The 60948-nt window shown below is 52.0% G+C and overlaps 1 protein-coding gene, 1 long non-coding RNA gene and 1 other non-coding gene across 5 annotated transcripts; 1 reads left to right on the top strand and 2 right to left on the bottom strand.

The window, feature by feature from the left end:
* Positions 1 to 5452: 5452 nt before the first annotated feature.
* LOC114812915 lies at positions 5453 to 9257 on the top strand. 2 transcript variants are annotated; one of them, XR_003760529.2, is made up of 2 exons: positions 5453 to 5531; positions 8459 to 9257. It is a non-coding gene; the product is annotated as an uncharacterized LOC114812915 (long non-coding RNA). The 2 variants fall into 2 exon arrangements; XR_005660126.1 differs by lacking the exon at positions 5453 to 5531 and adding an exon at positions 7961 to 8053.
* Positions 9258 to 12631: 3374 nt separating this feature from the next.
* On the bottom strand, positions 12632 to 33558 carry VSIG4 (V-set and immunoglobulin domain containing 4). Of its 2 annotated transcripts, XM_007662472.4 has the most exons (10): positions 33304 to 33558; positions 30185 to 30541; positions 28417 to 28695; positions 25882 to 25953; positions 22409 to 22495; positions 18547 to 18636; positions 17005 to 17067; positions 16602 to 16709; positions 13916 to 13937; positions 12632 to 13260 (listed from the first exon to the last, which is right to left on the bottom strand). In XM_007662472.4, the coding sequence occupies exons 1-10, from the start codon at positions 33404 to 33406 to the stop codon at positions 13083 to 13085; spliced, it is 1359 nt and encodes a 452-aa protein (XP_007660662.2). In that variant the 5' UTR covers positions 33407 to 33558; the 3' UTR covers positions 12632 to 13082. The 2 variants fall into 2 exon arrangements, with proteins under 2 accessions (XP_007660662.2, XP_007660663.2); XM_007662473.4 differs by lacking the exon at positions 22409 to 22495 and having other exon boundaries at positions 33304 to 33556.
* A 1384-nt stretch (positions 33559 to 34942) lies between these two features.
* On the bottom strand, positions 34943 to 35075 carry LOC114812978. Its single transcript, XR_003760590.1, has one exon. It is a non-coding gene; the product is annotated as a small nucleolar RNA SNORA7 (small nucleolar RNA).
* Positions 35076 to 60948: the final 25873 nt, after the last annotated feature.

Raw genomic sequence — 60948 nt, 5'->3', positions numbered from 1 at the left:
ATAACCTAGCTGCAGATCATCGACATGGCCTAGTGTATAGAGACCGGGTTCTAATCCCTCCTCTGCCACTTGTCTGCTGGGTGACCTTGGGTGAATCACTTAACTTCTCTGGTAAATCATTAACTTCATTTGTCAAAAGGTGATTAAGACTGTGAGCACCATGTGGGATGGGGAGAGCCTGATTAGCTTGCATTTTTCCCAGAGCTTAGGACAATGTCTGGTAAATAGTAAATGCTTAACAAATACCATAGAAACAACAACCAAAAAACCCAGCTTGGCCATCTAAAGGCTTTAAAGCACTCCATCTTCTTGACCCCTCCTTCCTCACCGCCTAAAACAATCTAGCCCGCACACTTCACTCTAGTGCTAACTTTCTCAGTCTACCTTGATCTTGTCTTTCTCGCCTCTGACCTCTCACCCGCATCCTGTCTCTGGCTTGCAACTCCCTCCCTCCTCACATCTGACAGATAATGACTTTCCTTGCCCTTCAAAGCTGTATCGGTCACATCTCTTCCAAGAGGCCTTCCTCGACTAACCCCTCCTTTCCTCTTCTCTCACTCCCTTCTGCGTTCCCCTGACTTGCTCCCTTTATTCATCTCCCTTCCCAGCCCCACGGCACTTACGTCCATATCTGTCATTTATTTATTTATATTTACATCTGACTCCCAATCTAAACCGTAAACTCGCTGTAGGCAGGGAATGTATCTGTTAACCATTACATTGTACTCTTAATACAGTGCTCTGCCAACAGTAAGTGCTCGATTACTACGATTGACTGACTGGCTGGATGATTGAAGGCATCTGGGTGTGTTCGCCAGCCTGGGGGGAGTCCTCCAAGATTTGGCTTGGGGTTCTCCTGCAAGAGCTGTGACCTGCGGCAAGGAGGGCGTTGGGAAACCCTCCATGCAATGACCCCGCTGTTGCAGGGTTCTGGGCTGCCGATTGCAAAGGAAATGGGCTTTATCCTTGGCTCTTTCCCCTGCTGCTTGCTAAACTAGGCCTGAGCAGGGCTTGGAGCTGCCCAGCCAAACCCTCTAGGAGACAAAGATGGGTCCTCTGCTCCACCCCAGTGTGAGGCTGGTTTGGGGGAGGAAGTACCCATCTCCCCATCTTTCCTTGGGCACCGGCACCGCCACGAGCACCAGAATAGGGGTGTTTCTTTCCTTCAATCAGGCAGCCCCGATCCTTGGAAGTAAATCTCGGCCTGGGCTCCCCAGCTCCCTCCTTGGCCCCAGGCTGGTGGTTCCTTCTCCCCAGCATCCCCTTCATCCCCCACTCTGGGTGTGCGGCAGAGCCTGGACAATAATAATTAATAATTATTATTATTATGCTATTTTTAAGTGCTATGTGCCGAGCTCTGTTCTAAGCTCTGGGATAGATAGAAGTTAATCAGATCCGACACCATCCCTGTCCCACACAGAGTTCAGACTCTTATCCCTATTTTACAGGTAAGGTAACTGAGGCATAGAGAAGTGAAGTGACTCGCCAAGGTCACACAGTAGACTAGCGACAGAGCCAGGATTAGAACCCAGGTGCTTCTGACTCCTAGGCCCGTGCTCTGTCCAGTGGACCGTGCTGTTTCTCTGGAGCCCTGAGAATCCCCTGGGCAACCTGATTCAACTCCTCCCAGCTGTCAGTGCTAGAGGGGACTGACAGGGTCTGCTTCCCAGATGGATCCTCTGGCTGTCGGGAAGAACCAGGCCAAATAGGGAACATCTCTTCTGGGACTCTCACTCTCTCCTTGAAGTCGTGGGAGAGAGGACTCTGGCCCTCTCACTCCCCTTGTCTTGTCTTACGCTGTCGAGTCATCTCTGACCCGTAGCGACACCATGGATGCATCTCTCCCACAACACGGTACCTCCATCTGCGATTGTTCTGGTGGTGTATCCATTGAGATTTCTTGGTAAAAATCCAGAAGTGGTTTACCACTGCCTCCTTCCGCGCTGTAAACTTGACTCTCCGTCTCGAGTCTGTCCCATGCCTCTGCTGCCCAGCATAGGTGAGTTTTGATTTGTAACAGATTGCCTTCCACTCAGTAGCCACTGGCCAAGCTGGGAATGGATCGGACAGGCCTCTGCTTGACTCTCCCTCCCATAGTCGAGACTGGTAGAGTACTGGTAGAGACATTTTCTGTGAGGAAGAGATGCTGCCTAGCAATAACGGCACCGGGCAGGGGAAGAGATGGCTTGGGACTTTCCCAGAAAAACTCCCAGTCAACCCTAAAATAACTAGCCAGCTGATTAGCTCACCTCTGTTTTGGGCCATTAGAGTGGAAACTCCTTGTGGGCAGGTCATGTGTATACTTCTTGGTTTTGTCTCTTCCAAGTACAGTCCATCGTACCGAGAACGTGCCCAATAAACACTACTGCTATGACAGATAATAGTCATGTTATCTGTCAAGCGCTTAACGTGTGCCAAGCACTGTTCTAAGCTCTGCTAATTTCCACTACTACTTACCCGAAGAAACCCATATCTCTGAAGGAAAGTATAGCATCCAAACCCCGTGAGCTCTTTAAAAAATCGAGAGGCCTTGGCCAGAGGGGCCGGGTTAGGCAACACCCTGCTCGGAGGCAGAGCGGTGGCCACGTTGACCAAGTGCTACTGCATTCTGGGGAAGATACTGACCCTGTTCCCTTTCCTCCCAGCATTGTCCAAGCCACGTGGCAGGATGGGGAGACCGGTCGGGGTGGAGGCGGTGGCTCAGCTCACTTTGGGACTGGGTTCAGCAGGGTCTGAAGTTACCACCTGGGTCATTTGGTTTCAGTCTGGACCCCCCTATATCCCCATTTTAGAGCTGGTCCCGGCAGCCCAGAGGGGGCTGGTGGCTTGTCTGGGGTCACACAGCTAATCAGCAGCAATCAGCCCTCAGGCCACTGAGCCTGGACCCTGCCCTCTTCCCCACCCAACCCAAGCAGGACCATCACTTGGCTCCCTTGAGCAGAGGGGTGAGGGGCTTCTCGGTGTTACTCAGAGCCAAACCTTCCCCTCCCTACTAGCCTCTACCCCCACAGATGCTTTCTCTATCTGCCCAACTCAGGGGGAGAAGAGAGGATGGAGAGTAACTGATCTTTAGCAATCAATCAATCGGGGGTATTTACTGAGCATTTACTGTGTGCAGTGTACTGTACTAAGCGATGACCTCCCTGCCTCCTGTCTCTCCCCACTCCAGCCCATACTTCATTCTGCTGCCAGGATCATTTTTCTACAAAAATATTCAGGCCTTGTTTCCTCTCTTCTCAATAAACTTCGTTGGTTGACCATCCAGCTCTGGATCAAACAGAAACTCCTCACCTTTGGCTTTAAAGCAGTCAATCATTTTGCTCCCCTCCTACCTCACTTCACTACTCTCCTACTACAACTCAGTCCACAAACTCTGCTCCTCTGATGCTAACCTTGATCTTGTGTAACTCACCACGGATCTCTCACCCACGTCCTGCCTCTGGCCTGGAACGCCCTCCCTCCTCCTATCCGACAATGACTGTCCCCATCTTCAAAGCCTTATTGAAGGCACATCTCCTCCAGGAAGCCTTCCCTGACTAAGCGCTCTTCTTTTCCCACTCCCTTCTGAGTCACACTGACTTGCTTCCCTTATTCTTCCCCCTCCCAACCCCATAGCACTTATGTACATATCTGTAATTCATTTATGTATATTCGTGCCTGTCTCCCCTTCTAGACTGTAAGCTTGCTATGGGCAGGGAATGTGTCTGTTATATTGTTATATGGTACTCTTCCAAGCGTTTAGTACATTGTAGTCAGTCCATCGTATTCATTGAGAATGTACTGTGTGCAGAGCACTCTCAATGAATACGATGGACTGACTACAATGCATCAGAGCTGGTAGATACATTCTCCGCCCACAAAGGTTACAGATATGGACAGAAGAGTTGGGGGGGTTAGGGGAGGGGGCATGATTTTCAAGTGTGAGCACCCAGCTGAGCACCTCAGCAAGGCAGGGACTGAGGGGTCAAACCTCCCTGGCTTCCCCACCCCTCCAGACTAACTCCTGGGTCACCAGGACCCCACAGGAGCTGGGTTGAAGTGGGGATCTGGGAGGAGAGGAGGAGCAGGCCGCCAGAACAGCTGTCTGCAGGAGCCCAGGACACTTGAATCCCAGCAGGGCTGAATACTGAGGCCTCTCTCGGCCTGGGGTCTTGAGCTGCCAGCTCCCAAGGCGGCGGGTCCCTTCCCCACCCCTGCTTCCGCCAGCCCCCACGCTGGCTGGCCACCCCCCACACTAGCTTCCCCTCCCAAGAGCCGTTCTCTGCCTTCTTGTGACAGGTGAACTCCTGGATCTTTCTGGCCACTGGCATGCTGTGGAGGGGGAGACAGGGTGGTGAGGGGCTTTTCTTCGAGATGCCTTGACAAGCCAGCTGCTGGGGCAGCTGACAGGAAGGTCCTTTGTAGCTAGAGGATTTTGCTCCAACAGAGGTCTGGCTCCTTGCTGATAATAATTATGATAATAATAATAATTCTGATATTTGTTAAGTGCTTACTGTGTGCCAGGGACTGTACTAAGCACCGGGGTCGATACAAGTAAATCGGGTTGGTCACAGTCCCTGTCCCGTGTAGGGCTCACAGTTTCAATCCCCATTTTGCAGAAGAGGAAACAGAGGCCCAGAAAAGTGAAGCGATTTATCCAAGGTCACACAGCAGACAAGTGGCGGGAGCAGGATTAGAACCCACAGCTGTATGATTCTCAGCCCCATGCTCTAGCCACTATGCTGAACCCAGATCTCGGGGATCCCGGGGTTGGCAGGGGACAGTTTGGGCCAGGGTGGAGGTCTGCTGATTTTGCCCCTATCTGTCCATGCCCCTGCCTTATCCCTGCCTCTGCCCTGTCCCTGCCTTGCTCCTGCCTTCCTTCCTTCCCGGCTCCGCCACGTGTCTACTGGGTGATGTTGGACAAGTCACTTCACTTCTCTGAGCCTCAGTTCCTTCATCAGTAAAATGGGAATTAAGAGTTTGAGCCCCATGTGGGACAGGGACTGTGTCCAACCTGATTAACTGTGTATCTACCCCAGCACTTAGAACAGTGCTTGGCACATAGCAAGCACTTCAGAAATACCGGAGTTATTATTTTTATTATCATTCCCTTGCCCCATCCCTGCCTTTGCCCTGTCTCCGCTCCTGTCTTCATTCCTGCCTTCATTCCTGCCTTCATCCCGGCCTTGCCCCTGCCCCGGCCCCGGCCCCAGTCCTGGCCCCATCCACGTTCCTGGCTCTGCTGCTGTTGCAGAGTTAGAGAGGCTTTCACAACCCAGAAGTGTTGTCATTTCCCATGCAGATTTCCGCTGGCTAACCTCAGTCTTATCTTCCCCATTTCTGCTTCCTCCTGCAGGAGTGCAGGCCTCTTCAAAACTCGTGGCCTCCCTGTCAACGGTCCCAGTTCCCGGCCGGGGCTCTCCCTGCCAGTCAACCGGGGAGCTGGGGGGCTCTGTCATGCGGGGGGCGCCTCCTCCCTGCCTTTGCAGCTCCCTGCCCCCTGCCCCCACCCCCGCCCGGCCCCAGCCCGGGGCCGGCACCCAGCAAAGGTACAGTATCTGGCCTGATGGCTCCCCGGGGACTTTGGGATAGGAGGAGGGGGCAGGAAGGGGCTAGAAAGGGCAGAGTGGGGAAAGACAGGGGTGCAGTTGGGTGCCTGAGGGTGCAAGAGGAAACAGGACGGGCCGGGAGTGGCTGGGGGGACATATGTGGATGTAGGACGGGGCAGGTGTATGCAGAGGGACAGGAGCGTTCAAAAGCCGAGAGAAGGGAACAGGAGTGATAGGGAAGGGGCAGGAAGGGGCATGAGCCAGAATGCGCTGCTGGGGTCTGGGAGCTCAAAGCTGGGGTCTAGAGCTGGGGTGTCCCGGGTCAGGCCAAGGGTCAGGGGAGCCAAGCTGATCCCTGAGCTAGGAGCAGTTGGCCAGGTCTCAGTGGCAGACACTGCTCAGTCAAGACATGGTGCACAGCTGACCATTCCAGAGGCCGGAATGGGATGCTGTGGGGCTTTGGGGGAGTCGGGCAGTGTGAGGCAGACAGGGATCGTCGTGTGGTTAGCTTTCCTAGGGGCTCCAGCCCCGTCCCCTCTGGGGAGAGAAGCCAGTCTCCAGGGAGGCACCCACCAGGGCCTCTGGTTCTCCCCAGCCCCAGCTGCTGCTCCCCTCCCTGCCTCCTGGTCCGTGCCTCTGCTGCAGAGACTAGTTAGTCCCCCCCGTGGGGGTCTTGGAGGCAGGGAGGGATCCTCCGCAGGGCCCGAACGCCCCCAGGGCTGGTCAGCCTAATATGCCGGGGTCCCACGGCCCTGAGCCGGCCCAGCGAGGTCTGAGAAACCGGACCTGACTTTTTAGCCGCCTGCCAGGCCACGCTACATTCCTGGGGTTCAGCCACCCTGGGGCCCCCAGACCTTAAACACTGGTAGGAGAGAGCTAGAGGGTGGTTACGCTCTCTCAGCTCCAGCCACTGACACTGAGCCTGGGACAGGGCGGATGGCCTTGCTGGGGGCTGGACCCAGGTGTCCACCAAACCTCTGCCTCAAGGCCATGCTGAGCTCACTAAAGGGCACCCGCGGCTCTTCTCATTGTGGGAAGGTAATGAGCCCGTTTATTTTTATGTTATACACTCCCAAGCGCTTAGTACAGTGCTCTGCACACAGTAGGCGCTCAATAAATCTGATTGGCTGACTGACTGACTGGACCCTGGAAGGAGCTCTCCTTGCCAAATGGCAACTGAGACTCTGGGTGCAGCCGGGTCTTGGTCCGGCTGCCCCATCCACCGTCCCTCGCTCTGCCAGCCGGGGCCCTCTCCCCAACTCTTTGGGGTCTTGGGCAGGGGGGCTCCCCCATGCCCCTGTTCCAAGGTTCCCAGTTCTCATGGAGTTAATGCCTGACCACGTGAGGCTGTTACTTGTTCTCAGGCCGCAGAGGGCCTGATTGTCCCTGCCACGGAGGAACCAGACCAGTAGAATTATAAGGGAACGAAAACCGGAAGCAGACTGGCCAGTATGCCACCCGTGGTCTTCCAAGAGACCAAGCCGTTCCCACCAGCTTCACCCCAGGGCTCCCTTCCACCAGCCAACCTTTCCCTGAAGCGGAGGCCGAGGGTAAGGAGGTGCAGGAATAGGGGGGATGGAGAATGCAGGGCCGAGGGATGTGGAGGCAGGGACGGGAGGGCACAGGAGGGGGAACATGGAAAGTGGATGAGGAGATGTAGTGGGTAGGCAGGCTGGGGTTCGGGGCTGGGGGCCGGGGAACTAGAGAAGGAGGAAGGGAACAAGGCATCTTCCTCCTTGGGTCCCGACCCCTGGCTGGGATGGTTTTTCCTTTGGAAACAGAAGATTTCCTGGGGTCACGGACCGGAAGTAATACCGGAAATGCCGAGCAGCCTCGACTCGAGCAGTGCCAGAGAAGCCAAGAGCGGAAGATCGTGGCTGGGTGGGCCAGAAGGGGACCAGGTCCAAGCCCCAGCACACCGAGGGCCAAGAGGAGCAGGAAGTGGCCGCCACCCGCACCCGGGCCCAATAATAATTACTGTGGTACTTGTTAAGCGCTTAGTATGTGCCAACCACTGTTCTAAGCCCTGGGTAGATAGAAGGTGATCAGGTTGGACACAGTCTTAATCCCCATTTCACAGATGAGGTAATTGAGGCACAGAGAAGTGACTCACCCAGGGTCACCCAGTGGGCCCAGGTGCAGCCAGCCACCGTGACCACAGCGCGACCACCCCAGGTCAGATCTAGAGGCGGTGTGAAAATGCAGACCCCAGACCTGGGGGGAGGAGGCGGGAGGGCTGGGAGGACAGGTTCACGGGGCTGAATGACTTGCCCGGGTTCCCCAGGAGCCCTCTGGGGAGGCCATGGAGCCAATCCCACTGCTCTGCTTCTCCCTCGATAGACTGAGGTCCCAGCCTCTTGAATTCCGGGCTCATTCCCACAGGGGCTGATCGGCTGTCCTTGGGACTGGAGCACCTGATCTGCCCAAGAGCCAGAGGGGAACCCCACACCAGGCTGCAGAAAGCCCCTTGATCTACCCCATCCCCCCCCAGACCTCTCCTGTTTCAGGAGCTCCAAGACGAGGTGCCTGTTCTCCCTTCTGCCCCTCAAGGGTGGGTCTGGGAGTTTTAGCCTGCCCTCTCTCCACCCCCAGAGGTGCTTCCATTACCCCCTCCAGTCAGGAGACCCCGTGAGGGGGAATGAGCAGGTGGGGCTCAAGTTGAGTAGTTGCCTGAGGACTCAGGAGTTCCCAGCTCCCAGTCCGGTTCCAGAGGCCACCTCTCCTGCCCCTCTTCCTCCCTTGGTTCAGCCGCGGCTTCCAGGCCCAGACAGCTTCCTTGCCCACTTCTGGCCCCGTGGCTTCGGCCTTAGTGGAGGAAGGGTGCCGGAGAGGGCAGGGTTTCCTTTCAGCCATCTGCGTGACAAAATGGGCCGGGTCCCGCCTGACCTCTCTCCCCTCTATATCTCTGTCACCGTCTTCCCCTCCAGGGCCACGTCTCTCCGAAGCCCCTCCCCACGGCCTCTCCCGGGACCACGAGACCACGCGACCACGTGACCACACCGCAGTGCCGCGCTCCGTGTATTTGACAAGCTGAGTTGGACACTCCGTGTGGTTGAGTGTCAGTTTGTCAAATACCCTAAGTGAGGCATTGCTCAGCCACGTTGCTCATGGCGGACCACCTCTCTACTTCCTGTGCTAGTCCTCACCGCTCCTGTTCCCTTTTCCCCAAGGCCCTGCAGTGGGGTGGGGACAGAGCAGGGGTTGGTGTGGTGGGGGTGAGGTGGCGGACCGGTTGGGGCTGGGGGCTGAATAAATAGGGCTGTGCTACGATGGGGGTGGGTTCACTGGCTCTAACCTGCCCCAGGCTGACTGCCCCAACCGAAGTGAGAGGCAGAAATGCCCCCTCTCCTCTCACCCCTGGAGCGGCTGGGCTTCCCTAAGCCCCCTAGGATCTTCCCTCATTGAACAGTAATGGGTATTGAGTGATTCCTGTGTACAGAGCTTGGGAGACACAGGCAACTCACAGTCTGGGCCGGGGGGCAGACATCAAAATACAATACAGACAGGGAAAGCAGCGGAATAAGGATATGGACGTAAATTTGTCGTCAAAGTGCTTAAAGGGAACATACCCAAGTATACAGACAAGGCAGAAGGGAAGGCTTAGGGAAATGAAAAGTCGATCAGGGTGGGCATTTTGGAGGGGATGTTTAGAAGGTTTTTGAAGGTGGAGAGAGCGGAGGTCTGTTGGATGGGAATTGTAATAAATTACTCATGTATTCATATTAATGTCTGTCTCCCCCATCGTGAGACTGTAAGCTCATTATGGGCAGGGAATGTGTCTGCTAATTCTGTTATATTGTACTCTCCCAAGCGCTTAGAATGGTGCTTTTCCCATAGTAAGCACTCAATAAATGCCACTTACTGATTGAAGGGCTGGGGAGGTCTAGGACCAGAGAGAGATGATAGTGAGGCACAGTTAGGGGGTTGGCATTGGAGGAGTAGTGTGTCCCCACTCCCAGACATCGCTCAGCCCCTCCCGAGCTCCCAAACATCCTTTCCCAGCTCTCCCAATCTCCCACCCAGACATGCCCACCTCTCATATGCACCTCCCCACCCCCAACAAACATACCTCCACTTGTCGGCCAGGGGCCCCTGAAATTCCCGCCCCTCCAGCCCCCCATATGAGCAATTAGGTAACAGGAAGTGGTCCTGGTTGTGGGGAGAGAGCTGAATTTATTGGTCAGGTCCCCAAAGACCCTTGTCCAGGGCAGAGCAACTCTCTCTGCCGAAAGCACCATAGGCCAAGAGATCCAGGAGTCCGGCATCCGGACTTTGTCACGTGGGCTCCGGGGACAAAGAAGCAAAGGGGTGCCAGCCTGAGAGCCCAGGGGCAAAAGAGATCCTCTCTTTTTATCTCCCATGACTTCCTTGGGTGCCAGCCGGGTGGTGGAACGATGTTGGCCACTTCCTCCTCCACCCACACCGTCCATCAGGCAGGCTTAGCCAACACTGGCACGTTCCATGCACTTGGCATGACCATTCAAATGAGGCTCATTCCACGTTAAAGTCGTCATCTTCTCCAATGCGCGCCTCTCGCAGCTATGGCGAGGGCACAGGTCGGCCAATAGGTGGATAGGTGGGCTTCCGATCAGTTTCCCTTTGGCGCATTTCTTAACACACTGCCCTACTTTTAGTTTGGAAACAGGGCCTAGAAATGGCCCTGTGCCCACGGGTATCGTTCTCCACACAACCCCAACATTTACCCTTTCTTCCCCTAACACCCCCAAGCCACACGCTCCCCAACGCCCATATACACACACACAGAGTCAACATACACTTCCTGGTCACCCTGGCCCCACCCATGCTCCTCTCCCAACTCCTGCGCTGCAGTGATGAATATGGCATTGGCGGTGAACCCCGGATCAGGTAACGGGGCTCCTCGGTGGGGCAGAGCTGCCCGAGGGGCCGGCTCGTACCCAGGCTGCCCGTCCTCCGGGTCACGAGGATGGACTTCTCAGACCCTCACCTCTCACTCTATTCCCACCTCCAGCCTATCATGGGACAGATGGAATCCCAGAGCAGCCCCAGCACTGAACAAGATAGACCTCTGTGGCCGGCCAAGGGGCAGGGGAAGTAGCGAGGCTTAGTTTGGGATTCAGAAGGACCTAGGTTCTAATCCCAGCTCCACCGCATGTCTTCTGTGTGACCCTTGGCAAGTTACCTCACTTCTCCGGGCCTCAGTTACCACATCTGAAAATCGGGATCAAGACTGTGAGCCCCATGTGGGACAAGGACTGTGTCCAACCTGATTAACTTGTATCTACCTCAGCACTTAGAACAGCACTTGGCACATAGTAAGTACTTAATAAGTACTATTATTATGATTATTTTTTTCAGTCAGATGACCTGTCCACCTCACCCACCCTGGGATGATCCTTCCGATCCCTCCCCGGTCCACAGGAGGGTCCCGGTTCCCTGGCCAGATCAGCCCTACTGCTTCCAGTTTCCGGCTTGTTAAGCACTTACTAGGTACCAAGCACTTGACTAGGGTAGATACAAGGTAATCAGGTTGTCTCACGTGGGGCTCACAGATAAAGACTCTGAAACAAGGCCACTCTCCCAAAGAAAGAGGAGGAAGAAAGGGAAGAGGGAAGAAGGTGAAGAAGAGGAGGGAGAAGGGTCAGGGTGGCTAGTGGAAAGAGTACAGGTCTGGAAGTCAGGAGGCCTGGGTTCTCGTACTGGCTCTGGAGTATGCCTACTGGGTGACTTTGGGCAAGTTGTTTAACTTCTTCTTTGCCTCAGTTTCCTTATCTGTAAAATGGGGATAGAATTCCCATTCTGCCATCCTCTGTGAACCTCATATGGGGAAAGGACTGTGTCCAATTTGACAATCTCATATCTACCCTGGGGCTTGGAACAGAGTAAACATTTAATTAGCATCATAATTATTGGTAGGGAGAGGAAGAGATGGAGGAGGATGAGGAGTGGTGGGGAGAGTAGGAAGTGGAGGAGAGAGAGAAGATGCAGGTGGAGAAGGAGGAAAAGGATGAAGACCTTATCCATCTTGGATGAGTGGGACTGGCATCTAGAGGGTTGTTTCTGTCCAGGGGCCAGTGGCAGGGGAAGGCAGCAGCCTCAGTGGAACCATTCATCTCCCTCTTGCCTGCTTCCCCAATCCCATCTCCTTCCTTCCCTGCCCTCCATACTCTCAAATCCCCACCCCGGGGGTCTACCACTATTCCACTCCAGGAATCTGGTTCCCTTGGGGTGGGAAGGAGCCGGGAAAGTGCCTCAGAGGGGCCGTTGGACTGGAGTCGGGAAGTGTTTGGAGCAGCCGGGAATGAGGAGATACCTTTGATAGGGAGAGTTTCCCTATTTCCAGGGAGACCAGCTCCTCGGGGTGGTTGGAAAGTACAAGGGAGATCTACAGACAATGCCGAGGTGAAGGGGGACCATTTCTCGGGGAGCCAGCTAGCCAAGATAATGTCAGGACTGTGTGGATAGAGCAGAGGAGGCCCGAGAAAACACTGAGAATTGGAAATTGAGGAGGAACCCAGGGGGATGGAGATGGAGGTGACCACCTGGGGTTGACCTGTGCCCACACCATGACTACCAAACGTGCCCGGTGACAAAGATGATGATGCTTAAGTAGCGAGAGATTCCTACGTATATAACATGCAAGCACATATTACGTCTATGCTGTGAATGGTGCGGGGGGAGAAGAAAGTGACGGAGATCGCTCCACCCTCTAGGCAGTGCTCCTATGAACCGTGTGGATAGTGTGAATCAGACGGTGGGGCAGACCACTTGGGGTCCGCCATCGCTTGGACTTTGGGTCTCTCTGCCGGAGGGGCAGGGTCTGAGGGGCCGTCAGCCCTAGGCACACAACGGGTGTCTTGCTGTGGGATGACAAAGAGCCGTTTCGAGCCAGGACCTGAACACCACTGGCTCCTTCTACAGATGGGGAACGAGGGAGGAATTGCACGAGGTCCCGGCTAACAGTCGGGGTCTGGGGCAGCCGCGGCCCGGCCCCTGGCCCCCCGTCTGTTAGCCAGCACCTCGGCGACGTGGGTGGGTAGGTCCAGAATTCCTCTTCCTGTGCCCGTAGCCCAGCCGGGCCCCACCCCCCACGGAATAGCATGGCTTCAAGGGGCTCTGGGTGACAGTGGGGATGGCAGGGGGCCACTGGGTTCTCCAGTTTTTATTGAGCGTGGACGTGGGGCTAGGCAGAGCAGGTCAGCTGGGCTGGCTCCTGCCCAGCACGGACACAGGCTGAAGCTGATGGCTTTGCGTCCCTGCTCCCTGTCCCAGAGCGAGACTTTAGCTTAGTGCATGGTGCCAGCCAGCGGGAGTTGCTCTGGAGGGCAGGCGGGTCTGGGGGCCGGGGTCTCTGCCGCAGACTCCTGGACCGCTCAGAGAGGAAGCAAAGGACAGAAAGTCAGGCCGGCCCGGCCTCACCCCCGCCCCAGGGGTCTTGGGCCAGGCAGGAAGGTGGGGGACGGTGGGAGAAGGTGGGGGCTGGGAAGGTGGTAGGGGGTGGAGAGTGGGAGTGGAGAGCCGTGTCCTCCCCAACTCCACGGCAGCCCGGGCCCTGGCTCCAGGTCGCCGGTCTCAGATCGTTCTGCCTTCTGCCAGCTCGTATTCTGACTCGATGGCGGGCAGCAGCTGGGCATAGTCACCTCCGGCCACGGGGTGAAGTTCCGGTGCCACGGTGTAGTCGTTTGCTTCTGCCTCTGGATGGTCCGCGCCCTTGTAGATGCTGACCCGGGGCCCACCCGCGCTGCTCAGCCTAAGCACGGAGTCAGGGGTGGGAAACAGGGAGGTGAGCGGGGGGCGGGAGTCGGGGGCGGATCTCTGTGGGTGTCTACGCAGTCAGTGCAGTGCTTTGCACACAGTAAGCAACTTTCTTGAGCTGGCTGTCTACATCTGCTGTCTCCAGTTCCTCTCCTCCAGTTCTCTCCCTGACCCTCTCCAATCTGGCTTCCATCCCCTTCACTCCACAGAAACTGCTTTCTCAAAGGTCATCACTGATCTCCTTCTTGCCAGATCTAACGGCCTCTACTCCATCCTCATCCTCTTTGACTTCTCAGTAGCCTTCAACACTGTCGCTTAATAAATAAGATCGATTGAACGAGTGATTGAATAAGCTATCTGGGGCAGTAATGGGGTCCGGCAGGGGTTGCAGGGCAGGCCAGGTACAGCCCAGCTGAGGTCACTGGCCAAGGTCACTGATATTCAAGCTGGAACCCCACTGCCCAGAATGGTAGCCACTTGCCCTGGCATTAGGGAGGACCTCTCACCCCTATCTCTTGGGTTCTGGCAGTCCAGAGGTCCTGCAGACCAGGGCCGGGGCAGAGCCAGGGGAAGGGGCAGGCACAGAGATAGATACAAGGGCAGAACGGGGGCACAGAGAAGGGACCGGGAGGAGAGGCCGGAAGACTTACCTGGCCACTTCATAAATGTGCCCTGCAGAGGGAAAGAGAACAAGAGTGAGCCCAAGGGCAGCTCGGTGTGAAGGCCACCGTCATGTGACCAGTGGCAAAGGCAGAGCCTGCAGCGAGGCCGGGGCTGGGTGTCCCTCTCCCCTCCGCTCCCCCGCCCCCAAAAGGATGCCGTAATAGCCGAGTGGGGGCGAAGAAGCAGAAGGCTGGGAGCTTAGGGGCTGCAGTATCTCAAAAGGATATCTCCTTGTCTTGTCTTATGCCATCGAGTCGTCTCCGACCCATAGCGACGCCATGGACACATCTCCGCCAGAACACCCCACCTCCATCAGCAGTCGCTCTGGTAGCGCTCCTGCCTTCTCTCAAAATCCATCCACTCCACTTGCTCCTATGACCCCATCTCTTTGCACCTAATCAAAAAGCTTGCCCCCTCCCTTTTTCCCTCCCTGACCTCCATCTTCAACTATTCATTCTCCAGTGGATTTTTTCCCCGCTGCTTTCAAACATGCTCACATCTCCCCGTCCTAAAAAAACCCTCCTTTGACCTCTTGGCTCCCTCCAGTTATGACCCTATCTCCCTCCTATCATTCTTATCCAACTTCTTGAGAGGGCTGCCTACATCTGCTGTCTCCAGTTCCTCTCCTCCAATTCTCTCCCTGACCCTCTCCAATCTGGCTGCCATCCCCTTCACTCCACAGAAACTGCCTTCTCAAAGGTCATCAGTGATCTCCTTCTTGCCAAATCCAACAACCTCTACTCCAATCCTCATCCTCTTTGACTTCTCAGCAGCCTTTGACACCGTGGACCACCACCTTCTTCTGGACCCGTTATCCAACCTCGGCTTCACTTCCTCTCCTAGTCTTCCCTTATCTCTCTGGTTCTTCGGTGGGCTCGTCCTCTGCCACCCACCCCCTAACTGCGGGAATCCCTCAAGGCTCATTTCTGGGTCCTCTTCTATTCTCCATCTACACCCACTTCCTTTAAGAACTCATTCACTCCCGTGGCTTCAACTACCATCTCTATGCAGATGATTTCCAAATCTAGATCTCCAGTCCTGATCTCTATCCTCTGCAATCTCAATTTTTCCTGCCTTCAGGACATCTCTACTTATATGTTCTACTGACACCTCAAACTTCACATGTCCAAACCAGAACTCCTTATCTTCCCTCCCAAACCCTCTCCTCCCCCTGACTTTCCTGTCACTGTAGACAGAACCACAATCCTCCCTGTTTCGCAAGCCCGTTACCTTGGCGTTATCCTCAACTTATCGTTCTCGTTCAACTCATATAGTCAAACTGTTACCAGATCCTTTTGGGTGAACTTTTAAAAATTGCTAAAATCCTCCCTTTCCTCTCCATCCAAATTGCTACCATGTTAATCCGAGCACAAACCCAACCTGCTCTGATTACTGTATCGGCTCCTTGCTGACCTCTCTGCCTCTTGCCTCTCTTCACTCCAGTCACTGCTGCCTGGATCACTTTTCTACAGAAACGTTCAGTTCATGTTTCCCCACTCCTCAAGAACCTCCAGTGGTTGCCCATCCACCTCCGCATCCGACAGAAACTCCTTAAGATTGGCTTTTGAGCACTCAAGCTCCTTCCCCCTCGTACCTCACCTTCCAGATTTCTTCCTATTACGCTACCCGCACACTTTGCTCCTTTAACGCCAACTTACTCAACGTACCTCGTTCTTGTCGATCTCACCTCCGACTTCTCACTCACATCCTACCTCTGGCCTGGAGTGCCCTCCTTCTTCGTATCTGACAGACGATCACTCTCCCCAGCTTCAAAACCTTACTAAAAGCACACCTCCAAGAGGCCCTCTCTGACTAAGCCCTCATTTCTTCTTCTCCCACTCCCTTCTGCATCACCACTGCACTTGGATTTTCACACCTCCTTCAGCCCACAGAAATTGTGTGCATATCCATAATTTCTTTGTATTAAGGTGTGTCTGCTCCTTGAGACTGTAACCCCATTGTGGGCAGAGAGGTTATTTACCAACTCTATTATAATGTAGTCTCCCAAGCACTTAATTCGGTGCTCCGCACACAATAAGCCTTAATAAATATGATTAATTGATTGATAGATTGATTGGGAAGGGCAGGCCCGAGGCAGACACCACCACCTCTGGGAGCAGCATGGCTTAGTGGAAAGACCCCGGGCTTGGGAGTCACAGGTCGTGGGTTCTAATCCCAGCTCCGCCACTTATCGGCTGTGTGACTTTGGGCAAATCACTTAACTTCTTTGCGCCTCAGTTACCTCATCTGTAAAAAGGGAGGTTAAGACTGTGAGCCCTACGTGGGTCAACCCAGTGACCTACCCCAGCACTTAGAACAGTGCTTGGCACATAATAAACGCTTAACAAATACCATCATCATCATCATCACCTCGTCCCCTGGGCCAATTGGCTCCAGTGGCAGAGAAGCAGCATGGCCTGTTGAGAATCAGCATAATAGGATGGATGGAACACGGGCCGAGGAGTCAGAAGGACCGAATTCTAATACCGGCTCCAGCACTTCTCTGCTGTGTCACCTTGGTCAAGTCACTTCACTTCTCTGTGCCTCAGTTACATCATCCGTAAAAATGGGTATTAAGACTGTGAGCCCCACGTGGGACAGGGACTGTGTCCAACCCGATTTGCTGGGTGTCAGCCCCTCCCTGCCACTTTTGGGTCATCCCGGGCTACTCACCGCCACGCGATCTGCCCCTGCAGAACAGTATGGACACCAGCATGGACAGCAGCGCGCAGCACAGAACTGCGATGAGGATGATGGCGAAGAAGGGCAGTCCCAAGTCACCTAGGGAGAGACACCTCCGGGGGTTCACCCGTGGGGGGGACTGGGGGACAGAGGGTGTCCCCTGTGGCCTGGAGTTCCCGACCTCCCATCGAGCCCTTAGGCTGGACACCCCCAGAGACCCTCCTGGGGTGAAGGCCCAGCCTGGAGGCCTCCTTGGAGAAAAGCCGGATGGGTTGGAAGCTCCCCATCACCTGCCACCCAGGTCACTCCCTTTGGCCCGCTTCCGGAGAAAGCACGGGCAAAGTTGAGTGGTGTGGGGTACCCCCAGCCTCGCCCTCCCGTGCTGCCCTCCTACCTGTCCTTTTGCTGGCGGGGCCCGGGTGGCCCACATGGCCCTCGGGGCTCAGTGAGGTCAGACCTGTGAGAAGGAGAAGGGTACATCAGTTGGGAAGTTCGAGGGCCAGGGTGCACCCCAGGAAGGGATCCGCCACACAGGCCTGGGAGTCAGAAGGGCCTAGGTTCCAATCTGTGCTCTGCCGCTTCTCTGTGTGGGATCTTGGGAAAGTCATTTCACTCTGTGCCCGATTTGGGTTTTTCCCTCTGCCCACCCCTCGCTCACGCACTCCCTCTGGCCTGGAATGCTCTCCCCCTTCACATCAGGCGGGCAGCCACTCTCCCCATCTTCAAATGAAACTCCGTCTCCTCCAGGAGGCCTTCCCCAATTCCTTTTTTTGTGTGACCTTGGGCAAATCACTTCACTTCTCTGGGCCTCAGTCACCTCATCTGGAAAATGGGGATTGAGACTGTGAGCCCCATGTGGGACAGGGACTGTGTCCAACCCGATTTGCTTGTGTCCACCCCAGCGCTCAGTAGAGTATCTGCCACAGAGTAGGGACTTACCAAATACCATATTATTATTATTATCATTATTATTAAGAGGATTTCCCTCATTTAGCCCTCTTCCCTGATTAAGCGCTCTCCCTTCTGCGTCACCTGCTATGCGCTTCAATCTGTAATCTTTGGACATTTGGATATTCGCTCACCCTCAACCCCACAGCACTAACGTATATCTTTAAATTGTATATTATCAATTACTTATTTATTCATATTAATGCCCGTCTCCCCCTCTAGACTGTAAACTAGTTAAGGGCAGGGAATTCTGCTAATTCTATGGCATTGTACGCTCCCAAGCACTTAGGACAGTGCTTGCACATAGTATGTGCTCAGTAAATACGATTTATCGATTGATTACCGGGTTCAGACGTGAGGGACATCGAAAAGGCTGCTCAAGGGTACTGATGCTTTTAGTAAACGTTCAAGAAATAACAACTGATTGATTGATTTGGAAACGTTTAGGCTGAATGCTTAGGGCTTTTTTGGTCTTACTGGCACGTCTTACAGGAACTAAACTCGGGGCTGGATTAATGGCAAGGGCTAAAAGGACTGCACCTCAAGGGCTCTGGGCTTAGGGGAGACCCTGCCAGTCCTCAGAAATCATGTCCCCTACTGACCTTTACCAATATGGCCAGTTTGGGGGGCACACTAGGCGGGTAGCCTTCAAAATTGACCTTTTCAAAGTGTCCACTGCACAAGCACAACATCCTGAGGGTCAGACGGTTGCAATGGAGGAATAAAGGTCCTTCGAGATGCCTTGCCTAAAGAGTACGATTCCTGTGTGATGCGTAGTGAGACAGAGTTGGAGGAATAAAAGTGCTTTGAGATCCTTTGGCTAAAGAGCTTAATTTGGGTGTGATGCTTGGGGAGACCGAGCTCTGGCGGAGCTCATAGCTCAGAGCTCTGTTGTATTGCATTTCCCAAGCGCTCAGTACAGTGCTCTGCACACAGTAAGCACTTAATAAATACGATTGAATGAACGAATGAATGGCAGGGTCCTTACCTGATCCAACGCTGGTCCCCCAGGGATGTCCAGGAGGTGAGGTTGTCTTGGTTGTCCTGGTCGCATTCTCCGTGTGTGGCCGGCGGGTTACTATGGCAAAAGGGAAGCAGAAGGTCAGTGGCCACTGAGCCTGAGGGTCAGGTCGTTTGGTTGGAAGAAGTTTCCTCCCCAGCCACCCCGAGAAGAACCTGGGAGACCCTAAGGCCAAAAAGGCTCTTAGGATGGGAACGGGCCTCCAGCACCGCAGCACTATACGAAAGAAGAGCGTGATCCCGGGTGGTGCCTGTTACACAGCTGGGGGAAGTGGACAGACATGCCCGGGGGGTGACCAGTGGCCTTTCACAGACACAAGTGGTCAGGCGGGGAGCTGGTGTCAAAGCTTGCCAGCTGTGTGACTTTGGGCAAGTCACTTCACTTCCCTGTGCCTTAGTCACCTCATCTGGAAAATGGAGATTAAAACCTGTGAGCCCCACGTGGGAAAACCTGATCACCTTGTAACCATCCAGCGTTTAGAACAGTGCTTTGCACATAGTAAGCGCTTAACAAATTCCACCATAGAGAAGCAACGTGACTCAATGGAAAGAGCACTGGGCTGGGAGTCAGAGGTCATGGGTTCGAATCCATAACTTGTGCACGCACCCTGCTGTGTCTGTGTATGTGTTTGTATGCCCAAGACCGCTGGTGATGCGCGCATTTTTCCCTGTCTTATATGGTGACACACAACTAGGGGTGGGGAGGTAAGGGGTCCTCTGCTGCCCCTCTACCTCCCCCAACCCCTTCCCTGCTTACCAGGGACAAAAGGAGGAGAGGGAAGAAGGAGGGTAGGTGCCAGGAGATGCCACGGTGAAGCCCCCATCTCTCCCTTGCCTCCCCAGAGAGGCGGGGATCTTTCAAACTCCCGCTGCCCCTGAGACCCCAGTCAGATAAAAGGCCGTCCGGACCCGGCTCCCGGTGGGCAGGCCCACTCAAGAAACCGAGGCACAGCCGCTCGCCATCTGGGCCGCTAGGCTGACGGAATCCCTGGGATGGCATCATCGTGATGTGCTTCCTGTAGTTTCATCACGCACGGCTGCCCGAGGCATCGCCCGCTCTGCGGGTGACATGAGGGGCTCCCCGGGACAGTCCAGCCCCAGGTCTGGCATGAATTCATCTGGGCCTGGTTGCCTGCTGTTAACTCAAATAAGTCCAAACTTCTCTGCGAGTAGGGTGAGTGCAGCTCACCGCTGCCAGGAATGCAGGAATACAGCTATTGCTTCAGAGGAGAGGACAGGAAGGGAAAAAGAGTTCCCTGCCCCTGGAAGCAGGACTGGCTCTCTGGACCAGAGGGCCAAACCCTCTGGGGTGCAATTCTGAATTTATTTATATATCTAGAATATATACCTATCTATGTTATATGTTATAGATAGATATAGCTATGCTATAGATAGATATATATTCTAGATATATAAATAAATTCAGAGTGTATTAATACATTTATATATAATATTTTAGTGATATATTAATAATTGTATGATGTATTATATAATATAGATAGATCTAGATAGACATATATATTTTATTTATTGCTATTGTTCTTGTCTGTCCGTCTCCCCCGATTAAACTGCAAGCCCGTCAAAGGGCAGAGACTGTCTCCATCTGCTACCGATTTGTACATTCCAAGCGCTTAGTACAGTGCTCTGTATATAGGAAGCGCTCAGTAAATGCCATTGAATGAATGAATATTATCTAGTTAGATAGATATAGATAGATATTATAGTTAGATTTATATTAACATCTGTCTCCCCCGCAGACGGCGAGCTCGCTGTGGGCTGGAGTGTGTCTGCCACTGTAGCGTACCCTCCCAGGCGCTCAGAACTGTGCTTTGCACCCAGTAAGTGCTCAATAAATACGGCTGAATGAATGGATGAATGAAAAGGACTGGACGGATCATCCAAATGCCACATGCGCTGACGGAAAAAGCTCCCGAGGTCGGAGTGGCCCCCTCCAGAGCCCCCTTTAGCCCTCCCAGGCCAGTTGCAGCAGATGGAGCCAGCAATTTGAGGCGGGGTGGGCGGGGGCGGTGGGGGTGCAACAGGGACCGACCCCAGCTTTTGCAGACACCTTGATGGCCGCTGGGGAGACCATCACTTGGGGACTGGCTTTACTGTTACTGTTTCAAGGGGATTTGCAAAAATGTCGGTATTTGTTAAGCACTTACCATGTGCAGAGCACTGTTCTAAGCGCTGGGGTAGATACAGGGTCATCGGGTTGTCCCACGTGAGGCTCACAGTCTTAATCCCCATTTTCCAGATGAGGTCACTGAGGCACAGAGAAGTGAAGCGACTCGCCCACAGTCATACAGCTGACAGGTGGCAGAGGCAGGATTCGAACCCATGACCTCTGACTCCCAAGCCCGGGCTCTTTCCACTGAGCCACGCTGCTTTGCATTCTTTCATCATCATTCCCCCTTTAGGCTGTAAGCTCCTTGGAGGCTGGGATCATGCCTGTTCTACTCTCCCAAGCGCTTAGTACAGTGCTCTGCACACAGCACTCTATAAATCTGATTGCTCGCCATCATCAACAGTATTGATTGAGGGCCTTTTGGTGCCGAATGCTCTCCTGGTCCCCAGCTGTGGGCGGAGCACTGTACTAGACACCTGTGGGTACAGAGGGCCGTCCTGGTCCCCACCTACATGCAGAACACCGTACTAGACACCTGTGTTTACAGAGCTCTATCCTGGACCCCGGCTTTGTCAGAGCACTGTACTAGGCACCTATGTATACAGAGTGCTGTCCTGGACTCCAGTTGTGTGCAGAGCACTGTATGAGACGCCTGCACGGAGAGAGCTATTTTGGACCCCAGCAGCGTGCAAAGCACTTTAGTAGACATCGATGTGTAGCATCCTGGACCCCAGCTACGATGTGTTGTCCTGGACCCCAGCTACGCGCAGAGCACTGTACTAGACACCTATGTATACCGAGTGCTATCCTGGACCCACCAATCTGCAAAGCATCGTTCTAGAGAAGCAGCGTGGCTCAGTAGAGAGAGCCCGGGCTTGGGAGTCTGAGGTCATGGGTTCGAATCCCTGCTCTGCCACCTGTCAGCTGTGTGACTGTGGGCAAGTCTCTTCACTTCTCTGTTCCTCAGTGACCTCATCTGCAAAATGGGGGTGAAGACCGTGAGCCTCACGTGGGACAACCTGATCACCCTGTATCTACCCCAGCGCTTAGAACAGTGCTCCGCACGTAGTAAGTGCTTAACAAATACCAACATTATTATTATTATTAGACACTTGTGTGTACAGAGTGCTGTCCTGGACCCCAGCTGTGTGTAGGGCACTGTACTAGACACCTAGGTGCACAGAGTACTATCCTGGATACCAGCTATGTGTAGATCACTGTACTAGACATCTGTGTGTACAGAGTGCTACCTTGGACCCCAGCCGTGTGCAGAGCACTGTACTAGACACCCGTGCGCATCAAGTGCTCTCCTGGACCCCAGCTATGTACTAGACGTCTTTGTGCTATCTTGAACCTGAACTGCATGCTGCAGGGGCTCAGCGCTGCGGGCCAGCGGAGGGGCCGGCCGAGCGGGGAGCAACAGCTGAGGGGAAGTTAGGCGCGGGGAGGAGGAGGGATGGGTCTGGAGGGCAGTGGTCACGATCCCGCGGAAGTAGAACAACTCAGAGCCGGGGACCGAAGGGTCCCTGCTGGCTCGATACAGACATACATGCTTGAAGCGGCATCTCCCCCAGCCCCGGGCCCAGGCACAAATGACAGGCACGTGGCCGTCAGATGCTTTGAGATCCCAGCCTGGAGACAAGAGCTCAGCCTTTAGGAGCACAGAGATGGGGGAAGGGCAAAGCCCCCCCATCACTCTCACCTGGCCCGGTGTTCACCTCCAAGGGGTTGCTAGGGATCTCGGTCGTGGTTTCTCCAGGTGAAGCCGCTGGGGTGGTGGGATGAGTTACTAGGGCAACAGGGAAGTGGTTAAGGTCCCCTCGGGCTGGGGGCCAGGTCATGGGCCTGCGATACGCTTCCCGCGGGTAACGGTGAGCCAATGGCTATGTGAAAATTCTGGCCGAAAATGATCTGAGGGGGGGTCACAGTGGACCCTGTGCTGAACGGGACAATTCACAGCCCCATCAAGGAGGGATGGGCAAACTGAGTCTTGCATATGGAACCATGGGTTATTCCTCTTCTAGATTTTAGATTGGTGGGCAAGGGGTCTGAGGGGATCAGAGGGCCCACGGGGAACACATAAAGAGTGTGGACTTCCTTGAGAGACCCTCTGTGTTTCCCCCTTGAAGCACAAGGTCGAGTCCTTTTCTTCCTTCCTTCCCTCTCCTCTGGCAGCTAAGCCGAGGTTCCCCCCCCACCACTTTTTTAATAGTATTTGTTAAATGCTCATTATGTGTACTGTACTAAGCGCTGTGGTAGACACAGGTTAATCTGGTTGACACAGTCCGGGTCCCACGTGGGACTCATAGTCTTAATCCTCATTTTCCAGAGCAGGGGACTGAGGCACAGAGAAGTGAGGTGATTTGCCCCAGATCACGCAGCAGACGTGTGGCGGAGCCGGGATTAGAAACCAGGTCCTCTGATTCCCAGGCTTGTGCTCTTTCCACATCTCCTCCAAGAGACCTCCCTGACTAAGCCCTCCTTTCTTTTTCTCTCATTCCCTCTTCATCGCCCTGAGTTGCTTCCTTTATTCATCCCCCTTCAGCCCCTCAGCACTTAGGTACGTATCTCGTTTATTTATTTCTATTAATGTCTCTCTCCCCCTGTAGAATGTAACTGGGTTCGAAACCACTTGTCAGCTGTGTGACTGTGGGCAAGTCACTTCACTTCTCTGTGCCTCAGTTACCTCATCTGTAAAATGGGGATTAACTATGAGCCTCATGTGGGACAACCTGATTACCCTGTATTTACCCCGGCGCTGAGAACGGCGCTCTGCGCATGGTAAGCGCTTAACAAATATCAACATTATTATTATTATTATTAGGTAAGCTCACTGTGGGCAGGGGATGTGTCTGTTATCCTGTTTTAGTGTACTCTCCCAAGCTCTTAGTACAGTGCTCTGCACACAATAACGCCCAATAAATACGATTGACTGACTGACTGACCGTAGGATTAAAAGTAGTTTCATCCCCGTTAGCCCCCTCCAGAAGAAGCGGGTGGGATGAGGGTTTGCGATTTGGTAGCCCTGCTTGGGTTGGCGGAAGATGCCTCAGGCATGGAGCCCTTCTGGACCCAGAGGAGCTCCAGGGCCCGCGGCCACCACCTGGATTCCAGAGCTGCCCAATGAGGAATAACTTGTGTGACCTTGGGCAAGTTACCTCACTTCTCTGGGCCTCAGTTACCTCATCTGTAAAATGGGGACTGAGACCGTGAGCCCCATGCGGGCCAGGAACTGTGTCCAACCTGATTTGCTTGTATCCCCCTGACTTAGAACTGTTTTAAGTGCTGGGGGAGATGCAAGGTCCTATGTGGGGCTCACATCCTTAATCCCCATTTTACAGATGAGGGAACTGAGGCACAGAGAAGTTAAATAGCTTGCCCAGAGTCACACAGCTGACAACTGGTAGAGCTGGGATTCGAACCCTCGACCTCTGCCTCCCAAGCCCTTGCTCTTTCCGCAAAGCCACGCTGCTTCTCCCGCTCTGTGCCCAGTGAGAACTCAAGAAATGCCACTGATTGATTGGTTGGTTGATTGAATCTGTCGCGGACAAGCTTCGGGCATCCTTGGGGCTTGGATGCGGAGGGCTGACTATTCAGTGCGGCCGTGGGCCTGGCTTTGGGAGGGCATTTAGGGGTCAAGGGTTGCTCTGCCCACAGGAGTCGTGGCATCTGACCACGATGAGGTGCTTGGTATTTGTTAAGCACTTACTATGGGTAGAGCACTGTTCTAAGCACTGGGGGAGATACAGGGTCATCAGGTTGTCCCATGTGAGGCTCACAGTCTTCATCCCCATTTGACAGATGAGGTAACTGAGGCACCAAGAAGTTAAGTGATTTGCCCACAGTCACACAACTGTCAGGTGTGACTGAAGCCACGAGAAGCAGCGTGGCTCAGTGGAAAGAGCACGGGCTTTGGAGTCAGAGGTCATGGGTTCGAATCCCCGCTCGGCCACTTGTCAGCTGTGTGACTTTGGGCAAGTCACTTAACTTCTCGGTGCCTCAGTTACCTCATCTGTAAAATGGGGATTAAGATTGTGAGCCCCAAGTGGGACAACCTGATTCCCCTGTGCCTACCCCAGCGCTTAGAACAGTGCTCGGCACATAGTAAGCGCTTAACAAATACCAACATCATCATTATTATTATTAGGTGGCAGAGCCTATATTCGAACCCATGACCTCTGACTCCCAAGCCCTTGCTCTTTCCACCGACCCAAGCTGTTTCTCATCAGTTCTGGGTTCTAATCCCGGCTCTGCTGCTGTGTGACCTTGGGCGAGTCACCTCACTTCTTTGGGCCTCAGTTACATCATCTGTAAAATGGGTACTAAGACTGTGAGCCCCACGTGGGACAGGGACTGTGTCCCACCGACCGAATTATCTTGTATCCACCCCAGCGCTTAGTACAGTGCCTGGAACGTAGTAAGCACTTAACAAATACCACAATATAAGTGGCTCCACTCCACCTCGGAAAGCCCTGTTCCCCGACCTGCTTGAACTCCAGGTGAGAGTTCAACCTTCGGTTGGGCTCTGACAGTCTCCTTTGTGGCCCCGGGGGCTACCCCTGGGGAGGTCAGGGTGCTGCCTCCTGAGTCAGTGGGGCTAACCTTCTCCCTGTTCCTCAATCTATCTCACCGACGATCTCTCTCCCACATCCCACCTCTGTCCTGGAATGCCCTCCCCCCATATCCGACAGACAATTTCTCTCCCCCGATTCAAAGCCTTATTGAAGGCCCATCTCCTCCAAGAGGCCTTCCCGGACTAAGCCGTCCTTTCCTTTTCTCTCACTTCCCTCTGTGTCACCTTGACTTGCTCCCTTTATTCATCCCCCCCAGCTCCATAGCACTCATGTATATATCTATAATTTATTTATATTAATATCTGTCTTCTCTAGACTCTAAACCCATCGTGAGCAGGGAACGTTGTATAGTACTCTTCCAAGCACTCAGTACACCGCTCTGCCCAGAATAAGTGCTCAATAAATACGATTGAATGAATAAATGAATGAATGGATGGGGGCAGACCTCTGGGCCTCCTCTCTACCGACTTCAGCTGAACCCAAAGCTTGCCCCAGGCCCTCGGGGAACTCGACCTGCCCCGAACGAGCCCAGACTCAAGCCAGAGGGACATCAGGCCTACCCTGAGCCCCAGCAGCCCCCTGGACTCAGCCGCACACTCACCTGAGCTGAGTGCTGTCTTCTCTGTCTCCAGCCCTGCAGTGGGGAGCTTGGTCACAGCTGGCTTCTTGGGGTCTGTGGGGAGTGGGCATCTCCGTCACGTATGGTCCGACCTCCCCCTGCCCTCGATGGTGCAGAAGGGGCTCCCAGCTCAGCCAAGAACTCCTCCAACACCGTGCTTTCCAAGACCCGGCTCCCTCACGCGAGCCCAAAAGACTATTCTCCCCCACCGCCAGGCTCCAGGCCCGAACCAAGGCCCAGCCCCGCCGAGTCCGACAGCACTTCCCCGCGAAACTCTGACAACCCTCCCTGGCAGGGACTTCTTTCCGTGTATCGTCTCCTCTTGACCTGGCCTCAGAGGGAAAATGACTGTCTTCTGGCCCAGATTGCCTTCCCACACTCGCCTGCCTTGAGACAAGCTGGAAGGGCCGCTCGCAACGTTCTGCCTGGCATCACCAGGACGTGATGACATCATGCACAACATTTTGTAAAACTGGGCTTCTCTAAGGTCGCTTCGGCGGAGGCATCTCTGAAGTCACACTGTCCCCACTTAACCGAAGCTACTGGTCACCTCACACACCCTCTGGAGTCAAGCCTAGACGTTGGCAGGTCCCGTAGGTCCTGGGAGTTACTCTATGTGACATTTGGCCTCCTGGAGACCAGAGTTCCGACACTCAGTCAGTTGGTCAGTCAATTGTGCAGAGCACTGTACTAAGAGCTTGGGAGAGTACACTCCTATCTGTCCTTTCCCTCTCCATCCTTGACTTTCCCATCAGTGACCCAAAATGGACCATCCAACCTCCTTCATTCTCCCCTCTCCATCCCTCACTTTCCTTTCAGTGATGTAGCGTGGACTATCCAAATCCCTTCATTCTCCCCTCTTCATTCTTGACTTTCCTACTCGTGACCCAGCACGTATCACCCAACCCCCGCCTCACTCTCTCCTCTCCTTCCCTGACTCTCCCTCCAGAAATCCACCAGGGACCCCTGTCCAATTCATACTGTTGGCCAAGCAAACCTACCTCCTCTTGATCCTTCCATAAATGCAACCAACCCTCTTTGGAAACTTCTGGAGTCCTAAGTTCTCTGTCTTTTCATTCATTCATTCATTCAAACATATTTATTGTGCGCTTACTGTGTGCAGGGCACTGTACTTAGCGCTCGGAAAGTACAATTCACAAATAGAGACAGACCCTACCCAACAACGGGCTCACAGTCTACAAGGGGGAGACAGACAACAAAATAAAACAAGTAGACAGGCATCAATAGCATCAGTATAAATAAATAGAATTATAGATATACACACATCATTAATAAAATAGATAAAATAATAAATATGCACATATATACACCAGTGCAGTGGGCCGGGGGGGGTAGAACAGAAAGAGGGAGTTGGGGTGATGGGGAGGGGAGGAGGAGCAGAGGAAAATGGGAGCTCATTCTGGGAAGGCCTACTGGAGGAGGTGAGCTTTACTAAGGCTTTGAAAGGGGGAAGTGTGCTAGTTTGGCGAATGTGAGGAGGGAGGGCATTCCAGGCCAGAGGTAGGACGTGGGCCAGGGGTCGACGGCAGGACAGGCGTGACACAGTGAGGAGGTTAGGGGCAGAGGACCAGAGTGTGTGGGCTGGGCTGGAGAAGAAAAGAGGTGAGGTAGGAGGGGCCAAGGGGATGGGGAGCTTTGAAGCCAAGAGTGAGGAGTTTTTACTTGTTATGAAGGTTGATAGGCAACCAGTGGAGATTTTTGAGGAGAGGGGTGACATGCCCGCAGCGTTTCTGTAGAAAGATAATCCGGGCAGCGGAGTGAAGTATAGATTGAAGTGGGGAGAGACAGGAGGTTGGGAGATCAGAAAGGATGCTGATGCAGTAATCCAGTCGGGATAAAATGAGTGAGTGTACAGATGTTCCATTCCTTCAGTGACTTTGGTCAGTCACTGTCCCTCCATCTCCTCTCCAAATTCTCCCCGTCCTTCTCTAGTCACACAGCCCCGATGGGTCCTTCATGCCCAGAGCCTTCCGGTGGGCTTTACCCTCCCGCTTTTGCGAATGGGAGAACAGAGGCCCAGAGAAGCAGGGTTGTCTAGTGGATGGAGCATGGGCCTGGAAGTCAGGGGATCTGGGTTCTAATTCCCACTCTACCACTTGCCTGATGAGTGACCCTGGGCAAGTCATTTGATGTTTTTGTGCCGCGGTTACATTATCTGCAAAATGGGGATTAAGACTGTGAGCCCCATGTGGGACGGGCTGTGTCTAATCTCATTGTCTTGTATCTACTCCAGCACTTAGTGGAGCGCTCAGCACTTAACAAATCCCATTTAAAAAAATTGCTTTGGTTGGTGCAGGACTGGGATTTGAAATCAGATCTCTAGGCTCTTGAATCCTTTTCTAGCTCCCTGCAATGGTGCCTGGCTCCCTTTGGGCCCTGACCTTATATACCTTGGAGCAAAGCCTGGCCCCAGATGGCCACCAGCATGCCCTCGCCCACCTCTCTGCCCCTCGGATCCTCACGCCACAGGGTGGGGAGGTAGGCCCGCTGACTCACCTGTGACCACAAAGTGCACCACGTCGCTCTGCTGCTCCGCCCCCACGCGCCCCTTGGCTCTGCAGAAGTAGGAGCCGGTGTCCGACACCACAGCCGGCTTGAAGAGGAGGCCGCCCAGCTCGTTGACCAGGACCACGTTGCCCCCGGGCTCTCCCTTGAACCACTTGTAGGAGATGGGCGGAGACCCGTCCGCCTGGCACTTGAGGCTGACCCGCATGCCCTGCGGCACGGTGAAGCCGGATCCGGACCCCGTGGTCACTGTGGGTTTTGTGGCGGCCACTGCCAGGGAGAGAAGCGACGGAGCTGGGACTGCCCTCTGGCCGGGCAGAGACGGGATTGTGGGGTGACGGGCCGGGGCAGCTGCCGGGGCCCCCCTCCCCTCCAGCAGGCTGGCTCAGTCCTCGCTCCCCCGCTCAGCCGGTGGGGTGGAGGCCCTGGCAGAGAGGCAGATGAGGGCATGGGGGCACCACCCCCGACACGGCCAGAACCAGAACTGCGGTCCCCGGTCCCCGGGCCAGGGGCTGGCAGACCCGTAGCCGGCCTGCCGGGCTATGGCAGGTGGGAGGGGGTGGAGCTGGAGCTAGTCCAGGAAAAGGGTCGGGGGAGAAGGTCCCAGGTCAGAGGTGGGTACCAGCCAGAAGTTGGGGAGGGAGCGACCGCGGGGGCTTGAAGCTGAGGCGTTAGTGGCCGGGGTGGCTCTGGAAGGACAAGACTGATTGGCTCCGGCCTCGTTTTGGCTGGTTCCCCTGGGAGGTCAGGGTTTGGTGACTTTCCCCGGAACCGCGGGCTCTAGTCCTCAACCTTGGTCTCTGCTCCCTCAGCTTTGACCACGGCTCCCTCAACTCTGGTCTTCACCTCAATGGTGGTCTCTGCCCCCTAAACCTAGTCTCTCCCCGATCAATCTTAGCCTCTGCTCCCCGAACCGTAGCCTCTGCCCCCACCCACCCCCAGCCCTCCCTCAGCCCTCAGCCCTAAGCTAGACCTTCACCATCACAACAGACTCAGCTCCCACTCTCGGGCAACTCGACTCTTCTCCAGGGCCGGATTGAGGAGGGAGTGAAAGGGATGGAACCCTTGAGCCCCTAGCAAGGGGGGCCGTGAGATTCCACAGTGGCTGGAGGTCAGCAGCAGGGCAGGCCAGCAGACGGGGGAAGTCCCTTCTTCACAGAGCGGCGGACAACATCATTACTTTCTGCTGCGGGCGTGGGCAACGTGGGCAGGATGGCAGGGCGGTATCGTGAGGAATGTGGCTGGGGCTCTCGTGGGGCCACCTCAGGGCAGGTGGATGTCTGAGGCCAGCCTGGGTGACATCCCACTCATTGGAGGACCCCTCTGCCCTCCCCTCTCCTCCCTTCTCCCCTTCCTCTCTCATCCCTCCTTTTCCCTCTCCTCTCCTCCCTTCCCTTACCACTCTCTTCTCTTTCCTCCTCTTCTCTCCTCCCCACCTCCTTTCCCCATCTCCTTCTGCCCTTCCCGTCTCCCTCTCCCCTCTTTCTTTCCCCATCTCCCTTCCCCCCGGCCTCTCCCCTCCTCTTCTCTCCTCCCCACCTCCCTCTCTCCTTCCCCTCTTCAGTTGGAACTTCCTTTTCCTCTTGCCCCTCTCCCGGCCCCTCTCCGGGCTCTCTCTCTTCCTCCTTTCCACTTCCTATCAGGTCCCAAGCCTCCGCCAGGCCGGCCAGCCAGTAGCGCTGGCTCTCTCCCCGGCTCAGGGACCACCGTCCTCCCCTGGGCACAAGGAGAATGGCAGACACAGCGGACGTTGACTAACCTTTCTGGACGCGCACGTCGATGGTGGCTTCCGCCTTGATGAGGTGGCCAGCCTGGTCCTGCCAGGTGACCGCGCACACGTAGTAGCCCTGGTCGTCCATCTCTAGAGGGTTCAGGGTCAGGGCCACGTCCCCGGGGGGCTGCCGGCTCACCTCCAGGCGGCCCCGGAACTTGGTCTGCTGCACGTGGTCCCCCGAAGAGTCCCTCAGGAATACGGTGGCGGGGTGGTAGTTCCTCAGCACGGTCCACTCCACCGAGATCTGCGTGTAGCCGCTCTCCGGCACGTAGGAGCAGGGCATCCGCACCGTCCCTTTCCAGGTGCCCGCCAGCGAGTGGGGCGCGGTCAGGATCGGCTCGGCTGCGGGGGAGGCAGAGCGTAGCTGCCCGAGGTGCCCTGAACACTGCGACCTGGCTAAAGTCACCCCTCGGCCACCGGCGAGTCAGGCAGAGCATGTAAACGACTGCCCTGGCCTCAAGGCATCCCGGGTTTTAGAGTGGGGCCTAGAGGAAGGAGCCTGTTTTTGGGAGTCAGGAGTCCTGGGTTCTTACCCTGCCACCTTCCTATTGGGTGTCCTCGGGCAACTCACCTCGCTTGTCTGTGATTCAGTTTGCTCATCTATAAAATGGGGATTCGGTACCCGTTCTCCCTCCTTCTTAGACTGTGACTTCCATCGGGGACTGTGTCCAACCTGATCATCTTGTCTCTCCCCCGATCCCCCAATTTTGGGGGTGGAGCGGGAGGGTTAGGGAGGGAAGCTGTTCTGCCTCTCAGGGTCGCCCTGGGCATGTTTCCTCCTGAGGGACGCTCTAATTCGGACTGATAGACTAGCCCTTGCCCCGAGATCTGGCCCAAGCGATGCCTTGGCAGGCAACAGCGGGGGGACAGGGAGACCTGCCCGCTTCTAGCGGGTACTGGGCTGGGGTTCTGCCGCCTACGGGGAGGGGAGGAGGGAAGAACCGGCTCAGAGCTGCAGAGGCTGGGATGAAGGGCTCTCCCGCTCCTCGGCCCTGCCCCCACTAAACTTTCTGGGAAGAGACTGGATGGGTGGTGGGAGGAGAACTGTTTTCCAGCCCCCTGGCTCCCTGGCCCCTTGCCCAGAGCTAACGGACCCAGCCTCTGAGCCTCTTCAGAGCTATCCTAAGATACAATGGGCCAAAACTACAGTAGGAGGGATTCAGGTAGGAGCTAGCTTACTAAGCTAGCTAGCTAAGGAGATAACTAAGATCCAGCTAGCTAGCACCCATCCCAGTCCCTCCCCACACAGGAGCTACCCCCAGCCCCTGAAGCTGGCCGCTGCCCCCACGGAATAGCCCCCACATCCCGGACCCTTCCCCTTCTCCCCAAGCAGGCCTCCACCGCTGACCCTATCCCCAGGGAATAGCCTCTGCTCCCTAGAGCTGGATCCTTGAGATTTCCCCCCCGGCCCAAGCTAGCCCTCCTCCCCCCGCCCCATCTCGGATAGCCCTTACTTCCCAGAACTGCCCTCCCCCTGCCAGAGTATATCCCCACCCCCAGGGCTGCTCCCACATCCTGGAGCTGACCCCTGGCCTCCAGGACTATCTTCCACCTCCCCTCTCGTACAGCGAGCCCCATAAGGTAAAATGTCTGAGTTAATTGAATTACATCCACCCCTTCTTGCTTGCCACATAGTAAACAATTAACAGATAGAACTACCTTTATCCTTATCATTAGCAGTACTAGAAGAGTTATCGGTAGTAACTCATACAGGGTCTTGGAGCATTAAAAGGAGAGGGGAAAAAGCAAGAGACACCCTGGCCCACACTGTAGAACAGAGAGAGCCCGTAGTCCACACTTAGAGGTTGGAAGTCTGGCAGGACGCCTCAGGGGAAAGAACTCTTTGAGCTCTTCCGCCCCACTCCCCTCAGTCCAACCTCTTCTGCTGGGGCGCCTCTGTTCCGCCACATTACAGTCCCCTCTCTCTGGGCTCCCCTGCTTCTCCCATTTTCCCTGATCCCCACTTTCTCTCTGGGCAGGGGACTAACGGGCTAGCGGTGGTGGGGGTCATTCCCTCCCCTCTTAGACCTCTGAGGGTGGAGACCCCAGGACCTCGAGAGGACAGACAGCCCCTTCCCCCTCAATCCATCGACCAACCGTATTCTTTACACGCACAGGCACACCAAGCAGTGGGGTGTGGAAATCACATTGACTCATTTATTCAGCCGTATTTATTGAGCATTTACTGTGTGCTGGGCGCTGTACTAAGCGCTTGGGAAAGTACAATACGGCAATGAATGGACACATTTCCTGCCCACAAAGTTTCATCAGCAACCCCTAAAAGGGTCAGACGCAAGGCTGAGCGTCCCCTGACATGGTGAGTTTCTGTCACTTCTCCCCCTGTCCTGGGCTCGCTCCCAGGGAACCGGGGGCGGGAGAGACAGCCTTGGGTGAGGGTGCGGAGAGATATACCCCCTCCCGGACTCCAGAGCACTGTCCTTCACTCTGGACAGCACTGACCAACAGCTCTGGCTCCAAGGCTGATGAGTCCTAAGGAGTTTGGTAATAATAATAATAATAATAATAATAATGATAAACTGAGGTATCTGTTAAGTGCTTTCTAGGTGCCAGGCACTGAATTAAGTCCTGGGGTAGATGCAGGATAATCAGGTGAGACACAGTCCTCATCCTAGTGGGGTTCACGATCTAAGCGCTTTCTGATCCTCAAACCCGGACAAACATCGGCCCACTGAGGGGGATTCTGGGTGAGCCCCACTCCCCTGAGGTAAGATGATGTATCTAAATCAATCAATCGAATGATAGTATTGGGTGCTAACTCTGCACAGAGCATAGCATTAAACGCTGGAGCGGACTCCGGCTCACAGGTGGAACTGCAGCTCGGCCTGTTTTCAGGTCAAATTCCGAAAAAAAACTGGTTCCAGACAAGCCACGACCCATCACCCACCATGTTCCAACTCTGACGGGATGGCCAGGAGCTCTGGAGCTGGAGGGAGGCTCTGGGCTAGAAGGACAAACAAGGATCTGCCTCATGAATCCCCTGCCCTCCTGGCCCTCCTGGCGCTCCTGGCCCTCCTGTCCGGTGAAAGAGGGCTCCATAGCCAGCCCAGATAGCCCCTCCGTCGGCCCCCAGGGCGAGACCTTACCGGAGGAGGATTTGTAGAGCAGCCCCAGCAGGACCAGGCTCAGAAGGCGCCCCATCTTGCCACACAATCTCTCAGGGGCCCCAGTTCCCAGACAGACTCCCATTCTCTGTGCACGTTCGCTTCCCGTCCTGCCCTATATTGCCCAGGCTCCGTCCCACTGCTCTTCGCCTCTTCCTTCCCCATTTCGGTGTGAGTCACCCCAGCGGCCTGCCAGGGCCGGGGGCCGGGACCAGAGCAGGGTCAGAGCCCACCTCGCTCCGCTAACCTCTCACCCGTCCCCCGCCCCCCCAACCCCGACTGGGCTGGCTTTGATCTCCCCGGCTGCGGCTTGTCAGAGGGTGTCCAAAGGTCACAACCCTGCTGGATCCCAACTCAAGTTCAAGTTTGATCAGTGAGGTCGGGGCAGAGGGGCTGGGCAATGGATTGGACAGACCAATTCTACGAGATGTCCCTGCCCTCGGACTCCTCGTTCCTCCCTTCCACTTTCCTGCCAGATCCAAAGTACTCTACTCCGTCCTTATCCCCCTCAGCCTCTCAGCTGCTTCTGGCTCTGTGGATCTCCCCGTTCTCCTGAAACGTTATCTAACTTGGATTTCTCCAACACTGCCCTCAAGACTGGTAAGCTTCCTGTGGGCAGGGAATGGGTCTACCATCTCTCTATATTGTTATTTGTACTCTCCCGAGTGCTGAGAAGCAGCGAGGCATAGTAAATAGAGCACTGATCTGGGAGTCCGAAGGCCGTGGGTTCTATTCCTGGCTCCACCATGTGTCTGCTGCGTGACCTGGGGACAATCAAGGGGAAGATCAGGAGAAGGACAACTAAATGGACTCAGAATTCTTGAAAACCTGAGATGCCAGTTTGTCTTCAAGCAGCTGTCTGCACGCTTTCTCAGAAAGAAGCAGAGGGGTAGGGGAGGGGAGGAGGAGAGGAAGGATCACACGTTAATTACCAAAGAATCCTGTTGCTCTTCACTTGAGCCATCGGGGATGGTTGAAGAATAGCCACCCGGTTTTGGAATCGATCAGCAGCTTAAATGGCTCTTCAGGGAAATCAACTTTATCAAATCAGATAAATGAAGGAACACTGCTAGTATTCATCAGGAAAAGAAACTAGAAAAATACACCTTTGGGGCAGAGTGGTTTTCTTAAGGTCATCTGATCCATTGCCCACAGGACTTTGTGCTCTTCTTCCAAACATCGAGGTGGGAACAGAGAAAAAAGTTCTGACTGCAGCCTCCTTCCACCACCCTCTTCACCACGCCACATTTCTTTGGGGATATGGGAATGTGTCTATCAACTCCGTTATATTGTTATGTCGTCCTCTCCCAAGCACATAGTACAGTGCTCTGCACACACTAAGCACTCGATAAATACAACTGATTGATTATTTAGTGTTTGGAGATGCAGTTCAGTTGGGCAGTCCTCTTCCTTCTCCTCCTCATTATATTTATTATTATTATTATTATTATTACTTCCAGAATTCCCTCCTCCATCTGCAATCATTCTAGTGGCTTATCCATAGAGTTTTCTTGGAAAAAATATGAAAGTGTTTTACCACTGCCTCTTTCTGTGCAGTAAACCTAGGTTCCCGCCCTTGACTCTCTCCCATGCCGCTGCTGCCCAACACAGGTGAGTTTTGATTTGTAGCAGGTTGCCTTCCACTAGCTAGCCACTACCCAAACTAGGAATGGAATGGACTCTGCTTGACTCTCCCTCCCGTAGCCGAGACTGGTAGAGTACTGGAAACTCTCCAGGTGTGATCCTGAGAGGGGCAAACGGGCATCAATATAAATAAATAGAATTATAGATATATTCATAAGTGCTGTGGGGAGGGGTGAGGGGGGAAGAGCAAAGGGACTCATAGTGACGTGGAAGTCAGGGGGAGCTGAGGAAAAGGGGGCTTAGTCCAAGAAGGCCTCTTGGAGGAGGTGAGCCTTCAGTAGGGCTTTGAAGGAGGGAAGTGTGATTGTTTGTAGGATTTGAGGAGGGAGGGAGTTCCAGGCCAGAGATAGGACAGGGGCCACGGGTCGGCGGCGAGGCAGGCGAGATCGAGGCACTGTCAGAAGGTTTGCACTGGAGGAGCGGAGAGTGCGGGCTGGGATGTGAGAGAAGAGAGGTGAGGTAGAAGGGGGCATGGTGATGGAGAGCTTTAAAGCCAACAGTGAGGAGTTTTTGTTTGATACACCAGTAGATAGACAACCACTGGAGATTTTCGAGGAGGGAGATGACATGTCCTGAACTTTTCTACAGAGTTGAAGTATGCTGAAGTATGAACTGAAGTGGGGAGAGGCAGGAAGTTGGGAGCTCAGAAAGGAGGCTGATGCAGTAATCCAGGCAAGATAGGATGAGTGATTGTACTAACGTGGCAGAGGTTTGGATGGAGAGAAAAGGGTGGATCTTGACGATGCAATGAAGCTGAGGCCGGCAGGATTTGGTGACGGATTGGATGTGTGGTTGAATGAGAGAGCGGAGTCAAGGATGACACTAAGATTACGGGCCTGTGAGATGGGAAGGATGGTTGTGCCGTCAACGGTGATGGGAGAGTTTGGGAGAGGACAGGGTTTGGCAGGGAAGATAAGTAGCTCTGTTGATAAATAAATATGTTGACTTTGAGGTGACAGGAGGACAACCAAGTAGAGATGTCCTGAGGGCAGGAGGAGATGTGAGCCTGCAGGCAGGGAGAGAGAACAGGGGAGGAGGTGTAGATTTGGGTGTCATCTGTATAGAGATGGTAGTTGAAGCCATGGGAGCAAATGAGTTCATCAAGGGAGTGAGTATAGATGGACAATAGAAGGAGACCAAGAACTGAACCTTGAGGGACCCCTACAGTTAGTGGACCGGAGGAGGAGTAGGAGCCCCCGAAGAAGACTGAGAATGACCGGCCAGAGAGATGAAGAGAACCAGGAGAGGATGGAGTCAGTGAAACCAAGGTTGGGTAACGTATCTGGGAGAAGGGACTGGCCCACAGTGTCAAAGGCAGCTGAGAGGTCGAGGAAGATTAGGATGGAGTAGGAGCCATTGGTTTTGGCAAGAAGGAGGTCATTGGTGACCTTTGAGAGGCTGCTTTCAGTGGAGTGAAGGGGGAGGAAGCCAGATTGGAGAGGGTCCAGGAGAGAGTTGAAGGAGATGAATTCAAGGCGGTGAGTGTAGATGACTTGCTGGAGGAGTTTGGAGAGGAAAGGTAGGAGGGAGATGGGGCGATAACTGGAGGGGGCTTTGGAGTCAAGTCAAGTTTTTTAGGATGGAGGAGAAGTGGGCATATTTGAAGGCAGTGGGGAAGAAGCCATTGTAGAGTGAGGTTGAAGATGGTAGTTAAGGAGGGAAGGAGGGAAGGGCGAGGGTTTTTATAAGATCTGAAGGAATGTGGCGTCCAACCTCTGTCCAACCTGATTAGCTTGTATCTAATATCACTAATATCACTTAGTACAGTGCCTGACGTAGTAAGCACTTAGCAAATGCCATAAACTAATAATAATAATAGTATTTAATAAGTGCTTACTGTGTGCAAAAGACTTTATAAGCTTTGGGTAGCACGCAGGGGTGCTGTGCAGTTGAACAAGGTCCCAGCAACGTGGTAGCTCCTGCCTGCAAGTAACTGGAAATTCATTTATTTAAAGGAGAGTTTACAGCCGAGGAGCTCAGCTTTTGACGCCAGGCTGAGTTGTCCTGAAGCTACACGTCTTAGGAAAGAGATTTATTTTTAAAAGAAATTGTCCAGGTCGTTTGTTTGTCTGTACTTTATAAAAGTTGTCCTGCTGGCCCAAGAAAAAGAGGCCCTAAGTGAGTTAATTGTCCACACTGCTTCAAGGGAAACTAACCTTTGTAGTTTGCCGCTTAAGGGCTTAGACTCTTTTATTATTTATTATCATCAAATGCCATCGAGTCATTTCTGATTCCTAGTGACCCTGCGGATATATTTTCTCCAGAACGTCCTGTCTTCTGCCATAATCCATAACCTTGCCAGCAGTTCTTCAGTTATCACTGTTATGGTTTCTAGCCATCTAGCTGCCAATCTGCCTCTTCCATGTTTTCCTGGACTTTTCCTAGCATTAGTGTCTTCTCCGGAAAATTCGTCATCCTGATGCTGTGGCCAAAATACGCTAATCTAAATTGAGTCATTTGGCCTTCCGATTTGCTTAATTTGCTCCAAAACCCATCTGTTTGTTTTTTGGGCAGTCCATGGTATTCGTGAAAACTTTCTCCAGCCCCACATTTCAGAAGATTCAATATTCTTTCTATCCTGTCTTTTCATGGTCCAGCTTTCGGATCCATACATTGTCACTGGAAACACCATAGAATTGACAATTTGTATTTTTGTGGTGTGTTACATCAGCACGTTCCGTGATTTTTCCAGGCTTTTCATAGCAAATCTTCCTGACATTGATCGTCGTCATATGTCTTGACTATTAGTTCCTTTATTATTGAAGATCAAACCCAGGAGAGGAAAACTGTCAATTATTTCAATCTTCTCTCCATCCACTAAAAATAATGATTATGGTATTTATTAAGCACTTACTCTGTGCCAGGCACTGTACTGAGCGCTGGTGTGGACACCAGCGAATCAGATTGGACACAGTCCTTGTCCCACGTGGGGCTCACAGTCTCATTCCTCATTTTACAGATGAGGTAACTGAGGCACAAAGACGTGAACCGACTTGTCCAAGGACACACAAGCAGACAAGTGGCGGAGTCGGGATTAGAACCCATGACCTTTTGACTCCCAGGCCTGTGCTCTATCTGCTCTGCCATGCTGCTTCTCATGGCAGAACGCTGTAAATGTGTTAAAACTTCCAGTTATCACGATCTTTATTTTCTTGTCATTCAAATACAGGCCCATCTTTTTGCTCTACTCCTTAACTTGTAATATCAAGTCTTTCAAATCTTCTTCACTTTCTGCTGGTAGGTTAGTATGATCAGCATAATAAGGGTTGTTCATCTTGCTTCCTCTAATCTTTAATCCCCATCTAATCTGGCTTCTCATTACGTATTCAGCATCCACTACCAGAACGATTGCAGACGGAGAGCGGGACGTTCGGGAGAGATGTGTCCGTGGTGTCGCTATGGGTCGGAAACGACTCGACGGCGTAAGACGAGATGTGACGTAAAAGGTGAACAGATGAGGCAACAGATACATCCTTGTCTTACACTCTTACCAAACAGTTTCTGCGTATTCTGTTCTTACTGTAACCTCCTATCTGGCATACAGGTTCCATATTAATGCAATTAAATAATCTCGTATGGCCATTTTCCTTAATGTGCTTCAGAGCTTCTCGTGATCCAATCAGTCAAAGGTCTTAGGGTAATCCATAAAGCACGCGCTGACTGTCTTGTCCTTTCGATTATCCAACGGACATCAGCAGTAATCTCTCCAGTCACTCATCCTTTCCGGAATCCTGCCTGAACGTGGGGCCATTTGTGTTCCACGTAGGTCTCCATTCAATACTGTATAAGTTTTAGCAATACCTTGCTGGTGTGTGAGATAGAATTAGGCTCCTTTAAGCTAGTTCAAACTCCATACTGGGTTCTGTCTCCCAGCTTAGACTGTGAGCCCCAGGTGGGCGTGGCTGCGTGTGACCTGTGCAAATACCCCAGTGCTTAGCACGGTGTTTGGCATGTATAACACTTCAGAAATACTGTTATTAGTATTTTTATACTACTAATAGCTATTATTATTATGTCCTCTCACCCACGTCCTGGCTCTGGCCTGGAATGCCCTCCCTCTTCATCTCCTCCAACAGATAATCACTCTCCGCCCCTTCAAAGCCTTATTTCAGGCACGTCTTCTCCAAGAGGCCTTCCTGGACTAAGCCCTCATCTCCTCTTCTCCCACTCCCTCCTGCATCACCCTTGCACTTGGATTTGCTCCTTCTATTCACGCTTTCCTCAGCCCCACAGCACCTACGTACACAAGTGTAATTTATTTACATTAATGCCCGCCTCCCCCTCTAGACTTTCAGCTCACTGTGGGCAGGGAACGTGTATCGTGCTTTCCCAAGTGTTTGGGGCAGTGCTCTGCACACGGTAAGCACTCAGTCAACGGGATCGATTGATCAATTGATTGATTTTTCCTTACACTCTGCTTTTGCATCTCTGCCCTAAAGAAGTCTGAGGGACTGCTTTATCTTGGGCCAATCTAGATTAAGCTCTTCCTTTCCCAAAAGCCCAAGAACAGGAGTCTGAAAGGGAGCCCCACAGTAAAGGCTCAAAAAATACGATCGATCGATCGATTGATTGAGGCAGATTTGGGGTGGGAAGAAACCTAGGAAACCATCTTGCCCAGGCCTCCGGCCCGGCTTCCTCAGTAATAATAATGTTGGTATTTGTTGAGCGCTTACTATGTGCAGAGCACTGTTCTAAGTGCTGGGGTACATACAGGGTCATCAGGTTGTCCCACGTGAGGCTCACCGTCTTCATCCCCATTTTCCAGATGAGGGAACTGAGGCACAGAGAAGTGAAGTGACTTGCCCACAGTCACCCAGCTGACAAGTGGCAGAGCCGGGATTTGAACCCATGACCTCTGACTCCCAAGCCCGTGCTCTTTCTACTGAGCCACGCTGCTTATGTATATATCTGTAATTTTATTTATCCTTATTGGTATCTGCCTCCCCCCGGCCCTCTAGACTGTGAGCTTGTTGCCGGCAGGGATTGTCACTGTTTATGACCGCATCGTTCTTTCCCAATCGCTTAGTACAGTGCTCTGCACACAGTAAACGCTTAATAAATACCATTGAATGAATGGATGAGTTTGCCCCCGAGGTGGCCCTGGGTTGGTAGCTGGTGAGCCTGAATTGAGAGTGCAGGTGTATAATTCTATGACAAATTCCCTCTTGGGTGTTCTCTCCCAGCCTTTAATACGGTGCTCGGTAAGGACTTAATAAATATTATTACTACTCAAACCTCTTCCGCCTCCCTCGAGTTGGTGGTCTTGGAGCTGGTCCTTTTCTAGTGAACCCAGCCAGAGGCCTCCCGGCTGTCCTTCCGTCCTTGCCGGAGAAACAATCCCTCAATCGACCGTATATATTAAGCGCTTACTTTCACTCATTCATTCAGTCATATTTATTGAGCGCTCACTGTGTGCAGAGCGCTGTACTAAGTGCTTGTGAAAGCGCAATATAACGATAAACCTGACCACAACGAATTTACAATCTAGAGGGGGAGACAGACAATGATAGGAATAAATAGATAAATAAATAATAAAAAATAGGTACACGATATCTGCAAATATGCACAGTACTATGTGCAGACCACTGTACTAAGCGCTTGGGAGAGTGCAGTCTAACAGTGTTAACAGACACGAGCTTGCAGTCTAGGGGGGAAATCAATCCGTCAGTCAGCCGGTGGTATTTGGTGGGCGCTTACTTGTGTGCAGAGCCCTGTGCTGAATGTTTGGGCGAGTATGAGTCTTGATTCTATTTATGGCTCTTGATTCTATTTATTGCTCTTAATTCTACTTATTGCTATTGTTTTTGTCTGTCTGTCTCCCCCGATTAGACTGTAAGCCCGTCAAAGGGCAGGGACTGTCTCTGTTACCGATTTGTACATTCCAAGCGCTTAGTACAGTGCTCTGCACATAGTAAGCGCTCAATAAATGCTATTGAATGAATATGATGGGACAGAGTTAGTAGACACGGTCCCCTGCTCAAAATGATGTTGGTTGGTGGTGCTGTTCAACCGGGCACGTCGTAACCATATCAAACGCTGCTTCACGAGAAGCAGCAAGGCGTAGTGGCTACAGGCCGGGCCTGGGAGTCAGAAGGACCTGGGTTCTAATCCCGGCTCTGCCCCCTGTCTGCTGTGTGACCTTAAACAAGTCACTTCACTTTTCTGAGCCTCAGTTACCTCATCTGTAAAGTGGAGATTGAGACTGAGAGCCCCACATGGGACATGGACTCTGTCCAACCGGATTTGCTTGTGCCCACCTCACTGCTTAGTACAGTGCCTGACATAGTGCTTAACAAATACCAAAATTATTAAAGGGAAAGCAAAGAAGGTAACCCTCCCGCTGCAGTGGGTCGGACCGGTGTGTTTTCACGATTAATCTATTCTATCCTCCTGTGGAGGAAATGATTTAATAGTTCCTACTTCTGTGGTTTCATCCATTCAAGGAGGGGAAAATGTGAGAGTCCTGAAAACTGAAACAAAAAGAGAACTTTCTTTTTTCAATCACACATGACTTTCCTTTGTGAGTCATTCACCCTTTGTTTTAAGGATCTTGAATGACCCTGTGTATTTCTTTTTGCCCCACAGAGGGTTTGTTTTTGTTTTTTTTTGGCCCAAGAACGGTTTGGTCACTCTCAAAAAGAAGCAGGAAAGTTTTCACTGTGCTTCTCCCTTCGGGTGTAATTTTCCCCACCAAATAGGAGACCCAGGTACCTCAGGCTTATCCCATACCTAGGCAAATGAGACGTGAAATGGCCTTAATCAGATCTGTTTGTCAGAAAGTAAACAGACCTTTTAATCTTTATTATCCCCAGGCCTTAGGAAATATTAGTCTGGATTCCCAGCCTGTGGCCCAGAAAAATCTACTTGCACAATCTCCACATTCCCCTGAAAGCAGCATGACTTAGTGGATAGTGCAAGGGCCTGGGAGTCAGAAGGACCTGGGTTCTAATTCCAGCTCCGCCACTTGTCTGTTGGGTGACTTTGGGCAAGTCACTCATCTTCTCTGTGCCTGAGTTCCCTCATCTGCAAAATGGGGAAAAGCGTGTGAGCCCCAGGTGGGACAGGGACTGTGTCCAACCTGATTAACTTGTATCCACCCCAGTGCTTAGAACAGCGTTTGGCATATAGTAAGCGCTTAACAAGTACCTTAGTTATTATCATCATTATTATTTTTGTCATTTGGACCTTTTCCTGTTGGTTGTACATTCTCTCCCTCCCCCAGGAGCTTCTAAGCTCAGTGAGGCAGGGAACTTTTCCTTCTCTTTCACTTTTTCCTGGAAGATCCTAGGAGAGAACTACAGTCCCGTGAGCGCTCGGCAAATTCTTGGCCAGTGGACCACCTGACTTTTGAGATGCCCTTGAAGGCAGTGGTATTTATTGAGCTCTCACTCTATGCAGAGCCCTGTCTCTTGGGAGCCTACAATGTATCTGAATTGGTAGACACAATCCCTGTCCTCAAGGAGCTTACAACAAGCCGGCGGTCACCCCCTCCCGGAACCACGGCTCAGCCGGTCCCACGATCCTCTGGACTCGATCTTGGTTTGCTCCAGGATCCCGTTGCGACTGAGACTCGGATCCGACGACCTTGCAGGTCGGGCTGGGCCCTGTCTCTGAGATCCGCTATCACCCTTGGCTCCTTTGGGGCGGTAAATCTGGGTCTGTGTGTTTTGGAATCAATCAGCCGGTGGGACTTATCGCTCAGTCGTATTTATTGAACACTTACTTTTTGCAGAGCACTGTACTAAACTCTTGAGAGAGTACAATAAAGCAATAATAAGATATAAGATCTTATTACAACAACAATAGAACAACAATATAACAACAACAAGAAACATCCCCTGCCCACAGAGAGCTTACTGTCTAGAGGGGGAGACAGACATGAACATAAATAAGCGAGCGTTTACCACATGGGCAGTGCCGTACTAAGCGCTTATGAGAGTCCAGTACAACAGAGTTGGCAGATACGTTCCCTTGCCCACGAGACCAGTCAGTCCCTAGGCCTTTGCAGGTGAAATAGTCATTCACCTTCTTGCCCAAGGCAAGGGGGATTTTACGCCAAGTGAGATTAACAGAATGTTTATTTCCTTCATTGTTATATTGTCTCTGGAAAGGCGCCGTTGTAGTTTTTAGTCAGAGGTCATGGGTTCGAATCCCGGCCCTGCCACCTGTCAGCTGTGTGTCTGTGGGCAAGCCGCTTAACTTCTCTGTGCCTCAGTTTCCTCATCTGTAAAATGAGGATTAACTGTGAGCCTCACGTGGGACAACCTGATGACCCTGTATCTACCCCAGTGCTTAGAACAGTGCTCTACACATAGTAAGTGCTTAACAAATACCAACATTACTATTATTTTACCCGGAATAGACCCCAGCATCTACTCTTGGACTCATCTTGGACTCACCTGTCAACTGGTTGTGCCACCTTGGTGAAATTACAGCCCCTCTCTGACTTCTGTAGCCTCCCTGTGTGATAGTCATTGATTGAAAAGTAACCTGAAGTATAATTATGGATTTGTTAATTCCCTCCCAGGTTCTCAGTACAGTGCTCTGCATAGAGTAAGTGCTCAATAAATACCTTCGATTGATTGATGAGGCTAAATGCCAACTGCCCCATAGGTGTAGGTTAAACAGTTTCTCTTTGCTTAACAACGTTGGCCCTTCCATGACTTCTTTCAAACGAATCCCCAGTGCACGTCTACGTGCGTGGCTTAGTGGAAAGAGCATGGACTTGGGAGTCAGAGGACATGGGTTCTAATCCCGGCTCCACCACTTGTCCGCTGTGTGGCCTTGACAAGCCACTTAACTTCTCCGTGCCTCAGTTACCTCATCTGAAAATGGGGATTAAGACTGTGAGCCCCATGGGGGACAACGTAGTTACCTTGTATCTACTCCAGTGGTTAGAACAGTGCTTGGCACATAGAAATTGCTTAACAAATACCATAATTATCATTATTATTATTATTATGTGACTGGACTAGCATCTCCTCAATGAGCAGGATATCCATATGTTGAGTTTAAACCAGAAGAGTCCCATATTTTTGTTGGCTCTCTTGGGCAGTTTGGGAAAAATAGACAAACACGCCAGGGTTAATAATGACAATAATAATGATAATAATGGCATTTTTTAAGCATATATTATGTGTCAAGCCCTGTTCTAAAATCTGGGGTAGATTCAAGCTAATCAGGTTGGACCCAGATCCTGTCCCACATGGGACTGACCGGTCTTAATCCCCAATTTACAGATGCGGTGACTGAGTCAAGGAGAAGTGAAGTGACTTGTCCAAGGTCACACGGCAGACACGTGGGGGAGCTGAAATTAGAATCCAGGTCCTTCTGAATCCTAGGCCCAAGATCCATCCACTAAGCCACACCGCCTCCTGGCTCCAAATGGTTGGGAATGTCCTTGTTAACCTGGCATCAATCTTCACTCTCTCAGGTCAATTTTTGGATTTCCGTGTCTGGCCCTGATCAGTCTCCGTGGGTCCTCAGTTCTCTTGGTGGTTCTGGAATTGGAGTCTGGGGCTCAATGTTCTTACGGAGGTCATTTTTCGTCCAGAAGTTGCCCCGAGAACAATGATTCCTTCCCTCTAAATGAACCTCCTTGCTTCTGGTAAACGAGACCTTTGGTCAGTGGGTGGAGTTGCTCTGAATACTGGGAAAATGGTCATCTTAGACTTGATAATAAAAGTAATAACTACTGAGAATAGATAAGCAGAAATTGGTCTTGGATTGTGAAATGAGCAGTTTGGATCTAGTAAACACAAGAAAACAGAAAGCTCATACGATCAGCAAGTTGGAATCGTTCATGTCCACATAAAGAATCCAGGGTTTTCCAAGCCTTTGTCTGGATGTTCCATTTTTCCCTGTCTCGCACATCATGGAAAGATACCAACGCCTGTTATTGGAAATGAAGGAATCATGTCGGCTTCTCTGCCCCATGCAATTGAAAGTTCCTCGAGGACAGAGGCCCAATCTTTTAACTGCCTCTCTGCATATGTTGGACAGAAGCAGCGTGGCTCAGTGGAAAGAGCCCGAGCTTGGGAGTCAGAGGTCATGGGTTCTAATCCCCGCTCCGCTGCTTGTCAGCTGTGTGACTTTGGGCAAGTCACATAACTTCTCTGTGCCTCAGTGACCTCATCTGGAATATGGGGATTAAGAGTGTGAGCCCCATGTGGGACCACCTGATCACCTTTTATCCGTCCAGCGTTTAGAACAGTGCTCTGCCCATAGTAAGCACTTAATAAATGCTATCATTATTATTATTATTCTCTGTGTCTCAGTTACCTCATCTGGAAAATGGGGATTAGGACTGTGAATGTGATTACCTGGTATCGACCCCAGCGCTTAGAACAGTGTTTGGCACTTAGTAAGCGCTTAACAAATACCTTCATCATTATTATGATTATTCTCAATAAATGCTGTCGATCATGATGAGGGTGACGATAACATCTTGGAAACTGTCTAAATGATTTCAGGATCAAAGGCTCAAGTGTATATGTTTACTTAGAAGGCTCCTCTATGCACAAGGTAATAAATTTGTCTTTATGGCTCATTCCATATGTCTCAGACTTTTTATGACCCCTTAATTTTTTTATATAGTGATCCATTGTTCTTTTCACAAATGAGCCAGGTATCTACTTCCTAAGGAAGCAAAGTGTGCCTATGTGGCATTTCACATGCAACGTTTTCACAGAACCGGCAAGAACGTTGGCATGGTGGATAGACCACAGTCCTGGGTGTCAAAAGCTCATGGACTACTATTATAATATTTATTATTATGGTATTTATTAAGGACCTATTGTGTGTGTTGTACTGACCGCCACTGAGGTGGATATGAGCTAATCGTGTTGGACACAGTCCCTGTCCCAGGCGGGGCTCACGGTCTCAATCTCCATTTTACAGAGGAGGTAACTGAGGCACAGAGAAGTTAAGTGACTTCCCCAAGGTCACAGAGCTGACAAGTGGCAGAGCCGGGATTAGAACCCAGGGCCTTCTGACTCCCAGGCCCGTGCTCTATCCACTACTCTCTGCTTCTTCTCCCAGCTCCATCACTTGTCTGCTGTGTGACCCCGGGCAAGTCACTTCACCTCTCTGTTCCTCAGTTACCTCATCTGTAAAATGGGGATTGAGACTGTGAACCCCACATGGGACAGGAACTGTGTCCAACTCAACTTGCTTGTATCCACACCAGCGCTTATTACAGTGCCTGGCACATAGTAAGTGCTTAACAAGTGTCATCATTACTAATGTTACACTTACTTCATCATCTCAGGTGAAAAATACAAAGCGTAAATGTTTGCGGGAGCGTGTGGTCTCAGCGATCCGAAAGAATAATCTGGGCTAATTCTTGCTTCCAAAGATACTGTGGGAAAGACACATTCATCTTCTAATGTTAATACTGGTGCTTTTTGTAAAGTGCTTACTATGTGCCAAGCACTGCTCTAAGCACTGGGATAGATACAAGTTAATCAGGCTGGGCACGGTCCCTGTCCCACTTGGGGTTCGCAGTCTAAAGGGGAGGGAGAACGGCTATTGGATCTCCATTTTAAGGTTGAGGAAACTAAAGGCACAGAGTGACTTACCCAAGGCTACCCAGGAGATAAGGGGCAGAGCCGGAATTAGAACCCAGATCCTCTGACTCCCCGGGCCAGTGATGCTTCTAATAATAATAATAATAATGTTGGTATTTGTTAAGCGCTTACTATGTGCCGAGCACTGTTCTAAGCGCTGGGGTAGACAAAGGGGAATCAGGTTGTCCTACGTGGGGCTCATAGTCTTAATCCCCATTTTACAGATGAGGTAACTGGGGCACAGAGAAGTTAAGTGACCTTCCCACAGTCACACAGCTGACAAGTGGCAGAGCTGGGATTCGAACTCATGACCTCTGACTCCAAAGCCCGTGCTCTTTCCACTGAGCCACGCTGCTTCTCTCTTCCACCATCCCCGAAGCACTCAATGTGTGTGATTAGAACTTAATAGTTCTTAAAGTACACTTGAGCACGCCGATCTTGGTTATTTTGTCATTCGAACCTGGCATTTCTCCATAAGACATTTTCATTTGACTCATCCTCCCCACCCCCAGCGAATTTCGGTCCCATTAAACTGCAGAAATCTTAGAATCGAGTCCAGGAAATGTTTTTTTTCTTTCAACACCCATGTGATTTACACTGTGAAAAAAATCACCTCAGATCCCCAGAGGTCAGAGGTAAAAAGGACCACAAAAAAATTGCTAGTACACAAAGTCTACAGTAGTGTTTTCTTTGTCATGGATGTTAATAATGTTGGTATTTGTTAAGCGCTTACGCTGTGCAGAGCACTGTTCTAAGCGCTGGGGTAGATACAGGGTGATCGGGTTGTCCCACGTGGGGCTCACGGTTTTAACCCCCCTTTTACAGATGAGGTCACTGAGGCACAGAGAAGTGAAGTGACTTGCCCACAGCCACCCAGCTGACAAGTGGCAGAGCAGGGATTCGAACCCATGACCTCTGACTCCCAAGCCCGGGCTCTTTCCACTGAGCCACGCTGCTTCTCCGACACTTCGTAATTGTGGAAAAGACTGTGGCTCTCCAGTGTTCTGGGCTTTCATAATTTCAGCAGCGGGGCTGGAAGCAGTTGACGGAAACTCTAGACTACAAACCCGCTGTATTCTACCAAGTGCTTAGTACAGTGCTTTGCTCACAGTAAGCTCTCAATAAATACAATTGAATGACTAAATCAATGAATGGTGAGCTGCCCTCCAAAGTCCCCGATGACCCTGGCTTCAGTTCCTCACTTCCATTTCTCAGAAGACCGTTTGTCTTTCTTCTCACCTTTCTTCTTCTTGACCGCTTGCCTAGAAGAGCCTCTAAAGGCAGAGGGGCCGAAGACTCTACTTGAGACCTTCCCATGTCCCAGTCCTTGCGCGGAATTCTTTCCCCAGTCAAACTCACCCACCAATCCTTCCCTCTTCAGAGCCACCTCCTCCAGGAGGCCTTCCTTTGAGTATAAATTCCCAGATTCCCGGGCCTGTCTTTTATCGGCTACGACCAGAAGCAGGGTGACTTAGTGGATAGGCCACGGCCCTGGAAGTCAGAAGGACCTGGGTTCTAATCCCTGCTCTGCCACTTAGGGACCCTGGGCAAGTTCATTCAATAGTATTTATTGAGCGTTTACTATAATAATGTTGGTATTTGTTAAGCGCTTACTATGTGCAGAGCACTGTTCTAAGCACTGGGGGAGATACGGGGTAATCAGGTTGTCCCACGTGAGGCTCACAGTCTTAATCTCCATTTTCCAGGTGAAGTAACTGAGGCTCAGAGAAGTGAAGTGACTTGCCCACAGTCACCCAGCTGACAAGTGGCAGAGCCGGGATTCGAACCCAAGACCTCTGACTCCCAAGCCCGGCCTCTTTCCACTGAGCCATGCTGCTTACTATGTGCAGAGCACTGTACTAAGCGCCTCGGCAACAGATAGAGACAATCCCTGCCCAACGATGGGCTCACGGTCTAAATGGGGGAGGCAGACAGCAAAGCAAAACAGAACCAAACAAAAACTAGACAACATCATCAAGATAAATAGAATCAAGGAAATATACACCTCATTAACAAAATGAAATAATAAAATAATATATTCCCTTCCTAGTTATCTCATGTCTAAAGTGGGGACTAAGGCTGTTAACCCCTGTGGGACAACACCGTATCCAACCCGATGTGCTTGTACCCACCCCAGAGACCAACACAGTGCCTGGCACGTAGTAAATCCTTAACAAATACCGTGATAATAATAATTACTATTCCTTTATTACTTTTACTACTATAAGGGTAATTGCTACTACTATTACTATTATTACAGCTCTTAAGAAAACTCGATGGCTACACTACCAGAGCGACTGCAGAGGGAGGCGGGGCAATCTGGGAGAGACGTGTCCATGACGTCGCTACGGGTCGGAGACGACTCGACGGCATAAGAGAAGACAAGGTTAATACTACCATTTCAGCTATTACTATTACCACTGTTATTGCTATTATTAGTGGTCCCCTGGCCCTCCTCAGGCTTGGGCTCCGTGGTGAATCCTAGGTTGCCTCTTACACGGGGTCCCCCGGAGCGGCTCTGGTTTGCAGCGGCTACTTCCCACCCAAGGCTCCTCCCGCTCCCTGGCTCCAAACCGCAGTCTGGGTTCGGCTCTGCCGTGTGGGTCTTTGTCCTGTCCCCGGTGGAACCAGCCGCCGGGTAACTCGTGAACTCACGAATCTGAGATTTGGAAATCGATTCACAGACTCGAGGGTTACGGGCAATAGAAGCAGGTTTATTAAGATGATAGCGCAAGGAATCCATGATAAGTAACCCTCGGGGGCAAAGCCATTCTTAGGCCAATAAGCAGTAAATCCACTGTTTAGATTGACACCCAACTTCTAGCAGCTGGTAAAATTGCAAAGGAGATGCCAGTTGTCTCCTTGAGCTATCTTTCAAAGACACCCCAAATAGGCGCCTCTCAAACCACCCGAAGTGGGCTTCCTTTCAAATAATCCCAAAGGGGCTGCCTTTCACAGTCACCTAGGGGTCAAGTTCTCCTAGTTACCCTTCTCCCAGTTCCAGCGAGGAGGTCCGACGGGTCCCTCGGCACTACACAGGGTCTGACCGAGTGGGCGTCCCCGACTCTGGGTAGAGGCGACTCGCCAATTTGGTGTGACAGAGCTCCAACCTACTACCAGGAGTTGGAGGGGACCCCACTCCAGATATATCTTGCTACTTTCCCATCCTCTTCCCTTCCGTTTGGCCATATTTGGGGTGAAAAAGGATCGTGTGACGAGACCTATTGCAGTTTTTGCATTCTGGGTCTAATCGTGCGGGCTTCTTCCTCACCCAGAACCTCTGGGACAGCGCTGAGAGATACGGGAAGTGTCAGTGCTTCCTATCGCTCTCCGCCGGCCATTCCCGTGCTAGTGTGCTAAGCTTGTTAGCTTGGCCAGGCTGTGACCATCACAATCCCCATTTGACAGACGAGGTAACCGAGGCCCAGAGAAGTTAACTGACTTGCCCAAGGTCACACAGCAGACAGGTGGCAGAGCTGACAGGGTCCTTCTGACTCCCAGGCCCGTGCTCTGCCCACCAGGCCTCACTGCTTCTGTCCCCTCTTGCCCAGAGGCACGCTCCGAAGGCCTCAGCGGGGATCTCCGGGCCCTTGCGTAGCACCATCCCCCCCTCCACCTGCCCCCCAACCAGTCCCGGGACCCAGCTCCGCGGTCAGACTGACTCCAGTAGCCCAGGACCTCCGCTCCCTTCCCACATACCCCATGCACTCGTCCCTGAAGTGCAACCTACAAAGGCTCCTGAAGTCTGGCCGGGGAATGTATCTGCCTATTGTTATATTGTTCACTCCCGGCACTTAGTACAGTGCTCTGCACACAGTAAGCACTCAATTAATACGTCTGAATGAATGAATAGAGCTGCAGCCACAGCAGAATTTGCCTTTGACCGCCTTTGACACTGTGGATCACTACCTTCTCCTGGAAACTTTATCAGACTGTAGCTTCACGGAGTCTGTCCTCACCTGTTTCTCTTCTTATCTCTCTGGCCATTCATTCCCAGTCTCCTTCGCGGGCACCTCCTCTGCCTCCCACCCCCTAATTGGAGGGGGGAGGTCTCTCAAGGTTCAGTTCTCAGTCTCCTTCTCTTCTCCATCTACACTCATTCCCTTGGAGAACTCAATCGCTCCCACGGCTTCAACTACCATCTCTATGCAGATAGTACCCAAATCTCCACCTCCTCCCTTGAGCTCTCTCCCTCTCTCCAGGCTCGCATCGCCTCCTGCCTTCCAAGACATCTTCTGCTTGGACGTCCTACCGTCGCCTCAAACTTAACACGTCCAAAACAGAGCTCCCTATCTTCCTACCCAAACCCTGTCCTCTCCAGGACTTTCCCGACAATGTAGACGGCACCACCAACCTTCCCGTTTCACAAACCTGTAATCTTGGCATTGACCGTGACTCCTCTCTCTCATTCAACCCACATATTGAATCCGTCACCAAATGCTGTCGGTCCCACCTTCAGAACATCATTAATATTCACCCTTTCCTCTCCATCCAAACCGCTTCCGTGGAAATGCAATCACTCATCCTATCCCGACTAGATGACTTGCTGGCCTCCCAACCTCCTGCCTCTCCCCACTCTAGTCCATACTTCACTCGGCTGCCCCGGCTTTCTACAGAAATGTTCAGGACATGTCATCCCTCTCCTCTGGTCCTAACCTTCTCACGGTGCCTCCATCTCACCTGTTTCATTCTGACCCCTGAACCACGTCCCACCTCTGGCCTGGAACGCCCTCCCTTTTCGTATCAGACACATAATGGCTCTCCCCCACTTCAAAGCCTTACTGAAGGTCCATCTCCTCCAAGAGGCCTTCCCAGACTAAGCCCCACTTTTCCACATCTCCCCCTCCCTTCTGTGTCACCTTGATTTGCTCCCTTTGCTCTTCCCCCCTCACCCCATCCCACAGCACTTATGTGTATAGCTGTAATTTTATTTATTTATATTGATGTCTGTTTATTTGTATCGATGTCTGTCTACCCCCCTCTAGACTGTGAACTCACTGTGGGCAGGGATTGTCACTATTGCTGTATTGTACTTTCCCAAGTGCTTAGTACAGTGCTCTGCACACAGTATATGTGGTTGAATGAGTGAATAAATGCATGGATTGAGCCTGCCGCCTCACAGCTCGAGATTGATCCTACCTTACCCTCGTGTTTACCCAACGCTTTGGTATTTTGGGGGTACCCCCTCCCCTCCCCACCAGGCCACACGGCCCAAGATGGAGGATCAGGCCACGAGGTGGAGATCAATGGACCGTCGGAGGAGGGACTAAGCAATGAACAGGTACCACTGGAGGCTGAGAGATGCCAGTTTCCTCACTGTGTTCCGCTCCCACCTCTCTCTCCGCTGACCTCCTGCTCCCTCCCACCCTCCCCCAACGCCCCCCATTTCTCATCGGCACGCCGTTCCTCTCAGAGGCCCTTTTGAACCAGTTCTCCCCCAGAGAACTAAGAGGAACAATCGGTCATCCTTAGCCGCTAATGTTCTCAGTCCTGGATATGGGGTGAAAAGGCTGCTTTCATGAGATGGACTCTCTCGCTATTCAGGCAAGGAGTGAAGTATGCAGGACTGTGAACTCAGGCCCTGTTCTCAGTAAACCAGTAGCCACAGCTGCAGTCTTTCTTCCGGTAAAATGACGAGGAAATATATCTTCGGGGATTACATTGCCGACTGGGAAATCCTCATCCTAATAATGGCATTCGTGAAGCACTTAATATGTGCCAAGAACTGGGGTAGGTATAATATATTCAGATCAGAAACTGTTCATTTTTTTATATCATTTCTTAAGTGCTTACTATGTGCTAGGCACTGTACTAAGCGCTGGGGTAGATACAAGCTTAATCCATATGGATGGAATCCCATGTCCGGTATTAATCCCCATTTTACAGATGAGGTCACTGAAGCACAGAGAAGCGAAGTGACTTGCCTAAGGTCACAAAGCAGATATGTGGCGCGGTTAGGTATAGAACTCAAGTCCTAGGTCTACGTTCTATCCACTGGGCCACGATTCTTCGCACAGTCCATATCCCACAAGGCTAAGAGGGAGGAAGAACTGGGACTTAATCCCCGCTTTATAGATGAGGAAACCGAGGCACAGGGAAACTCAGTGACTTGCCCGGGGTCTCCCAGCAGGCAAATGGAGGAGCCAGGTTTAGAACCCAGGTGCTCTGACTCTCAGGTCCCTGATGTTCTCACTAGGCCACGCCGTAAATTATTCTCCCCCACTTTAAAGCACATCTCCTCCAAGAGGCCTTCTCTGAAAAAGTCCCCCTTTCCTCTTCTCCCAGTCCCTTCTGGGTCACTCCGACTTGCTCCTTTTGTTCATCCCCCAGCTCAGCCCCACAGCGCTTATGTCCACATCTGTCATTTATTTACTTATATTAATGCCTGTCTCCCCACCTCTAGCCCTTAAGCTCATTAAGGGCAGGGAATGTGTCTGTTTATTGTTGTACTGTACGCTCCCAAGTGCTTAGGACAGTGCTCTGCACACAGTAAATGCTCAATAAATACAACTGAATGTAAAGTGTGCTCAAAGTCCCTAATTGAAGGTGTCTGTGAATTAGTCTTTGTCCTCGCCTGCTACAGACCTGCCCATCTCCTCCACTCCAGCCTGGCTAGTCCCTTCCCCTGTCTTTACCTCACCATTCAGCCATCAGGAATGTTATTCCTCCTGCCTGTGACCCTTTTCTTTCTGCCTTCACAAGCGCCAGCCCTCTGGCCCAGGTGCTGTGGAGTAGAAAACAAAGTAGCTACCCAATTTATTTTGTGAATGAGATGTACATCCCCTTGATTCCATTTGTTGCTATTGTTTTTGTCTGTCTGTCTCCCCCAGTTAGACTGTAAGCCCGTCAACGGGCAGGGACTGTCTCTATCTGTTGCCGATTTGTACGTTCCAAGCGCTTAGTACAGTGCTCTGCACGTAGTAAGCGCTCAATAAATACTATTGAATGAATGAATGAATGAACATTCCCTGCCCACAAGGAGCTCACACTCTGATAGGGAGACAGAGGTAAAAATATTTACAAATAGAATCACCAAAAGAAGCAATTGATTGACTCGACAGGTGACTAACACATTCATTCATTCATTCAATAGTATTGATTGAGCGCATACTATGTGCAGAGCACTGTGCTAAGCGCTTGGAACGTACAATTCGGCAACAGATCCCTGCCCATCGATGGGCGGGGATGAGTCAACTACTCATGAGACGAGTGAGCTTAGGAGGACAGATGAGTGAATCTATATTAGATCGGCTGAGTTTGAGGTTGTCTGTTTGTTAAGGGTTTACTAGGTGCCAAGCCCTGTAATAAGTGTTGGGACAGATACGAGAAAATTAGATTGGACACAGTCCCTGTCCCACATGGGGCTCACAGTCTAAATCCCCATTTTGCAGATGAGGTAACTGAGGCACAGAGGAAGTGAAGCGGCTTGCCCAGAGTCACGCAGCAGACAAGTGGCAGAGCCGGGATTGGTGCCCATGTCCTTCTGACTCCCGGGCCCCTGCTCCATCCACTGGGCCATGCTCCTTCTCTAGAAGTGATGGTGGAACATCTAAGTGGAAATGTCCTGGAGACAAGGAGAGATGGTGAGGTTATAGTTTAGTAGAGAAACAGCGTGGCTCAGTGGAAAGAGCACGGGCTTGGGAGTCGGAGGTCATGAGTTCGAATCCCGGCCCTGCCACTTGTCAGCTGTGTGACTGTGGGCAAGTCACTTAACTTCTCGGTGCCTCAGTTACCTCATCTGTAAAATGGGGATTAACTGTGAGCCTCACGTGGGACAACCTGATCACCCTGTATCAGCGCTTAGAACAGTGCTCGGCACAGAGTAAGCGCTTAACAAATACCAACATTATTATTGAGGGGTTGGGCCTGGAGAAGTAGAATTGGGAATTGTCTGCATTGAACTGGTAGTTGAATCAATCATTCAATCAATCGTATTTATTGAGCACGTACTGTGTGCAGAGCACTGTATTAAGCACTTGGGGGAGTTTTTAGACCCCACCGCTCCGCTCTAGGAACTTACAGTCTAGCAGGTTGACAAACATTCAAACACATGCTCTGTGGCCAGGGAATATATCTACCAACTCTGCCGCACTGTAGTCTCCCAAGCTCTTAGTTGTGCTCTGTCATTTACTGACTGACAAGTGGGGGAAGCAACTCAGCGTAATCGTAATAACGAATCGTGGTATTGGTTAAGTGCTTACTATGTGTCAAGCATTGTTCTACGCGCTGGGGTAGATACGAGGTAATCAGGTTGGACACATCCATGTCCCTCATGGGGCTCACAATCTCGATCCCCATTTTACAGATGAGGTAACTGAGGCACAGAGAAGTTATGTGACTCGCCCAAGGTCACACAGCAAGGATATGCACATAAGTGCTGTGGGAGTGGGGTGAGTAGGTAAGCGCTCGTGGGGTGGGACTTAGGGTTAGGGAGGGAAAATAGGATAGAGAGAGGGAAGCTTAGTCTGGGAAGGATTCCTGGAAGAGATATGATTAATTCATTCATTCATTATTTCATTCATTCATCAATCATATTTACTGAGCGCCTACTGTGTGCAAGGTTCTGTACTAAGCACTTAGAAGAGTACAATATAACGATAAACAAGCACATTCCCTGTCCACAGGGAGCTCACAATCTAGAGGGGGAGATAGACATTAACATAAATGAATAAATGACAGATATGTACGGAAGTGCTGCGGGCCGGGATGTGGGATGAATAAAAAGAGAGCAATTCGGGGTAATGCAGAAGGGAGCGGGAGAAGAGGAAAGGAGGGCTTAGTCAGGGAAGGCCTCTTGGAAGAGATGTGCCTTCAGTAAGGCTTTGAAAGCGGCGGGGAGAGTATTTGTCTGGGGGATATGAGGAGGGAGGGCGTTCCGGGCCAGAAGCAGGACGTGGGTGAGAGGTCGGCGGTGAGATGGATACCACTTCAGCAGAGCTTTGAAGTTGTCAGGATGTTGGACGCTCAGACACGTAGGGGGAGCGTGTGGGCCAGCAGGTGACGGAGGGTCAGGGGAGATCGAGGTGCAGTGAATAGGTTGGTGTTAGAGGAGAGAAGCGGGTGGGCTGGGCCTTTGTAGGGGGAGAGCTGTGGGATCCAAGATATTGGCTTCTTCCCCTCATTACCGATTCCCTGGGGGTGAAGTCCCTCCTCACCTCCCACCAGTCCCTTGAGAGCTCCTCCGGGCCAGGGCTCAAGTCTTGGAATTCTCAGGAGGTCCAAGGCCCACGATGAGCTCCTTCCTCAATTTTCATCTGACCTTCTGCCTTCTTTTGCAACGGGGAGAGGCGCCAGCCACCCCAGCTCTGTTTATCTCTGTGGTAAAGGCAGAAGTGACCACGTTAAATGTCTCCTCCTTTTCCATTATCGCCTCTCAGTTCCCCCACCCTGGGCTCGGCGAGGAAGGGTGGCATTTGGTCTGCCCGTCCTCTTCGCCCGACGGAATTCACGGGGCAAGTGGGCCGGTCAGGCTGGGGGCCTCCCTTGGGGGAGGGTCAGGGATGGAGAGGGGAGGGGGAGGGAGCTTGGATGGTCCATGGAGGGAGAGTCAGGGATGGTTAAGGGGGAGTGAGGGGGCTCGGACGGTCTTTGTTGGGTTACTGGAGGGGAAGTCAGGAATGGAGAGAGGAGGGTTGGGGGCGTTGGATGGTTCACATTGGGTTCCTGGAGGAAGAGTTAGGGATGGAGAGAGGAGGTAAGGGAGGTTGGATGGTCACTCCTTAGCCCAGTTGGGTGGGTTTCCAGGAGGGCTACCAGTGCACGGTTCCACCCAGCATCCTGGTTCCCCTTTCAGAGACCTGAGCATGGTTTACTGTGGGGTCCTCTCCCGGGGTCAACTATTGCTTATGTTCCTCTTTAGAATTTGCTGCCTTTAGGTTTTGCCATTCACATCTTTTGACCCGCTGGCTTTCCGAGCCTCGTAGCTATTCAACTGGATGGCTTGGATTCCTCTCCGTTGGGGTGATCCGGTCTACTGTCATATTCTAGGCTTAGCTAACTTGACATCCTAATGTCCTTCTGGCTCTTCTTAGAGAAAGCAGCGTGCCTTAGTCGATAGAGCACGGGCCTGGGAGTCAGAAGGACCTGGGTTCTAATCCTAGCTCTGCCTCGTGTCTGCTGTTTGACCTTGGACGGGTCATTTAACTTCTCTGTGCCTCAGTGACTTCATCTGTAAAACGGGGTGATAAGAGTGTGAGCCCCATGTGGGACAGGCAGGGACTGTGGCCAACCTCATTAACTAGTATCATCCCCAGGGCTTAGCACAGTGTTTGGCACAGAGTAAGCGCTTAACAAGTACCAGAATTATTATTATTATTCCTGATTATGTTCCCGAGTAGGTAGGTCCATCCTTAGGAGGAACAATCAATCAATCAATCTTGGCAGAGTCCAATATAACAGAGTTGGTAGACACGTTCCCTGCCCACAATGAATCGAGAGAGGGAGACAGGCATTAATAGAAATAAATAAATTATAGATACGTTCATAAGTGCTGTGGGGCTGAGGGAGGGGTGTGTCAGGGAGCAAATCTAAGTGCAAGGGTGACTCAGAAGGAAGTGGGAGAAGAGGAAAGGAGGGCTTAGTCAGGGAAGGCCTCTTGGAGGAGATGGGCCTCGGGTAAGGTTTTGAAGGTGGGGAGAGTACAGAATAAACCTGGATGCTTTGGTAAGGAGGGGAAAGTTGTGTCGTACAGTTAGCAAAGCAAGCACTTGAGATGTTTTCGCTACAGTGGTGAGGGCTTGTCCAGAGCCATCCACACTCCCACCCCGGGTTCCCGGAGGCCCTCACTGTGGAGAGCTGGGGGAGGGATAGATGCAGACTGGCATCCCAGGGCAGGGCATCTCTGTGATCGCCACACAGCGTCCCTTTTGCCAGCCTTCTGAGAGCCGTAAAAGAACTCGACTCTGGCTCTGGGGTTTTTCCTTCTCCTTGGTCCATCCCTCTCACTAGTAGATGGACTCGGGGCCTGAAATGGCTCCTGAGAGCCGGACATCAGGTAAAACGCGTGGTCCACGAAGCAGCAGCCGGAGAAGAGGTCCAGGCTACGGCCTAATAGAAGCAGTGTGGTCTAGTGGGTACAGCCCGGACCTGGGAGTCAGAAGAACCTGGGTACTAATCTTGGCTCTGCCCCTTGTCTGCTGTGTGACCATGGGCAAGTCGCTTATCTCCCCCGGGCCTCGGTTACTTCATCCGCAAAATGGGGATTGCGGCTGTGAGCCCCATGTGGGTCAGGGACTGAGTTCAACCCGATCAGCTTGTATGATAATGATGGCATTTGCTGAGCACTTACTTTGTGCCAGGCACTGCATTAAGCCCTGGGGTGAGTACAAGCAAATCAAGTTGGGGACAGTCCCCGTCCCGTGCGGGACTCACAGTCTCAATCCCCCTTGTACAGATGAGGTAACTGAGGTTCAGAGAAGTGAAGCGACTTGCCCGTGGTCACACAGCAGACAAATGGCAGAGCCAGGATTAGAACCCAGGTTCTTCTGACTCCCAGGTGTGTGCTCTATCCACTACACCATGCTGCTTCTCTAGCTGTCCCAGCGCCGTACAACAGTGCCTGACACATAGTAAGCGCTCAACCAATACCGTAAAAAAAAAATGCATGCTTATCAAATGTTAATGCCAGGCAAATAATCATGCACCGCCCCCCGGCCCTCTTCTGTCAGCAACAGCTGACCCTCGGGGAGCTGACCCTTTAGAAGTGCCCATGCTGGGACAGACTGAGCCCTCCGAGGCGTGATGACAGTCCACCCGCTGGAGGTGGAGAACTGAAGCCCTCCTCACCCCTCCCTGAACCAGCTTTCCCCGGGTGGATCCCCCAGTTCTCTCAGAAGGGGCTGACCCCCCCGTGCACCCAGCCTGAGACCAGAAGAGGAAGTGGAGAACCCCGAGTACCGGAACATTTAGGGGCTGGGTCAGATGTGGCTCGTGCTCTCTGTGAGATCAGGAAACCCAGTGACCATGCGTGCCGGACAGCTCTGGCGAAATCGGCCCCAGCCCGCCCGCTCTGCCCTTGACCCTACCCCTGCCCCTATCCTTGCCATCGATCGATTGTATCTATTGAGCACCTACCGTGTGCTGTACTAAGCGCTTGGGAGAGGCCTGCACGCAATTTAATAGACACATTCCCTGCCCTCAACGAGGTTACCTTCTAGAGGGGGAGACAGTAATAGAATTAAAAATTAAAATATAAATAAAACAAAAATAAATAGTAATAAATAATAAACAATAATAAATAAACAGTAATATAAATAAAAATATAAATAAATGGATACCGGACATAAGTGCTGTGGGGGTGAGTGACAGCGAATGGAATGGGAAAAGAGGAAATGAGGGGATTGTCCGGAAAGGTCTCTTGGAGGAGACGCGTCTTCAGTAAAGCTTCAAAGTGGGACAGAGTAATTGTTTGCTGGATATGAAAAGGGAGGGCATTCCAAGCCAGCGGAAGGATGTGGGTGAACCATCGGCAGTGAGGTAGACGAGATCAAGGTACGGTTAAGAGGTTGGCATCGGAGGAGCGAAGTGGGCGGGCAGGATGGTAGTAAGAGAGTAGCAAGGTGAGGTAGGAGGGAGCAAGGTGATTGAGTTCTTTAAAGCCGATGATGAGGAGTTTCTGTCTGACGTGGAGATGATGGGCAACCCCTGGAGTGTTCTGAGTAATGGGGAAACAGAGACTGAGTGTTTTTGCATAAAAATGTTCCGGCAGCAGAGTGAAGAATGGACCGAGTTGGGGGAGACAGGAGGCAGGGAGGTCGGCAAGGAGGCCGATACGGTAATCGAAGCGTGGTAGGATAAGTAGATTAACGTGGTAACAGTTTGGTTGGAGAGGAAAGGATGGATTTGAATGATGTTTGAAGATCGAACTGACAGGATTTAGTGACAGACTGAATATGTGGGAACAGGAAAGCCAAGAGCCCTGGTCCGGAATGCAGGAGTAGAAAGGAGGAACCCAAGGGCCAGGCAAGCTGGAAAGAGAGGGACTGGACCCCGGATCGCTTTCTTAAAATGATATTTATTAAGCACGTACTCGGCACCGGGCACCGTACCGAACGCTGGGGTAGATACAAGCTAATCCGGTTGGACGCCGGCCGTGCCCCACATGGGGCTCACAGTCTAATCTCCGTTATTATAGATGAGGTCACTGAGGCCCAGAGAAGTGAAGTGACTTCCCCAAGGTCACGCAGCAGAAAAGGGAGGGAGTTGGGATCAGAACCTATAGCATTCAATAAATACTATTAAATGAATGAATGAATGAATGATTGAACCCAGGCCCTTCCGGCTCCCAGGACCATGCTCTATCCACCAGGCCTCACTGCTTCTCTGACCTCATTTCGGCATTACGTGTGTTCAACCCACCTGGGGATGGCAGGGACCAGATTAGGGAGTCGGCCATAATTGCTGTCGGTAACAATGAAGTGCAGCTGTTGGTTCTTCAGACATCTAGATTTTTAACTTCAAGGTTAAGCTGTTTTCTTTTCAATCTAATCAAGACCAAAACGAACGGTTGACAGCCTAGAGATAGCCACGGATCGATTCGGAGACTACGGGGTATGTATCGGACGGAGAGAGTCTTGTGCGTGGGCTGGGCTCCATTTCGGCTAGGCCATTAGGTTTAGATGGGCTAAATAGTTAAAAAAATGACTTAGTAACTCAGACGGGCTGCATTCCACAGTGAAGCGGGTGCCTCTTGGATGCCCCTGGCCGAGGGGGTCTCTGGCAACCCCTACTTCTCTCTGGACAGTGGTCTTGGTTTTCATTTTCCACCTGGAAAACGGGGGTTCAGATCTGGCACACAAGCCCCAGGTCATCTGAGGTCTGGGGGTAACAATAATCAAAATAATTGCCGTATTCGTTAAGCACTTACTTCATGTCAAGTGCGGTTCTAAGCAGCAAAGAAGATACAGGATGAGCAGGTCAGATACAGTGCCTGCCCTACAAAAGGGTCACAGTCTAAATAGGAGGGAGGACAGGTATGAAATCCCCCTTTTATAGATGAGGTAACTGAGGCACCGAGAAGCCAAGTGACTTGCCCAAGGTCACCCAGTAGGCAGGTGGCAAAGCTGGGACTAATAATAATAACAATAATGTTGGTATTTGTTAAGCGCTTACTATGTGTTCTGTTCTGTTCAGCACTGTTCTAAGCGCTGGGGTAGATACAGGATAATCAGGTTGTCCCACGTGAGGCTCACAGTTAATCCCCATTTTACAGATGAGGGAACTGAGGCACAGAGAAGTTAAGTGACTTGCCCACAGTCACACAGAACCCAGGTCCTCTGACTCCCAGGCTCGCGTTATTTCCACCAAGCCATTCTTCTCCTCAGGTGCTGAGAAGAGGAGCCGGCTGCAGTTTCCTCAGGCACGCAAGCCTTGGAGCCTCGCTGAGGGAATAGGATCGTGGTTTTGTTTCAGCGTGGCT

The sequence above is a fragment of the Ornithorhynchus anatinus genome, chromosome 6 (assembly GCF_004115215.2).
Source record: "Ornithorhynchus anatinus isolate Pmale09 chromosome 6, mOrnAna1.pri.v4, whole genome shotgun sequence".
NCBI classification, from domain to species: Eukaryota; Metazoa; Chordata; class Mammalia; order Monotremata; family Ornithorhynchidae; genus Ornithorhynchus; species Ornithorhynchus anatinus.
Note: the sequence above shows the minus strand (reverse complement) of the source record. Positions and strands in the feature narration are given on the sequence as shown.

What these genes read in the sequence shown, in the direction of transcription:
- VSIG4 (XM_007662472.4), bottom strand. Translation starts at nt 33,406, where the DNA reads ATGGGAGTCTGTCTGGGAACTGGGGCCCCTGAGAGATTGTGTGGCAAG. An exon ending in GGGGACCAGCGTTGGATCAG is followed by an intron (nt 17,068 to 18,546) that starts GTAAGGACCCTG and finishes TCCTTCTCACAG; the next exon opens with GTCTGACCTCACTGAGCCCC. An exon ending in CCCCGCCAGCAAAAGGACAG is followed by an intron (nt 16,710 to 17,004) that starts GTAGGAGGGCAG and finishes GTCTCTCCCTAG; the next exon opens with GTGACTTGGGACTGCCCTTC.